The 72,089-nt window shown below is 40.4% G+C and overlaps 2 protein-coding genes and 1 non-coding gene across 3 annotated transcripts; all 3 read right to left on the reverse strand.

Annotated features, from left to right (window-relative positions):
- Positions 1-13,676: 13,676 nt before the first annotated feature.
- On the reverse strand, positions 13,677-13,783 carry LOC118484465. Its single transcript, XR_004873576.1, has one exon. It is a non-coding gene; the product is annotated as a small nucleolar RNA R71 (small nucleolar RNA).
- A 7,612-nt stretch (positions 13,784-21,395) lies between these two features.
- Positions 21,396-22,159, reverse strand: LOC110924554. The gene is made up of 2 exons (XM_022168550.1): positions 21,871-22,159; positions 21,396-21,733 (listed from the first exon to the last, which is right to left on the reverse strand). Exons 1-2 carry the CDS (start codon positions 22,157-22,159, stop codon positions 21,396-21,398), a joined length of 627 nt encoding a protein of 208 aa, XP_022024242.1.
- Positions 22,160-26,429: 4,270 nt separating this feature from the next.
- Positions 26,430-46,011, reverse strand: LOC110922229 (basic helix-loop-helix protein A). Its single transcript, XM_022166539.2, is given in 9 exon segments — positions 26,430-26,728; positions 27,151-27,725; positions 27,728-27,871; positions 28,877-29,441; positions 29,691-29,747; positions 29,828-29,842; positions 31,456-31,552; positions 44,919-45,191; positions 45,372-46,011. Coding segments are annotated over 9 exon segments (1,917 nt in total). The 5' UTR covers positions 45,476-46,011; the 3' UTR covers positions 26,430-26,641.
- Between the last annotated feature and the right edge of the window lie 26,078 nt (positions 46,012-72,089).

Here is a 72,089-nt window from a genome sequence, read left to right on the forward strand (position 1 = left end):
GAGTACTATGAACTCAAGATGGTTGGGTCGGAAATTGAGACCTACACCAAGCTGTCAAATGACTATGCTGCTCTCTGCCCGAACATGTCACGACCAATGTACCGAAGGATTGAACTGTACATCAAGGGTTTGGCTCCAGAAATTCGAAGCCATGTCACTACAGCCAACCACACTACCATTCAGCCGATTGTTCGACTTGCTCACAAACTCACTGATCAGGCCGTGGAAGAGGGCCGGTTGCCCAAAAGGATCAGTGCTACTGTCGGAACTTCTAGTGACAGCAAGCGTAAGTGGGAAGGAAGTCAAAGCAAGGATGCTAACCCCACTCAGGCCCCAGCTCAGCAAAGGAAAACCGAAAACAACAAGGGCACTCAGCAACAGGGTGGCTACCGGGGAAGCTACCCTAAGTGCAACAAGTGTAACAAGCACCACAATGGGGCATGTAACAAGGGCCAGTGTCAGCGATGCCACAAGATGGGGCACGACGCCAAGGATTGTCGAAGTCAGTTCCCAGCTAGACAGAATCAGCAACAACCCCAACAGCAACAGCAGCAGGGAAACAACCGGGCATGTTTTAAGTGTGGAGCTGAGGGGCACTTTAAGAAGGATTGTCCTGAACTGAATCAGAACCGCAACAATAATCAGGGAGCTGGGAACAACAATCAGAACAACAATGCTGGGAATGGTGCTAGAGGAAGAGCTTTTGTGATTGGAGCTGGAGAAGCAAGGAATGACCCCAATGTTGTGACGGGTAAGTTCCTACTCGATGATCGTTATGTTTCTGTGTTATTTGATTCCGGTGCCGATGCTAGTTATGTATCCCTACGTATTAGTAAGAAGCTTAAGCATCCGCTTTCGTTATTAAGTTCTCCTCATACCGTCGAGTTAGCTAATGGTAGAAACATCGAGGCCTCACACGTTGTCAAAGGCTGCAAACTAGAGTTGTCTGGTCAGACATTTAGTATCGATCTTTACCCTGTTACTCTTGGAAGCTTCGACGTCGTTATTGGTATGAATTGGTTATCCAAGCATCGCGCTGAGATCCTCTGTCAGAAGAAAGCAGTTCGTATTCCTCGCCGTTCTGGCAAACCCCTCATTGTACAAGGTGGCAAAGGTGGAGAAATCTCCGGCGTTGTCTCGTTCTTGAAGGCCCAGAAGTGTTTACGGAAAGGGCACACCGCTATCTTAGCACTTGTTACCAACACGCAGGAAAAGGAAAAGAGGATTGAAGATTTTCCAGTAGTGCGTGACTACCCCGAGGTATTTCCTGAGGAATTACCTGGACTCCCTCCCCATCGTCAGGTCGAATTCCAAATCGAGCTAGCTCCCGGAGCAGCGCCTATAGCTCGTGCACCTTATCGATTAGCCCCCGCAGAATTGAAGGAACTCTCGGCACAACTACAGGAACTATTGGATAAAGGGTTTATCCGTCCTAGTTCGTCACCCTGGGGAGCACCGGTACTCTTTGTTAAGAAGAAGGATGGCACGTTCCGAATGTGTATTGACTATCGTGAGCTGAACAAGGTTACCATCAAGAATCGTTACCCTCTCCCTCGAATCGACGACCTATTCGATCAGTTGCAAGGATCGAGCTACTATTCCAAGATTGACCTGCGATCAGGCTACCATCAGTTAAGGGTCCGTAGTGAAGATATTTCCAAGACTGCATTCAGAACTCGTTATGGTCATTATGAATTCCTCGTTATGCCCTTTGGAATGACCAACGCCCCTGCAGTATTCATGGATCTCATGAACCGGGTATGCAAACCCTACCTCGACAAATTTGTGATCGTGTTTATAGACGACATCTTGATCTACTCGAAAAGTCAGGAAGAGCATGAACAGCACCTACGCCTTATCCTCGAACTCCTTCGCAACGAGCAACTGTATGCCAAGTTCTCGAAATGCGACTTCTGGCTTCGAGAAGTCCATTTCCTTGGGCACGTGGTTAACAAGGATGGAATCCACGTCGACCCAGCTAAGATCGACTCTATAAAGAATTGGCCTACCCCTAAGACTCCGACTGAAGTTCGCCAATTCTTAGGATTGGCAGGTTACTACCGCAGATTCATTCAGGGATTCTCAAAGATTGCACAACCCCTCACTACACTCACTCAGAAAGGCGTCACCTACAAGTGGAATGAAGCACAGGAATCTGCTTTTCAGAGGCTTAAGGATAACCTCTGCAGTGCTCCTATCCTCTCGTTACCTGAAGGCACGGACGACTTTGTGGTTTACTGCGATGCGTCTATTCATGGGCTCGGTTGCGTGTTGATGCAACGCGAGAAAGTTATTGCTTACGCCTCTCGGCAACTTAAGACACATGAAAGGAATTACACAACACACGACTTGGAACTGGGAGCGGTGATATTCGCGCTTAAGATATGGAGACATTACCTGTACGGTACCAAGTGCACCATTTACACCGATCACAGGAGTCTCGAGCATATCTTTAAGCAGAAGGAGTTAAACATGCGACAACGTCGATGGGTTGAACTTCTGAATGATTACGAATGCGCCATCAAGTACCATCCGGGCAAGGCCAATGTTGTGGCAGACGCCCTCAGCCGGAAAGACACTGTACCAAAGCGCGTGCGAGCGTTACAACTTACCATCCAGTCTAGTCTCCCTACCCAGATCCGAAATGCTCAGATTGAAGCTCTGAAACCGGAAAACATCAGGGCCGAGTCCCTGCGAGGATCGAGACAGCAACTAGAACAGAAAGAAGACGGCGCCTACTATGTGGCAGGGCGCATTTGGGTCCCACTTTACGGAGATTTACGAGAGCTTGTGATGGACGAAGCCCATAAGTCCCGTTATTCAGTACATCCTGGTTCAGATAAGATGTACCACGACTTAAGGACCACTTACTGGTGGCCTGGCATGAAAGCCCACATAGCAGCCTATGTTGGCAAATGTTTGACCTGCGCAAGAGTCAAGATCGAGTATCAGAAACCAGCAGGCCTACTACAGCAACCCGAAATCCCGAAATGGAAATGGGAACAGATTTCCATGGATTTTGTTACAGGGCTACCCAGATCACAACGCGGGAATGATACTATTTGGGTGATAGTAGATCGATTGACTAAGTCTGCACACTTTTTGGCCATTAAGGAAACGGACAAGTTTTCTACCTTGGCAGAAATCTATTTAAAGGAAGTAGTCTCTAGGCACGGGGTGCCAACTTCTATTATTTCCGACCGAGACGCTCGTTTCACTTCCGAATTGTGGCAAGCTATGCACAAATCCTTTGGCTCACGTTTGGACATGAGCACCGCTTATCACCCGCAAACGGATGGGCAGTCTGAACGCACCATCCAAACCCTGGAAGACATGCTTAGAGCATGTGTGATCGATTTTGGCAAGAACTGGGAGAAGCATCTACCGTTGGTAGAATTCTCCTACAACAACAGCTATCACACTAGTATTCAGGCGGCACCTTTTGAGGCATTGTACGGTCGTAAATGCCGATCACCTCTCTGCTGGGCGGAAGTCGGTGATAGTCAACTCACAGGCCCAGAACTGGTAGGAGATACAACGGAAAAGATTTCCCAGATCAGGCAACGCATGGCGGCAGCTCGTGACCGTCAGAAAAGCTACGCTGATAAGCGTAGGAAACCACTAGAATTCCAGGTCGGGGACCGGGTTCTACTTAAAGTCTCACCCTGGAAGGGTGTGGTCCGTTTCGGTAAACGGGGCAAGCTGAATCCACGGTATGTTGGACCATTCGAAATTACCGAGAAAATCGGTAAGGTTGCTTATAGATTGAACCTGCCTGCAGAACTGAGTGCAGTGCACAACGTTTTTCATGTATCTAACCTGAAGAAGTGTTTGTCGGATGAAACACTTGTAATTCCTTTTAAGGAACTGACGATTGACGAACAGCTACACTTTACTGAGGAACCGATTGAGATCACGGATCGAGAAATCAAAACCCTCAAACGTAGCCAGATACCCCTTGTGCGAGTTCGTTGGAACTCACGGCGCGGCCCAGAGTTTACCTGGGAACGGGAGGACCAGATGAAGTCCAAGTATCCCCAGTTATTCCCAAACGAAAACCCCAGCACTGAAGCTACAACCGAATTTCGGGACGAAATTCCAAACTAACGGGGGGATGATGTGACACCCCGTTAAAACACGCTAGCTTGGCAGTGGCTGCTTCAACTTTCGGGACGAAAGTTCTTAAAACTTGGGGATAATGTGACACTCGAGGTTTTTCCGAACGATCACCTTGTAATATTTTGTGTGTATATAAATATTATTAAATGGAAACGTGATTTTGTGCATGATATGTGATGTATGTATGTAGTATAGATATATTTATGAGAGCCGAAACCACGACCCGAGACCATGACTCGCAACCGGGCGGTTGCGAGTGGGCCGCTTGGTCTCGAGTGGGCCTTGGGCCGTAACCGGTTTGGGCCGAAACCCTTGGCTTATGTTGGACCCCCTAGTATATATATCCCACCTTTCCCCCACTTCTTTCATTTTACACACCAACACTCCTTCTAATCTCTCTCACTAGAAAACCCTCTACAAACACCACTTTCCTTCTCCTTGGTCTCGGTTCAAGCTTGGAACAAATCGGACAAGACACTCGGTCAAGACCATCACTCGGACACTTCATCTTCTCTCATTTTCTTCTTTTCTTTCGGCTCATCCTCCTTCTTCACAACCGGTTAGTGTTGTTACTATGTGCATAAGATTTATGTATATTGTATGAACTAGAAGATGGTTAGTTAAAAATTGTTGCACATGATTTTTGGATAACTTGTGAAGTTGGATTATGTGTGTTAAACCTTGTGTATGAAAAATTGCTAAACATGTTTAAAATAACTAGAAATGCTAGTTTACTAGTGTTCATAGCCAAACATATGATGCTTTAAAGTTTCTTGCAAAAATGATGAGTGTTAAACATAAGTTTCGGATATATAACGTATGATTTCTTATTTTGCATCATGATCTTGTTGTAAATATGAGATTTTTGGTTCATAAATATATGACTTTGTTAAGGAGAAAACCCTAGAAATGTATGAAGATAGGATGAACTTGTTGAATGTGGGTTGAATATTTCAAAAATGGCAAAGTTTGATCTATCTTTACTAGCATTCAGATTAGGCAAAGTGTTAGTGAAATATTATTGGTTGTTTCCTATTATGGGCCTGAATTCTCGGTACAACTTGGACTGTCTTTTCTGCATCATCACGTGTACATGAAAATGACAGTTTCCGACTCGCAACAACGGCATTACGACTCGCAACCACGGTATTCCGACTCGAAACCACGCAGTTGCGACTCGCAACCAAAGCATGACAAGTCGAAACCACGTGATTACGACTCGAAACTACGACGGTTGCGACTCGCAACCAACACGTGACAACTCGAGACCACGGTTGCGACTCGCAACCATAACGTGACAAGCCGCAACCACCTGGTTGCGACTCGAGACCAGCTAGTTGCGAGTGGGCTGTCCATTTTGGTTATTGGGCCATTTTGTGTTAACTTGGGCTATCTGTTATATGGACTATGTGTTGCTGAGTTCTGCTTGACTGTGTTAATTGTTTAGGCCGGCCCAATAACCCCATGACTGTTTACCTGTATGAATGTTACGTGCCCGTATGTGTTTTTACGTGAATGCTTGTATACCGAACCTGATCTATACCGGTAACCATGTTAGGACGTGGTGACCAACGTGATTGACAAGTAACCTAAACCTACCGAGCAACCCAAGGTGAGTTCACAACTTAAAAGCATGCGTCCCGGTGGTTTGGGACACGAGACTGACAACCCTATCCCCTGGTAAAAGGGGATACCACTTACATACCTTCCCTAGTTTTTTGGGAACAAAACTTACTCTTCCTTCCCGGGTATTGGGAAACCTTTTGGTTAATTACTGTTTATACGGATTGCAACTAACGGCACTAAACGAAACTCTATCACTCAAGTCCCTACTACAAATACCGATTAGTCGCCGGGTTAGGCGAGCGGGTTATTAGTTGATAGCGCTATTTAGGTGTTTACCAACCTCACACCGTGCCCTGGTTTGGGACGGTCGTGAACTAATGTACTCAGAAATCCGTCAATGATGATAGAACATTGACATCGGGGCATCCTGCGGATACGCAACGGTTACCTAGTGTTCGGTATTGGAAAAACAGTTTAGTCGCTAACTTTTGGGGTAGCTCCCCAGGGCATGTATAAACGGATAAATTAACCGGTGAAACAAAGTTTTTGGTAATTAAAACTGGACAACTAGTGGACTCACTCAGCATTATTGTTGACCCCTTACTGCATGCTTTGCAGGTAACCAGTGACGAAGGAGCTTGCAGCTTGGGAACGTGTAGTGTCTGTTCACCCTTGTGTTGGGTGTTACCTCATTTTGAATCATGAACTTTGTTTTAAACTACCTTACTTATGCTTCCGCTACTTATTACTGCTTTGAACTTAAAACTTTAAACCCTGAACTTAATATTTGCTAAGCTTATGAATAGTAAGTATTACTTTTGTTATCAACTTAAGTATTCGGTATAATTGGTGGCTGGATCCTGGTCAGTCACGCCCTCGAAGCGGGTGTTATCCGCAGGTGGATTTTGGGGGTGTGACAATAGAGTTTTGAATATGTTGATGTAAATCTTGGTAAAGATAACTAGTTATGAACTATTTAGTAAATAAGTGATATTATGCACATTAGGTGTTTGTTAAAATGCCCGAATGAATGTTGACATAATGAAATTATGAAAGAAACGCGTAATTGGCTAACTCGACTAACTACGTGTAATACGGAATAATATGGGTTCTAAACGTGATGTTGATTGAACTTATTGTTCGTGTAATATGATTGAAGTTAGTTGATTGTCGAAAGTCAAATAAACCAACATTGAAGTCGGATAGTAGTTCCGACATAGAGTTTGTAAGATGGAATAGTCGTAAGTAATAATGACTAAACTAATCGTCTTACGAATTATGATGATAGTTTGACGCTTGACAAGCTAGGTGGAGGCTTGGAAAGGAAGCGGGTCAAACGAAGCAAATAAGAAGTAAAAGCATGTTTCGGATGCAAGGTAAGTAAAACTTACACCTACTTGTAGTATACGTGTTTATTTTATAGGCGATAAATACAACAAAGGATCTGGTTCGAATTATGGGTTCCAACACGAAACGAATTGGGTTGGAACGAATAGAAACATTTTAAACCATGATTAATGGTGAAAAAAAAGGGGCAAAATGGTAAACTAGTCATGAATTGGTTAATAGTTTAAGAGTTTTCTTAAAGTTACCTTATAGCATAACTAGTAATGGAAAATGGGTAAAAATGGAAATTTAGTCATGTATTGACTAAAGTAAAATAAGTTTCAAAGGACACCCATAGCATAAGCCGAATGGGTTAAAAATATAGGAAATTGACTTTAGAAAGAAAGGGACCTAGTGAGAAAATCCGAAATGGTTCGGATGTGTGATTTGTAATTAAAAACCATGTTTTTGTTACATATGAAAATGTTAGGTTATATAGATCGAACGGGTCAAATGGTGGGAATAACGTCATTTGACAAAATCAACTAATGTGGTGGTCAACTCATGTCTTACATGAGCGAATAGTAATTTGGATAATTGAGTCGCCATAGAATATCGGTAATAAATGCAAGGTGTTGAAACGGGTCACTAGGTTGACCCGAGCCAGGTACGTATAAATACGATTGTGGTTAAACATACATTTTTTTTGGGTCACATAAGTAGCAAATGCCCTTCGTCGTAAATGAGGGGCTAAAGTTGACTAAAATGCCCTTGTTGGGTAAACCGGGCAAACGACCTTTAAAGGTTGTTGGAAATAAGTGTTTTGGTAGATTAAATCCTTAAGATAAGTATAAAAGGGATGTTATGGGACCTTAGTGCATAAATACCCTTAACGGGTCAAAATAAGCATACAAACGAAAACGGGTTTAATTTGTGTAATAAACCGGGGACTATAATCTAGTTTGGTAGATAACATTAAGTTGAAGAAGTATATGAGATATAAAGGTCAAATACACAAGTGTGATGATGAAATCACGAACGGGTCAAAAGTTGGCAAAAAGGGTAATAAGCCAAATACTTAAAAGTCTGAAATTTTGTTAAACCGGATGTTAGATTTTAACTCCATATGATGGAGAATCAAATTACAAACACGTAGGAAGAAACGGTAGGTTAAACGGACGAGCGGATTGAAAGATACGAAAGTTTTCGTGTCAAAAACGACAAAAAGGAAAGGAATGATGCAGGGGTCACCGTAACTTACGGTTCCACCGTAAGTTACGGTGGACATGATTTGGTTACGGTAAATGCCTACTGTTGTACGGTTGAATAATTGAAACACAGAGGCCACCGTAACTTTCGGTGCCACCGTAAGTTACGGTGGAGGTCAGAAATGAGTTTTTGTTTTGGGTTTAAGTTATCCATGTTGGATTTTCCTAATTTCCCCGTTGTATTAGTTTAATTAATTATCAAAGCTGACCTTTAAGTTGGTTTTGATCACAGGTGAATGTCGAGAGTCCCGGATGAAGATCGAGCATCAAGCAAGAACCGAACACACATTAAACAAAGCTTCCGCAACATTGTTTTGTCGTTATTCTAAACGGCGAATTAAATCACATTATGTATATCACTTAAGTTGTAAAAGTTTTTTTACAAACCCGTATTTCCGATGTATATATAATCATTAATTACATGATTATTTTCGCAAAATATACGTTAAATCATTTATAAGAACGGGTGTTACACTTTTCCTTCGTATGGTGCCTGAGCAATAGTAGGATTTGCAACAGTTTTGTTTTGGATAGCAAAATGGCATGTGTTAACCAAATGTCCCCATCGTCCACAGTGGGTACATTTGAAACATGGTGTTTGATTCGGATGATGACGATTGCATTGATTGCACAAAGGAGCAGTTCCCTTGTATGGCTTCTTAGCTGGTGGTGTTGCCACCTGGCTAGGTCCCGCTTGATTTGGAGCAACTGCTGGAAGATTCTTTGAAGCTTTACGCTTTCTTGATCTTCATGAAAGCTTGACTTTTGTTTCCTTTGGTGTCTCTTGGGTGGCTTCATCCTTGAGACGAGACATGGCGACAGCTAATTCAGCAGTCTTTTGGATTACTACGCCTATTCGTTGGGCAATCGTAGCAGCCTGTTCGGACATTTGAGTGTTGCTGCAATGAAGAGACATCCTAAAGGTAATGGAAGACATGGGAGGAAACAAGTGAGATGTTATCGGATAATCAAAACAGAATGTTTAAATATATCGGCAACACATAAAGATTGTGATCATTTGCTTGTTACCTAAGGCAAACAGACGACATGGTGACAAATCAAAGTAAGCGGGTCATATTAATGTATCGCGAAGACATGCTTTAGCCTATAAGTGGACACTCATCCCAAGAGTTCCCAGGTAAGAGTGACTGGCCCAATTATGTGGATTTGTACGAACACTCAAGCCTTAGACAGAAAACTCGGAATACAGGCATCCACCCTTCCAGATTGCACGTGTTCACATTATAAGACCCAAACTTTGACGAAATTTTGAAAACTTTGAAGGTTCAAAACCTTATAATAAATCATCCTAGAATAGATGATTAGTTTTCAAAACGGATTTGTAATTTGTGTTCTTGTTATGGTTGTCACCTAAAGATAGGTGACGGTATTGTTTTAGAATCTAAACGCAAGTAAACTGCGTTAGGGTCCTAGGAAGGTTATAGACAAGGTCAAAGCATTACTAATAACCTAATTCCCTATAACCATGAGCTCTGATACCAACTCTTCTGTCACACCCCGACCGCGTAAAACAACAAATCGCGGCGGAAATGTCGGGGAGTGGAGTAACAGAATCATTGATTCATAACACATGGTAATTGAAGTTTTGTTTTATTAATTAATAATATGTTTACATTGTCTCGGAATTTACAGAAGCATAACAAGAATTAAACTGTCTTTCATAGTTTTAAGTCACTAAGGCCCTCGTCCAATCCTATGTTTGCATCATGATCATCTAACAACAGCACCTGAAACACATGTGAAAATAGGTACTTCAGCATAAAAATGCATGTGAGATACATAAGTTTTGTTAAAATAGGATTCATGACTTGTGAGTTTAAAGAAGTGTTTAACAAAAGTTCGTCATGAATCTTGTAGTGTGTTATCTTTTATAAATCATACGAAAATCGATAAGAAATCAGATGATATAAAAGAAACATGTATGGTTAAATGAATAACCAAGTAAAATGAGTTTGTATAAAATATGTTGTTTGTAAAACAATGTTTTGTGAAGATATGTTATTTGTGTAAAATGTAATATGTCTAACTTGAAATGGTTTAAATAACGCTACGATATGTAATATCATAAAAGCACTTATATATAGGAGGTACCAGTGGCGTATCCACCATGCTTTTGTCCTATTACACACGCCTCGTTATTTAAATCACTTACCCAAACAAACTTCCAAAATACCTTGTTTAAACCAATGTCAAAATGTTTATGTGTAAACAATGTCAAATGTTAAATGTAAATCATGTAATGTATAATCTATGGCAAGTGAAAAGTGTCAACTAAAACCACGGGTAAAAGGCACAAAACCATGTATTTGAATAAATCATAGTTTAAGTCAAAAGCTATGTTTTGTAAAATAAATGCTTTACTGATAAGAACATTTATGTGGTAATGTTTTATGTATACATCCAAGCTTGAGACTGAAGGACAAACCCATAACAAGTTAAAGTTTATCAAAATGTTTTCAGATTCTGACAATACTTACGTCCAAACAAACCTAGGATTTCAGGAATGGGAGTTGTCAAGTCTTATGGTACCACTACATACTACCGAGCGGCGTGATCAATTTTAATGAATGTATTTCAGTTTCGTTAAACAAACCAAATGTCATACCAAATGTAAGCATGTTATGTGAAAACAATGTACTAAGTATGCTAAAAGAATATACGAAGCAGGAATGTAATGTAAATCAATGTGTCCATATGCTGAGTGAACATATGCAACAAAAGTGTTTATGAAATCAATGTGTCCATATGCTGAGTGAACATATGCAACAAAAGGATTTATGAAAATCAATGTGCTAGCATGCTGATGTGTGTAAAATACAACATATAAATCACATCAATTAAGGCATAAAACTAACCCTTTTTAAGTACTAATGTTGGAAAAAGAGTGTTTTTGTCTTTCTTTTGTATTTTCAGGATGAAATGAGCTCAAATTCACAAAAGAAGCAAAAAGACAACTAATTCTAGCATAAATACAAGAAAAGGAATAAAAGTAGACTGCCCGGACCCTCAACGGCATCCTCCAAGGCAAAGAAGAGAAAGCAGAAGTCTGAACACGCCCCGTGCTCAGCCAGCACGGGGCCGTGCCCAAGAAGCAGCATAAAAGACAAACTTATAGAAGCTTCCATTGCCCACCACGGGGCCGTGTCCAGCGGGCACGGGGGCGTGGTGAAAGTACAGCAGGCGCATTAATTGTAATTGCGAATTACAATTAATGAGGAGAGAGAGTGTCAGACGGGCACGGGGGCGTGTCCAGCGGACACGGGGCCGTGCCCAGCCTTCTGTTCAGCCTATAAATAGGAGTGCTTGGTTTCATTCCATCTCATCCCTTGGCACACCACCTCTCTCACACTTCATCCACCACCCACCACCACCATAACACCATCATCCACCACCATCATCCATTGTCCATCGTAGAGTGTGTGAGTCATCTCAGGATCCAAGATTGATCGTAAGAGTTCTTGACAATCAAGGCCATGTTTGCCTAAGTCTCTTACATCACTTGGTGAAGACAAGTGTTTAGTATAATACTTTTTATTTTTAATCTTTTGCACTTTTTATTTGGTTTTGTATTAATGACTTTAATAACTAGTTGCTTATGTTGAAGGTGATCTTTCCTTATCGTTTGTCTGTGGTGTCTTGGCATTATTTTACTGTCTATATAAAATAAAAGATTTTCACCATTCATATCTCCACGGTCTATATGGAGGTATGTTGGCTACCTGGTCGGGGGTTAAGGGAACGGTTTGGTAAGGGTCTTGCCCTTGTTCAGCGTTTAGAGGTCCTGCTTGGGACCTGGGTCAAATTTAGTAGGATCTCCTTCAATGCCCATAGGTATTGGATGGCGGGGATCCAAACTCTTTGACCCCCTCATAAGTTAACTACTATTAATACTATAACCCGGCTATTTAGGACTGTATCCCTGCTGACTCAGACTACTTAGCCGAGGGTAACGTCACCGCCGAAAGCGGGGCCTACCACAATTTGCATTAATAACTTAATTCATTATCTTTCAATAATCCGACCCTTTAGGATTGTATCCTTGCTGACTCAAACCACTGGGTTGAGGGTAACGTCGTCTTCAAAAGAGGGGCCTACTACAATAACTAAGATAATCTCTTAAACAAGTGCAAAAGTGCGAAAATAATCAAAGGTTATACTAATACACGTGTCGGATCCAAGTGATTCATCTTGTCTATCTGTTTTTATTTTATTTTTATTTTTCAGCATTTAGTTAGTTTTTATTTTCTTAGCTTAAAAAACATTTTTCTCACTTTTTGATTTGATTAGACGTTGAGGATAAACCGGTATTAAAAGCTCTTGTGTCCTTGGACGACCTCGGTATCTTACCAACACTATACTACGTCAACGATGGGTGCACTTACCCATATGTGTGTTTAGTGTTAGTGAATATCGTGTTTTATAAATTTAAAACTTGGCTAAAAGTGTAAAAAGGGCTTAAATATACATCAAAAATATAACACACTTCACGCACATCAAGTTTTTGGCGCCGCTGCCGGGGACACAAGGATTTTAAGAAAGTTAGGAATCAACGGCCTAATCATATTTTTATTTTTCTTTTTAATTTTTAGGATTTTCAGCTTCTGCAGGGCTCAGCACGGGCCGTGCCTGGTCGGACACGGGCCGTGCCCAGCATCGTTACTGGCAGTTTTTGTTTTCCAAGTTACAGAAGGCTGATCACGGGGCCGTGCCGGTGCAACACGGGGCCGTGTCCAACTTCCAGTAACTGGGATCTGGAAAACAATCACTGAAACTCCGACCACGGGCCGTGTTCGCTAAACACGGGGCCGTGGTGAACCTTCTGACCAACATTCTTTTCTGTTTTTATTGCAGGACTTGGAACCCGACGCCAACCTCACGTAGTGTATGAGCTCCAGTTCCAATAAAGACATAAAAGAACCACTAGAAGAACCCGAACGCTTTCTCAGAAAAAGGTTAAAAGCCAAAAACCAAGAGAAGGTTTCGGGTGACCCACCTCCAATGGCGGACCAACGTACCCTTATGGATTACCTACGACCCACCGTAGGTAATCTAGGCGCCGCTATCAATGCTCCGAATGTCGAAGTTAATAACTTTGAACTTCGGCCGCATTTGATACAAATGCTCCAAAACTCCGCAACCTTCCACGGGCTTGCGGACGAGGATCCCCATCTACATATAACTAATTTCTTGGAAATATGTGATACCTTTCGGATCAATGGAGCATCAAACGACGCCATCCGCCTCCGTATGTTTCCCTTCTCACTAAAAGACCGAGCGAAAGCTTGGCTCAACGCCCTCCCAGCTGGATCGGTAAACACCTGGGATGAACTAGCCCAAAAATTTCTATATAAGTATTTCCCTCCCGCTAAAACTGCTAAGTTAATGACTGAAATTAATACATATTCACAAGAGGACGGGGAATCCTTATATGAAACTTGGGAAAGGTTCAAGGAGCTATTACGCAAGTGTCCCCATCACGGCCTCGCAATATGGCAACAAGTATCCACTTTCTATAATGGATTGTTGCCACACACTAGGTAGACACTTGATTCTAGCTCCGGGGGACTTTTAGGTAATCGACGCCCACACGAAATATATAATCAAATTGAGGAAATTGCTCAAACCAATTTTCAATGGCACACCCCCGGGGAAATAAGTCTATCGCCCCGGGCGCCCATAAGGTCGATGAAAGCACTTCTTTACAAGCCCAAATCGAGGCCCTTTCTTCAAAGATAAAAAAAATTGGAAATGACAAAAACAGTCTCGGTTATGGCTTGTGAAGGGTGTGGTGGGTCACATGAAAATTGGAGTTGCATGAAAGAAACAGACGATCAACAAGAAATGGTAAACTACATTGATAATAGACCTAGGCCGTCGGGTCCCCCAACGGGAACTTACAACCAAGGATGGCGAAACCACCCAAACCTTGGTTGGAGGGAACCCGGCAATAGTAGTAACCAACAAACCCAACGAACAAACTTTCAGCAACCAAGAAATGAGTCACAAAATTTCACTCAACAACAAAGTGGACGAGAAAGGCTCGAAGATACTGTATCTCGCCTCGTCTCCGACACTGATAAGAAAAACTCGGAAAGATTTCTACAATTAGAATCAAATTTTAGAAATCAACAAGCTAGTATTCAAAACATAGAAAAACAATTAAATCAAATAGCTCAAAATTTTGCCGAGAGACCGCAAGGCGCATTACCTAGCAATACCGAAACGAACCCAAAAGCGCAAGTTCACTTCATCACACTACGGAACCGCACCGTAGGGCCTGCAGAAGTGCCACCACCAACGGAAGAAACAGTACCCACACCTCTGCAGGAAAAGAACTCCCCTCCGTCACCAGAGCCTACCAAGGGTCCTCGAGTTCCATACCCCGGTAGGATAATTCGTCAAAAGACCAATGAGCAATTCGCAAAGTTCGAAAGTCTGTTAAAACAATTGCATGTCAATATTCCTTTTATCGAAGTCCTAACCCAAATGCCCAAGTACTCTAAATTCATGAGGGACTTCCTTACACATAAAAAGAAAATTGAAAGTTTGCAATTAGTCAATTTAGGCGAAGAATGCTCCGCCCTCGTACTCAATAAACTTCCCCAAAAGAAAATCGATCCCGGAAGCTTCACGATTCCCTGCTCAATAGGGGAATTACCCGTTCGTAATGCCTTAGCCGACCTTGGGGCTAGCATTAACCTCATGCCCTCATCAATGTTCAAAAGACTCGGCTTAGGAACCACGAGCCCTACAAAAATGAGCATACAACTCGCTGATCGATCCGTCAAATTCCCACAAGGTGTCATCGAGAATGTCTTGGTAAAGGTAAGCAGATTCGTTTATCCAGCTGACTTTGTCATACTCGATATGGAGGAAGACACCGAGGTCCCCCTCAAACTAGGGAGACCCTTCCTTGCCACCGCCCAAGCAGTGGTAGATATGAATGACGGGACACTCACCTTGAGGTATGGGGATGATGAAGTGAAGTTCGGAGTTGGGAAGAGAATAGAGGACGACGACCCGGTCAATTACATGAAGGTTATTGATTCGAGCTTGGATGCTGCTCTCCGACGGTGTAACATGGGATGCCAGGCATCCCACTTAGAAAACATATAACCTCCCATTGGGTCTAGCCAAGGACCCTTATAAACGTGGCGCACCACGGAGGCATTCCACGGAACTATCCTTAGTTTAGTTTAATCTTTTAGTTTTAATTTGCAGAATAAAACACACTCATGGTGGTAATGGATGAAAAAAGGAACGAGAAAAATGGCCCCATGCACAAAGAACAGAGCAACCCGACACAAATGTCCATCACAGAAGGCTCAACACGGGCCATGCCCAACCAACACGGCCCCGTGCTGAGCCACCTACAGAAAAACGCCCAGTTCAGGTAACTGGACACGGGCCGTGTTCAGTGGACACGCCCCCGTGTCCAGGCTTCTGTCTTAGTTCTTTAATTTCTGTTACTGGCACCTGACCACGGGGCCGTGCCCGGTCACCACGGGGCCGTGTCCAGGATGCCAGTAACATAAATCTTTGCTTTTTAACCCACTTTTACACATTCTAATCAACCGAAAACCTTATTTTTGGGACACATTGAGGACAATGTGTAATTTAAGTGTGGGGGGATGCTAAAACCTTGAATTTTGCAAATCCTAATTACAAGCCTTACACAAAACTCTATTGGAACCGCTAAACACCCCAAATTTTTTTCAAAAACTTTTCGTTTTTTTTTTTTTTTACTTGTCTTGGTTTAATTTGGGAATAACAAGTTCTAAAAAGGTTATATTTTTACAAATTTACAACCGATAGCGTCGTGATAACAAAGAACCAACATAAGAAAATTACGAAACGGCATAACAAGTCTAGTTAAAAATTCGATTATATATACTTGATCGCATTAAAAACCCATTCCCACAAAAGTGAGTTTTGAGCCTTTATTGAGCATACAAATATACATCTTTAGACTAAATGCTCATTTTTCGTTTCTTGTGTGAATAGCCGCTTGGTTCTTACAACTCTAGAACTTGCCACGACGATACATTCCCGGTCCTTACCAACTTAAACCCAAGTAAGTAAGTGATGGAGGCATTAGGACTAACCATATTTTTTTTTTCTACACCATTATTTTTCATTTTTTTACCACCTACCCAAAATCCCCCTAGTTTGCCCCTTTGAGCCTAAACCTTTCATTTCATTACCCTAAAACCCTTTTAACCCACCAAAAACCCTTTTTTTTATTTTTCACCCTTTATTTTAGTAACAAGCTCGGTTTTTCGTAAGCTCGCTATTTTATGTGACTTATCAAAAAAAAATGATGAAGTCAAAAACAAACAAAAGCTATATAAAAGCTTGTTTGGAGAAATACTTCAAAATAAAAAGTCACTAAAAACAAGGTGTGTCACGAAAACCGACGCTTTTTACGATTTTCGCCCTTTTACTAACCACTAACCCAACCACCCACCTTTAACCCAAGCCTAACCCTTCACCCAAAAAGTCCTCTTGATATTTACAAAGGTAAAAAGTTAAAAAGGAGGAGGATTGATTGCTTGGCAAGCCTATGGAAGGCGTAAGTTCCATGCCGCTCTCGAGTGATTCACTAAAAAAATTACACCTTCGGCCGAGTGTTGAGTGATCTCCCGTGAGGTATGTGAACTTGTATATAAATGGAATTTTAATAAGGCATGCTATGCCCGAATAAGTAATTTATCTTGTGAAACGTTCTAAATAAATCATAACGAATAGGATTGTAAATAAATAAAAATAAAACTTACAAAGATCTTGGATTCCCGACACTCTATGACAAGCCAAAAACTTTCTCTTCTACCTATTCCATTTGGGAGTGTAAGCCACATTTAAAGAGTTTTGCTTGAGGACAAGCAAAAGTTCAAGTGTGGGGGTATTTGATGTGTGTAAAATACAACATATAAATCACATCAATTAAGGCATAAAACTAACCCTTTTTAAGTACTAATGTTGGAAAAAGAGTGTTTTTGTCTTTCTTTTGTATTTTCAGGATGAAATGAGCTCAAATTCACAAAAGAAGCAAAAAGACAACTAATTCTAGCATAAATACAAGAAAAGGAATAAAAGTAGACTGCCCGGACCCTCAACGGCATCCTCCAAGGCAAAGAAGAGAAAGCAGAAGTCTGAACACGCCCCGTGCTCAGCCAGCACGGGGCCGTGCCCAAGAAGCAGCATAAAAGACAAACTTATAGAAGCTTCCATTGCCTACCACGGGGCCGTGTCCAGCGGGCATGGGGGCGTGGTGAAAGTACAGCAGGCGCATTAATTGTAATTGCGAATTACAATTAATGAGGAGAGAGAGTGTCAGACGGGCACGGGGGCGTGTCCAGCGGACACGGGGCCGTGCCCAGCCTTCTGTTCAGCCTATAAATAGGAGTGCTTGGTTTCATTCCATCTTATCCCTTGGCACACCACCTCTCTCACACTTCATCCACCACCCACCACCACCATAACACCATCATCCACCACCATCATCCATTGTCCATCGTAGAGTGTGTGAGTCGTCTCGGGATCCAAGATTGATCGTAAGAGTTCTTGACAATCAAGGCCATGTTTGCCTAAGTCTCTTACATCACTTGGTGAAGACAAGTGTTTAGTATAATACTTTTTATTTTTAATCTTTTGCACTTTTTATTTGGTTTTGTATTAATGACTTTAATAACTAGTTGCTTATGTTGAAAGTGATCTTTCCTTATCGTTTGTCCGTGGTGTCTTGGCATTATTTTACTGTCTATATAAAATAAAAGATTTTCACCATTCATATCTCCACGGTCTATATGGAGGTATGTTGGCTACCTGGTCGGGGGTTAAGGGAACGGTTTGGTAAGGGTCTTGCCCTTGTTCAGCGTTTAGAGGTCCTGCTTGGGACCTGGGTCAAATTTAGTAGGATCTCCTTCAATGCCCATAGGTATTGGATGGCGGGGATCCAAACTCTTTGACCCCCTCATAAGTTAACTACTATTAATACTATAACCCGGCTATTTAGGACTGTATCCCTGCTGACTCAGACTACTTAGCCGAGGGTAACGTCACCGCCGAAAGCGGGGCCTACCACAATTTGCATTAATAACTTAATTCATTATCTTTCAATAATCCGACCCTTTAGGATTGTATCCTTGCTGACTCAAACTACTGGGTTGAGGGTAACGTCGCCTTCAAAAGAGGGGCCTACTACAATAACTAAGATAATCTCTTAAACAAGTGCAAAAGTGCGAAAATAATCAAAGGTTATACTAATACACGTGTCGGATCCAAGTGATTCATCTTGTCTATCTGTTTTTATTTTATTTTTATTTTTCAGCATTTAGTTAGTTTTTATTTTCTTAGCTTAAAAAACATTTTTCTCACTTTTTGATTTGATTAGACGTTGAGGATAAACCGGTATTAAAAGCTCTTGTGTCCTAGGACGACCTCGGTATCTTACCAACACTATACTACGTCAACGATGGGTGCACTTGCCCATATGTGTGTTTAGTGTTAGTGAATATCGTGTTTTATAAATTTAAAACTTGGCTAAAAGTGTAAAAAGGGCTTAAATATACATCAAAAATATAACACACTTCACGCACATCACATGCCAAGTAAACATACATAGCAATTCATAAATGAAATCATGTACTATATGTGTACTAATGAACATAGCAAGTATATGTCATGAAAGCATGATAAACATGAAAGTACCAAGTAGGCACACATGTTTCATCCCAAATATTTGAAAACAGTAAAAGAGGGGAACTATGTACTCACTTGATAATGCTTAGAAGTCTTGAGATTACAACCAAACAAAGCTAGAAGGATCACGGAATCAATCGGCACATAATATAGGTAACTACGTTAATAATCCGGGCTTAAATCGGAAGATCGGATAAAATGAGGTATCGTAAACTAAATGAGTATAGGAACTCATGTAATATGGTTTAACAAAGCCTACATTCTAAATCAGAACCTATCCTAAGTGCTTATGACCCGTTATGACCCGTTTAGGTAGCTTATGCTACTTTGATGCGTCATTTACGAAAAAAGCGCAAACGAGTAGCCTAACTAGTCCTATGACAAGTATTATATGCCCTAACATGTTTAATAATCAGTTTATGTGGCAAAAGTTAAGTTACATATGCTTAAAATGAAGTTATGCGCAAAAAGGGCATTTTGGTCATTTTCCTAAGGCATATAAACTACCTATCATACAACTAAGTTAACTAGGTGACCATAAGGTATAACCTCGGAAGGTTATTCCCTATACAACTATGGTCACAAAATGTGTTTGGTCGGATCTTAATGATCGACCAAACGGGTTGGGTTCGAAAGTCTAAGCGGTTGTTTAGACCACTTATCTTACGACCCTATATAAGCACTAAACTAAAAGTGACGAGTTAAACATGTTAACATGCTTAACTAAGTTAGAAAACAGGTTTGATATCAAAACAAAGTGTTTTGATACCCAAAGATAGCTTCGTTGCAAAATACGCATAAACACGTATTTTGACAGAAACTATGACTCGTCACTACGCCTAATCAACGTGGTAATCAGTAGGTATAGTCACAAGGGACTATAACCATCTTGATTACACCCACATTGCAAAGTTCAAACGAACTTTGTGTTGACCAAAGACTGGTCAAATCAGAAAGTCAAACACTGTTTTACTTTCATGCTTGAAATGCATAAAAGGCAAGAAAGTAACTTACAAGAGGTCCAAGCTAAGAAGATTTGATTCAAATTGCTCAGGTATGAAGTGTAGAACTCCAACTTAGAGCAGGTTTGAATCAAATGTGTGAGGAAAATGGTGAAAGGGCCTTGCTACTTATAGAAATCTTGAAGTTCTAAGATCATTCCACTTGTTTCTAAGCTTGATCATGGCCATACATTTGTTGGAGCCTGATTTGGAGCTTGATAAACCATCAAACATGCCCACAAGATTGAAAACAAGCAAAGGAAACAAGGTACAAGCAGCGGGGTTTAAGAAAAATGGTTTCTACTAATCTGGGGAGGGCTTACGGACCGTAAGCAGACCTATACGGTCCGTATGGCACCTGGTTGCTGGCAGTAAGTTTCACAAATTGGCAGAACAGGCCCCTGTGACTCCAAACTTGATTTTTGATGCGTTTTGGCACTTCTAACACCCGTCAAACCAATTTTCAAGCTCCATAAGGATGTTAAAGCATAGGGAACTTGAAATATGCTTCGAAATGTCAAGGATGTCGGCTCGTTTGGCTGTACGGTTACGTTGTTCGGTTAATTACGACGGAAATCGTAACGAACGTGAAAACGACCCAAATTGCGAAACGAATGAAGTTTCAGCATTCCAATCACTAAAATAAAATATTTTAATGATTACAAAAATTTTTGGATGTCCGGAGATGTCCCGAACGTAAGATATGCGCTTAAATGCAAACTTATGCACTTTTTGACGCTTTTAGTCCCTGATTGACCAAAAAGTTTATTTTTGCACACCGAACCCCTCAACGCCTATTTCTAAGCTATGTAAAGGATATTTAGGGTATGTTTAACTTATGATCATATTCCAGAAGGTTCGTTACTATATGAATCGGTAGACTTTTGCAGTTTGACACAAATAGTCCCTGCGATCGAATAAACTTGATTTCGGCACACCAAAGCCTTCAAAACTTATTTCTAAGTTATGTAAAGGTTATTTAAGGTATGTTAAACCTATGTTGTTATTCCGGAGTGTTTTTTGCCTTAAACTGATTACGTTTACGTATCAGTTCTAGTATAACTTTCAAGAAAGCGATTTAGAGCTCGAAATCGACAAGAATTGAAATGAGAAATTGTTAAACACAAATAACCAAAAATAGGGTTCAAAATACATCGTTTCATTGATAATTGAACTGTTTAGAGTTCAAATAATGATTATGTAAGCACAGGTGTCACAGATCTCATTAGCGCGATCCTCAGAATAAGACTTGTAGTAAATATCGCTTCCGCCACCCGCGCCCGCAGCACCCGCGCCTATGACGAATTAGTGAAGGTTCCCTATGACGTACCTTGAAAGGGCTAACCCTTCTGCCACCCGCACCCGCAACACCCGCGCCTTCAGCACCATTTTACTACACTTTAGTCTCCACATCTTGAGTGGCCACATTACCCTCCTCATGAACTTCCTGAGCAGGCTCCTCAACTATTTGTCTAGATTTTTCAGGTTCGATTGGGACAGCCTGCTCCACTACAGGTTCTTCAACCTGCACGACCTTCTCCACACGCTCGAAGAGAGGTTTCTCAACCTCCTCAGTTTTCTTAACATGTTTCTCAACCTCTATAGCTTTATCACCAACAACCTTCGGCACGCTCCCTTTCCCCTTTGCAGCATCAATAGGGGCAGATGACGGGGCCTTGTGCACGGGATTTGGATGAATGATCTTTATCCTCGGCTGCGCGGTTTCCTTCTCTGCAACATGTATATTATGTTAACATATAATTAAGAATGTGGAAATGTCTAAGGATACTAAGTTATGAAGCACGTACCCGGTGAAATGTGAGTCTACAGTGACCTGACACTCCCCTTCTTCCCAATTGTAGGTTTGCCAGTTGCAACCTTCTTAGTTCCAGGGGCAGGGTCAGGTATTGCCTCCTCACGCTGCCTTTTCAAGGCATTCTTCCTGATCAGCTCAGGGATGGGATCAGTCTCTATCTCCTCAATAGGGATTGATGTGGGGGTCGCGCCTGAAGGTTGATCTTTGGAGCCCACGCTCCCAGAACTCTGCACGTCGGCTGCCACATTAGCCTTAACCTTTGCACCTATAGAATACAATTCTTCTAAAGAATCAGCAGCGTACACGAAGTCATCTAGGCTACGTTGTTGAGAACGAGCCATACCTTTGCGTGATGCAGTATTAGAAGCTGCACCGATCGCCTCTGGTATCTTGGGGCGCGCACCCCCTCAGCAACGATTATCACTTTCTGCATACACACCCTCTTCGGTTTCTTCTCCTCATGATCATCCCTGAGATCGTGCAGGACACCTTCAAAGACATCGGGGGGAGATTTTAACTCCTCGTTAGAAAGCAATACAACTTCTTTTCCAAAAGGAGTTATAGCTCTACATGGCCTAGTGTTCGATATGTGCGCAGCTTTGGTCGCAGTAGGAGGCGCATCAATAATTCCTTCGCTGCATACATAAAATTGAGTCAGATTTGCTCGTACCAAAACTCCTCGCCCTCGCGCAAAGGCCTCACGCCCATAACACCAGCGTGAGCCAGGAATGCACGATGGTAGAGCTCCACCTCTGCATTAACACAACAAGCTAGCATCAGAAGACGTCATTATCACAAACTTCTTAAAAGGGGAAAAGTAATAAAGCGAAAGAGTTTACTCTCGTCGTCCAAAAGGAGAAAAGGCACATTCGTGCTGTCGTGCGGCCACCGTTCACTCATTCCCGCCACAACCAGAACTTGCTCCCCAAATGCCTGGTTCGGCAGTGCCAACAACTTCTCGTACCAACTTGCGTCGCGCGGTATCTTCATATCTTCTTTGGGAATCGGCTCAGGGTCACGAAACTCCATGACTATAGGAATTACCTCCTCACGTATGAAGAAGAACTTGACTTTCCAGTCATGGTAGCTCCTGGGAGGGTTGATCAATATCTTCTTACTTGAGCGAATGGCAAAGGAGAAAAAACCCAGATTGCTTTGCAACTGGTATAAGGCCCTAAACTTTTCAACTGTAGGTTCTTCTCCCTGGGATTGACAAACGAACTCGAAGTGCCGTATCTGAACCATGCCCATGGGGCTCAATTGGGAAACATGGAAACCATAGAACGTTAAGATGGAACTGAAGAAATGTGTGGTTGGGAAATGGAAGTTACCTTCCCCAAAGAAATCAGCAAAAAGGGAGATGTACCCCGGAAGCGCATCGGCGGCGGTCTGTCCCTGAGCAGGGTTTCCGGCGTCCCATTCGACGGCGAACTGGTGGCCCCGAACCACCTGTTCAAACAACCCTTCCTCCCACTTTGATGGCGGCATTCCACCACCAGTGTTTTCCACTACCACAATGTCATCGACTTTTGACATATCGGAAATAAGAGAACGGATGAAGAACTGGAAGATAATCTGCAGAAACTTGAAGAAAAACTTAAAGATCTTCAAAGAACTCTAAGAGATTTGAAGATTTGAAGAGGAAACGAGAGGAAATTCGAAGCAAAAGTATCTCCTGTCGTTACCTCTTCGCCTATTTATACCCATCGCATTTAAGGCGATGGGTAACCATGCCGAACCAATCGCAGCGCGTGTCCAACCAGAGGTTGACACATCAGGCAGGAAACCCGGAGTGACGGTTACCATGCGCGCGTGGGCCTCACTTTCCTGAAACCAGACGAAACGGCGTGCCTGACACAGTGACAACATGATCGTCACTATGTTAACGGTCACCTCAGTTGTCGCTTTTGCCACCAACTTGCACCAACCTGTCAGAATTTGCTTTTTCAAATTTCAAGATTTTTCCCGCGTAAATAAACGAGATAACTTCAAAAGCAAGAAAAATAATTGCGTGCGTAAGTTGTGACACAAACACGCGCGCCAGCTTTTTTAGCACACAACATACCTTCCTAAACACCATACGCAGACACTTACTTTTTTATTTTTCTAGCTCAGAGCTCCAACCACTTGCCTCGCGCATGGAAGCAACACTAGACTAGGGGGACTTGAAGGGGTATGGTCCTAAATCTTGCGCCGAGTATACAAGTCAAACTCAGGTCGCGCGCGTGACCATACCCATATTAAACCAATTTGGTAACTTTCCCGACCTTGCGCCGACTAATCAGGTGCAATCCAAGTCACGCGCGAGGTCAGGACCAACACAAGATCAGATTTGACATTTAACTCCTTGGATAAGAGCCCTGACTTCCTTGACCTTGTGGCGATTGTACGGCACATTCACGGGGTCGCGCAGAGGTAAGAAGCGCAGGTAAACTTCGGACAAATACGAAAGGTACAAGTGGCAGAGCAGTGGGCCAATGAGCGTTCAACAGGTTGTATCCGATCATGTTGCACGATGGACAATCGTACAGGAGACAAAGAGGTACATAAGGACGTATACGCGACACCAATCAGTGTGCACCGACCACTGCTCCATGATCTCCATTTAGCAGCTAATGACAGACTAGACAACAAGGACACTCGCCAGGACACGTGGATCCATTCAGCGTGCGCCAGCTTCCCTTCGCTTGGAATCACTAACGGTCGTGGCAGAGGGGACAAAATGGATATTCCTTGTTGTCGACTTCGGGCCCAAGGCCCATCAGCCCATCTCCTTCACAAATCACACAATAAATAGGAAAGTTCACCCCCAGGTTTAATGATTGCTCTCTTGCTCTCTCACTTTATACACACACTATTATCCTCTAAACCGATACTTATTCTCAGTCCGGAGGGTGGTTACAAGGAGAACCCCCTTATTCTTCTCCTTGTAACGAGCTTACGGGGTGTTGATTGTTTTTGCAGGATCTTCACAGCAGCTTAGACAAGACGAAAGAAGATTAACCTTTATTTGTTGAGGCACATACCACAAACTAATCACCAGATTAGTTTGGTGTTTCTTCAGGCATCAATGGCTTGAGTAACCCGGACCAATTAATCTGAAAGCCGACTACCAAACCTGATAAACACCCCTAGCTAGAAAATTATCACTTATGCATGATTACCGACGACAACAATTCGTTAGTAAAAGAACCTTAGTTTTAATGTAGTCATCATTGTATAATATGCCGTTGATACTCACATCGATGGTTTCTCGTTAAACTTCGTTGGTAGATACATTACATAACCAGGTTTTCCGAGAAAGTATCACCGGTGGGACCTACCTTCACCAAGTGATTTCAGACAAATAAGTTTGTTGCCAAAAACCCTCGGTTTCGTAGTGCAACCTCCTATCCAGATAATCTCCACATCTTCCACACTAAACTACAATTATACACATGAGACTGAATTGACCATCTGATGATTAGTCTCGGGTCCCTTTTAACATTCTTTCTTTGGTTTGGTGTTTCTAGCGTGATGTTATGATCTAGATGGCAAAGACTGACCCAACCCTACAACTAGGATCGACCTGATGAATATTTTTGCGAAAGGGCCCAAACTAGTTTTTGTTCTATATATAACACAATATAGTTAATCATGAGGTGTAGACCCAAGGCATAGCACCAGGGGCAGATGTAATGTATTAAGAGGGATAGTACGGGCTACGGCTTAACCCCGTATTCGTAGTGTATTTTTTGGGGGTTTTTTTCAGTTTTGATACAAAGGATACCTCTAAACAAATACGAGGATACCCCTAAATTAATGGGTTAGCTTCGTCACTGCATAGCACACGAGGCCAAGTGACCGTGCATAACTTTTTTCCTACATAGCATCTATCTAATCGAAACCCAAGTGAGTGTAGTGACCCGTACGTTGTTTGGAAACGACCCCATAAAAATTATTTGTATGATATAAAACCAAAACTGGGATGTATTTTAGTTGGCAATCCCTCTTTCCCTTCTTTTGGTTTTGGACATTTCAATGAGAATGGGACCAAGACCACACATATCCTTACTTGATTTGATTTCTGAATTTAACCTCTTTAATATTCATTTAGTTAAACCAACCCCAATTAAAATTATAATTATATTATGCATCTATTTAAAGGAATAGTGCCACGCAACTATTTGACACCTGTTCGTTGGGCCACGGATGAACTGGTCGACATTGATGGCCATGTATTTTTAATCTTGCCACGCGTCTTTGCATAAAGCCATGCGTGAGAGAGGCAGAGAAAAGAGATGGTCGGCTGAGGCTTTCCCTTTGTGTTCGTCCGACCTTGGTGGCGCAACCATTAGAGGAACTTTGCGGCGTTTCCGTACTCACAGCCACCGGACCGCAACTGCTCTGCCTCCGTACTTCATCACTAATTGGTCGCTAATCTTCTCTTCATTAATGTGGTATATGGAATATGTTATTTATTATTTTATAGTTCTCAAATTACCTGAGCTACAACACCACCCATCTTAATAAAGATAGTCCTGAATCCGCCACTACTAACAAAACACTAATATTCATAAAAAAGATAGTGGAAATCGACCAGACCAGAAAATGTGTCGATCAACACAATGCGACTAGGAAGATTCTTTAAATCAAGTCGATAAATATTCTTCGAACAACAAACTCAATAAACCCTAAAAAAATTCTTGGTGAACAAGTTATCTATAATATTCACTTCAAATTATTTGTGGTTAAAAATCCCACCATAAAAAAAATGTAATTGCTACAAAATACCTGTGTTACAGACTTGTAGTTATTACCTATATTTCTGTTCTTAAACCGATCTACAACGGATATATTATTTGATCAATTGCTTTCTTTACTTGGGTTATGCTAATTTTCCTTCCATTAATACCCTTCTTCACCTTCACCTGAAAACAAATCCAAATTAAAAAAAAATACTTTCATTTGTCAAAGTAAATCAGTATAAACCAACAGGGTGGTGGTCAATTTGCAATGACAAAACTTTTAAACACCTGAGTTTGGAACGAGGAGGTCTTAGGTTCAAGTCCCAATGACGACACGGATTAAAAAAAATTGCCGTAAAAAGAAAGGTAAATCAGTATAAATCAAATATCGTACTGATTATTCTGTTCAGTACCTGCCGGTATCAGTATCATCAAAAATACTGTAAAGTACCAAAACCGAAATCATAAAAAACAAATACCGGTATCGATACTGAAGCTACCGATAACATTCAGGTACTCAGCAAGAAATAAGCTACCAACGAATACCAGTATTGATACTGAAGTTAGTATCGGTACCAATACTGAACAAGAAAATAGGTGATTACCTTAGCTCTCATCTCAGCGGTAAACACCCCAGCATCCACACAAGATTGTACAGTCATGATCTCCACTCCAAGCTCCCTCAACTTGTTCATAACATCCAGCAACAACCCATCTCTATGCCTACACTGTATCTCCACCAATGCATCATTCTCAATTATCGACACTTCCACCTGGACCGCCACCGCAGACCGCCTTCCACCCTCCACCACTCGAACTTTTCTTTTTTCCGCCACCTTTGTATTCTCCAGACAAAGACAATGTGCCTCAAGATCCTGTATCCTCTTCCTCAGCTGCTTCACGTACTCGATCGTGTCACCGAGGATCGACGCCTTGTCCATTTTTGTCACTAATGGGACTAGTGTCCGGAGTGTGACGAAGCGGTCATTCAGTTTTTCTCTACGGCGTCGTTCTGCGAGGACGTGGTTCGCGCTGAGGTCCTCGTGCGACGTCGTTTTGGGTAGAGGTGTGGCGGATTCGGAGGCGGTGATGGTGGTGGTGGTGGTAGAGTGGAGGTAAGGGACGGTAAAGAGGACGTATTTGAGGATATTTTGTGAGTTGTGGGAAGGTGGTGGTGTTTAGGGTTTGGTGTCCACGTGGCGAAGGATGATTGGGTGGAGTAGGATGAGTTGGGGTGTGGTGGTGAGTCGGACCATCGAGTTAACTGGTTGTTGAGGATGGTTGAGACTGTGTGAGAGTAGCGAGTGTCTTCTGGTGCTAAATGATCTGTTGAAATGGTGTGTTAGTTTGGAGAATAAGCTTAATGCATCAAAGTATTCAACAAATGAGACTGATAAGATCATAATATTTTATCATTTTGGATTGATTTGTTAAACTAATAATAATTTGTTAACATTTACATTGTTATGTTTTCTTTCCTTGTATTTTTGATGATTTACATTTAATATTGTTATGTGAGTTCTAGAAAAAAAATCAAGTATAAACTAAGCAGGGCCAGCTCAACCATTTTGGTGGCCTAAAGCGAAGTAAAAACTAGAGGCCTTTTTCCCTAAAAAAAAATTTGAGTAAATCGCAATTGCCGTCCAAATACAATACTCCATATGCAGCGCCCTTACAAATCTGCCATACATCAATAATATCCATCGCAACCCAGCCCGAATATCATATATAGTTATTACTAATTTTTTTAAAGCTGGAGGCCTTCTTTATTTGGAGGCCCAAAGCCCAAGCCTCAAATACTTAGGCTTGGGCCGGCCTTGAAACTAAGGTAAGATACATACATGATAAAAGTGACACAATAAAAAAAGCATGATAAAGATGTCCCTTATGTTATGTTATGATATAATATGATATGTTACATGATTTTTATTGAAAAATCATTCAAATATAAAAATCATGTATGTTTAAAGTATACATGTTTTAAAGTATATTTATGATAAACTGATTATGTTCACCAAACTAGTTAAAATAAATACTCGTTCACTTAAAATAAAATTCACCTATTTTAGAAATGAGTGCTACGACGTTCTTTAAAACAATAAATAAATGTAAGATACTTCCTATGGTAGTATGAACTTATATGTGGTATCTAGTTTATGAATATGTATTACTTCCTTTGCTCAGTCTAAATATTGGCAAATTATTGGTGGAGGTAGGTATGGTAAACGAAACTGGATCCTATATTATTATTAAGTATAATAGTATATTGAGGAACAAGAGAGTAGTTAGCTATTCTATATAATGAGATCAAAATTAAATAGCATTGTGTACCTGATGACGTGTTTAATTGAATATGTGATGGGTTGTGCAACTCAAAATTATCTGACCATCCGGGGGTTGACTCGGCTCTATATGAATCGTCTAGACTCGTTGCCGACAAGTTAAAATGAGAATCTAAGTTGTTCGAACCATCATTGGGTGACGCGAACTTGATGTCTGGAGACACAACAAGTTGCGATAGCTCATCGGTCTCTATGAGTGAACCCATCGATGCTATATTCTTATTAAACTCTTGAAAGCTAGAAACATTACATGTTTCTTTCACAAAGTCGCGTCCATTTTCATCTTCATACTCATCGCAGCGTACATCTTCCACGTCAATATCATATTGCGTGTCTTCACCCTCATCATCATCATCTTCGTCGGCATCAACATCTTCGTCCATTGAATATGTGGTGTTTGGAAGTTTGAGTGTATCGGGTGTTTGATAAGGGGAAAAGGTGGTATTGGAAGAATGAGACGAAAGGGTTGGTTTCGGGGGTGGGACAGTCATGTAGCCATTTCCGCTCATGAAGAAAAGTTTCACATGTTGAATGAATTCATTAGTCTCTTCGACCTACATATGCATAAATGAGTTCGATTCAAAAGAAATCATCAAACAATTAGAAATAAACAAACTATTTCTATTATTTTTTTTTATCTTTGATCATGGCATCGGGGAAGAAAGATGGAACTATCGTGATTCATAGAGTTAAAAAGACATAAATCTTTTTCAATGAAATATAATCTAGTTGACCAAAAAATAGTTCATTTGGAGTGTCACCAGATTAATCTACCATATCAATAAAAGTTACACTCATCTAACCTTTTCGGTTGTTCCAAGCTCGACGATTCCATTTAGTAGAGGTATGCATATCACCGTCTGCAAAATTGGTTTTCGACGTTAAACAACGAATGCATAAAATGAGGAGTGTAGATATAGCGCGAACAAAATTGACTTGCCTGTATATAAGCACTCTAGTGCAAGGTCCAGGAAAGCAACATGACATGATCAAAATGTTAGGCCGTAAAATTGTAATGAAGAGAAAACTTGTAAAAAAAAAAAAGAAATTGTACAAAACATCAATGAATCTATTTGATGTCATTATTCCAATTCAAGGTCAACAGGATAAAAAATGTATAACTTTTATAATAACATACACAATTTCAGGAATTGAAATTTAAATACTTAACTAAATTTAAATTGAAATTTCAATTTGATGTATTAAAAAGATGGGCCAATTTTATATGTATTTTAAGAAACTTATGTAATAACTCAATAAAGAATCATAATGTCAAATACATGTGTCTTTGAGCAGTTAATTTTCCATATTTATTCTCTTTCTCCATGAATAACTTCTGTATAATAAATAACACTTCATATTTTGAGTTAGTTACATAGTTAGTCCCTGTGGTTTGCACAAAGTTACATACTTAGTTACTAATAGTTTAAAATCACATTCTAGGGTATTAATTTTTCATTTTGTAACGTTTGAAGGTATTAACGTTATTTGTAGGTTTAAAATCACAATTTATTAGTACCTAAGTATGTTATTTTGTGCAAACCATAGAGACTAACTATGTAATTAACTCTATATTTATAACATAAACTACATATTTTAAAAGCAAACACTTGCAACAAAGACTTAATCTGTAAAAAATATAAATTAGAAATTAATTCTGTAATCTATGTAAAACCATACGAACCAAAAATGTAATTTTTTTCACGAAACTATTCTTGGACCATCTATTTCTATCAATTTTTATTTTATGTACTTTCTAACCTAAAAATATTTATTGAACCACCCCACCACCCTCGCTACCACCGACAACCCCAACCCCACAGCAAAAGAGGCCATTGGTCCCATTCATGACAGATATATTATATATCTTATTTGTCTTTCCTGTTCACCTTTTCAATTAGATAATATAATATAATAATACTACACGAGTTCACGTATTTAAACACCAATTCTTTATTATAACTAGTGGGATTCCTCGTTTTTGTGGCTCAGTATTGCTTTGCTTTATTAAAGTATCAGCATAATATCGACACTCAATATAGCAAACGATACGTGTTTTAAATTGATTGAAAATCATAAAACCAGATATCTATACTGGTACCATTGTTGTTCGTTTGGTATTGGTTCGGTTAATTACGGTACTTATATGGAATTTTCACTCAAAATAACTTAAGATACCAGAAAAATGTTTTATTACGAATACAACTCTGAGTTAACAAAATATATACCGGGTACCGGTACCCATGTTGACTCCCCCGTTGTGGACGCGGGGTTCATAAAACGATGACAAAAACCAAGAATAACCATAATACAAAAACGTTAATTTATACTGCCACGCGATGTAAAACGTAGGCAAAAACAAACACAAACTTATGCTGCACAGTGACATAAAACGCAAACAAATTCATTACAAAACAAAAAGAATGAAAGACAAAAAAAAAAAAAAAAAAAAAAAAACTATAAATAAAAAGAAAACATTATTCATAAAATCATTGAAGATTGGTTATGTATAAATATAGATATAGATTTCAATTGTAATTTAATCCAATTTATTATGAGATGACGTACCTTGGCAAGGATGGCTCTCGTAAAAACTTTACTATCTACTTCGTGTGCAGCAGTGAGCCACAGATGTTGCTGCTTTGCATACGCCTCTCCCACTAATCTGCATGATCAAATCACTTTAAATAGTTATAAAAACATATAAATAATTAATTAAAAGTTTAATAAATAAAAACGACCCAAATTTCTATATAACTTAAAGTATAAAGTTGGTGATTTTATCACAACCACCCTCTAACTTTGAATATTTTTACTTTTAGCTTGTAAATTAAATTTTTGGCACATAAAATTTTCCTTTTCTCACCCCCTACTTTTGTAACTTACATTTTTACCTATACTTTGGTAATTTATGTTTTTGGCACATATGCTTTATACCGACCCCTCAACTTTTTAAACTTTGCATTTTCACGTTTCGACGCAAATTTGGTCTACCCTTTTGTGCTTTATTTTGTATGTTTCCTACATACGATTCAGGTCGCATATAATACGTTTTGACTTGACGGTATATGTGACAACTCGAACTTTAGGCTTGCTTGATGTAACGTTTGTGCACGATATGTGATTTTATAAACCCGAATGATTAATTGATTTCATGATATATGTTATGTTATATGCATTATGTGTGTATGTATGTCGTATGTATGTGAACCGGCCACACAAAGCCCTTGGGGCCACTCCTTGTTCTCGGGTCCATTAGACAACCGAGTGGGCTCGGCCCACTCCCCATTCGCAACACAAAACCGGAACAAGGGGCTTGTTTCACCATTTTTGCAAATCACAAACACACACACACAAACCCTAGAAGCTTTGCTCTCTCTCGGCTTGCTTGGAACCCGACGACACGCGCACACACTTTGAAACTTGTGAAGTGAATCGATCCTCTACCTTCAATCCAACCGGTTAGTGCTTGATAATTAGATTGCTTGTTAAATGGTTATCGTATGGTTTTGTATGTTGGTGTTGCTTAACCGAGAATTCTTGTTAATGTATTGATTGGGATGATAATTGATTTAGTTTTGTTAATCGACTCATGTATGCTAAACATGATCACAATAATTGACGTTTTGGATATAAGCACCGAGTAGTTAGTAATCGGCTGTTAGACATTGTTTGATCGGGTAGAGTTGGTAATCGGGATCCATGTTAGAATGTATGTATTGTTATGAATGTTACTATTGTTCATATGCATGATTACTAGTTAAATTGCCGGTTTGATGTTCTTGAATTGTTATGGATATGCATGAAATCTGAATTAACTGTTGATGAATTTCTGTGATTGATCTGATTTCGAAACTGCCTTAGATGTTTGCTAGAATCACGGATAAGTCAATGCAGGAATTATGGAAATCAGTTACATACGCGGTTTCGACACCTGGTTGCGAGTCGGGACCATAGTTGCGAGTCAGAATCCCACTCGTAACCAAGCCAGCACAAGTCGAGACTACGGTTGCGAGTCCCGTTGCGACTCGTAACCAGCACATGATCAGTCGTAACCAGGCCATGATGAACCGAGATCACCGTTGCGACTCGCAACCAGCTGTTGCGACTCGTAATCTCCGGTTGCGACTCGAGATCTCCGTTGCGACTCGAGACCATCGTTTACACGCACACTGTTGGGCCTTCACTGTCACGGGCCCAATCTATTGAGCCCAACGATTTGAACTGTGGACTGTTTATTATTGGACTTGTTTGTGCTTGCTATTTGGGCCGATTGAGAATCTGAACTGTTTTGTTATTGGGCTGCTTATGTCATTGGGCCGGGTATTGTTGAACTTAGACAATTGGATCACGCATGCTATGTCTTATCTTCTTACGTGCGTACATGTTTGCCATGACTATACGTGATTACTATATACGTGCTATATACGAACCTGACTCGTATAATAACCATGATAGGACGTGAGTGACCATTTACTTGCTACTTATATTCCTTGTGTATCTGCCGAGCAAACCAAGGTGAGTTCACACAGCCAAGGCATGGGATTCCCGGGTTGGGAATTGGGTTGGATATGATGGATATGGAATGATTACTCGTACTTACACATATACCAGACTATAGACCATCGTCCTCAAGTTAGTCAGGACACGTTACGTAAAGCCTACGTAACCCAGTATATTTTCCATATGTCTCCCGGGTCGGGAAGGACACGTTACGTAAAGCCTACGTAACCCAATACCATCCACTGGCTTCCAGGTCGGAAGGCCACGCTGCGTAAAGCCTACGTAGCCCCCACGCGTACCACTGTCCTCGGGGAAGGGCACGTCACGTAAAGCCTACGTGACCCTGTACGTTTTCCTGTTCTCGGTAAAGAAGAACACATGGTCGGAGGTTAGTCTAGTAAGTACCGTTAATGAGAAGCCCTCATTGACCAGGATGAACATGGGAAGCCCCCACCTTTAGTACACACTAGTATGGGAAGCCCCCACTAGCTATACTTATGCATGTTATGAACTTACTTTCTGTGAACTCGCTCAACTAGTTTGTTGATTATTTGCTGCATGCCTTGCAGGACCTTAGGTATACTTGAAGCTTGCACAGGGAAGAGCAGGTCGTTGTGGGCAGATGGATCGTAATGATGTTGAACGCATAACTTGTAAAACTATTTGGATTTACTTTACTATGCTTCCGCTACTTAAAACAGTGTTTGGTTTTTGAAACATCAATCATGTCATGGTGACTTATATTAACTACTTCTATTATTAATTGCTATGGTTTGATATGATTGATGGCTTGATCCTGGTCAGTCACGCTCCCGAGCGGTGGTATTCCGCGGGTGGATTTTGGGGGTGTGACAGATTGGTATCAGAGCCATTGGTTATAGAGAACTTGGTTTTAATATGGGTAAACGTTTTTATTAAAACCGGACTATAACCAGAACAGTGCTCTCAACGATCCACAACGACGCTTCGCTCCACGTGCAAGACTCGACATCTTAGGTAATAAGGTTATGTTTATTGCCTGTTTGCTAGAATTGTATAGAACTTTGCTCGCATTACGCTTAGATACACATGCTTTGCTTACATGAGAACACCTATATGCCTACGCTTTTCTGTCATCGCCCTACTCGCGAACCATTCTTATGTATGCTACTTGTTACTATGAAGATCAATGGCCGCACGAATTAACATGACTCAAGCCCAGCTAGAGGCTCTCATTGCTGCGGCAGTTGCAGCCGCCCAAGCAGGTCAACCCGCTCAGCAGCAGCCTGGGTGCACCTTCAAGAACTTCATGGAATGTCGTCCTAGCTCGTTTAGTGGCACAGAGGGAGCAGTTGGACTCCTCCACTGGTTTGAAAAGCTCGAGTCGGTTTTCGAAATGTGCGAATGCCCTGAGGCTCGCAGGGTGAAGTTCGCCACTGGCACACTTGAAGGGATTGCGCTCACTTGGTGGAACGCACAAGTGCAGATCTTAGGGTTGGCAGCTGCTAACGCCACCCCATGGAACGACTTTAAGGAACTCATCAAGCGTGAGTATTGCACGCGGGAAGACATACACAAGCTGGAAGATGAGCTTTATAACTTGAAAATGGTTGGATCGGAAATCGAAGCGTATACCAAACGGTCCAATGAGCTGGCCGTTCTGTGTCCTACTATGGTGGACCCTCCATACAAGCGCATTGAGTTGTATCTCAAGGGATTGGCGCCAGAAATTCAGAGCCACGTGACGTCGGCTAATCTCGAAAACATTCAGGAAATACAGCGTCTCGCTCACCGTATCACTGATCAGGCAGTGGAACAGAATAGATTGCCCAAGCGTGTTAATGCTACTGCTAATGTCACCACCTCAGTTACTCCTGCTACATCTGGTGACAGTAAAAGAAAATGGGATGGGGATTCCAGCAAAGGTTCAGCATCTGTTCAGCCACAAGCTCAGCAGCAGAAGATCGATCACTATCAGAGTCCCAGTCAGCAATCCTCTAGTGGTCACAGACAGAGAAGATATCAGGGTAGTCAACCTAGGTGCCACAACTGCAACAGGCATCACCACGGCCCATGTAACAAGGGTCGCTGTCAAAGGTGTCTCAAGATGGGACACGAGGCCAAAGATTGTAGGAGCCCTCGTCCTGCGAATCAGAATCAGCAGCCTCAGCAACCAGCTCCACAGAACCAGCAGCAGCAGCAGCAGCCACAGCGTGGAAACCGGGGATGTTTCCAGTGTGGGGCTGAAGGTCACTTCAAACGCGATTGCCCTCAGTTGAACCAGAACCGCAACAACAATAACAACCAGGGCAACGGGAACAACAACGGTGGAAACAACAACAACAACGGCAATGAAGCTCGTGGTCGTGCTTTTGTGCTAGGTCGAGGCGACGCAGTGAACGATCCCAACGTTGTCATGGGTAAGTTTCTCCTCGACAATATTTACGTTACTGTTTTATTTGATTCGGGTGCGGATACAAGCTATATGTCTGTGAAAATGTGTCAACTGCTAAAACGTGCACCAACACTTTTACCCACCAAACATGTAGTAGAGTTAGCTAACGGTAAAAGTCTAGAAGCCACGCACGTAGTTCAGGGTTGTAATCTTATCCTAGCTGGTCAAGCCTTCTCCATTGATCTCATTCCCATAGTTTTGGGTAGCTTCGACGTCGTAATTGGGATGGATTGGCTTTCCCAACACCAGGCAGAAATCTTATGCAGCGAAAAGGTTATTCGCATTCCTCGTTCTGGTCAGGAACCTCTAGAAGTTCAAGGCGACAAGAGTGGTGCAGTGGTGGGCATCATCTCTTTCTTGAAGGCTCAGAAATGCTTACGTAAGGGTCACACAGCCATTTTGGCTCTTGTTACAGACGCCTCAGCAAAGGAAAAGAAATTGGAAGACATTCCAGTTGTACGTGATTACCCTCAGGTGTTTCCTGAAGACTTACCAGGCTTACCGCCTCATCGTCAGGTTGAATTTCAGATCGAGCTCGCTCCAGGAGCAGCACCCATAGCTCGCGCACCATATCGTCTAGCTCCATCGGAACTGGAGGAATTGTCAAAGCAACTGCAGGAACTCTTGGAAAAGGGTTTCATTCGTCCAAGCTCTTCGCCTTGGGGAGCTCCAGTACTTTTCGTGAAGAAGAAAGACGGTACGTTCAGGATGTGCATCGACTACCGTGAACTCAACAAGGTGACGGTGAAGAACCGTTATCCTCTTCCACGCATAGACGACTTATTCGACCAATTGCAAGGGTCGTGTTACTACTCGAAGATAGACTTGAGGTCTGGGTACCATCAGTTGAGAGTCCGGGATGAGGACGTCTCCAAGACAGCCTTCAGAACTCGTTACGGTCACTACGAGTTTCTCGTCATGCCATTCGGGTTAACGAACGCGCCTGCGGTATTTATGGATCTTATGAACAGGGTGTGCAAACCCTATCTCGACAAGTTCGTCATTGTGTTCATCGACGACATCCTGATTTACTCCAAGAGTCAGGAGGAGCACGAGCAGCATCTTCGCCTTATTTTGGAACTCCTTCGGAAGGAACAGTTGTACGCCAAGCTTTCTAAATGCGACTTCTGGCTTCGTGAAGTCCACTTCTTAGGCCACGTGGTAAACAAGGATGGGATCCATGTCGATCCATCCAAGGTAGATTCGATCAGGAACTGGCCTGCACCGCGTACACCGACAGAAATACGCCAATTCTTGGGTCTGGCAGGTTACTACAGACGGTTTATCAGGGATTTCTCGAAGATTGCTCAGCCGCTTACGTTACTGACACAGAAGGGTGTTACCTATCGCTGGGGAGAGCCCCAGGAGACTGCTTTTCAGCACCTAAAGGATAGACTTTGCAGTGCACCTATCCTCTCATTGCCAGAGGGCACGGATGACTTTGTGGTTTATTGTGATGCATCCATTCGGGGATTGGGATGTGTGTTAATGCAGCGCGACAAGGTTATCGCTTACGCCTCTCGTCAACTCAAGATTCATGAACGCAACTACACGACGCACGATTTAGAGCTGGGAGCTGTTGTTTTCGCGCTTAAGATATGGCGACACTACCTGTACGGTACCAGGTGCACGATTTACACCGATCACAGGAGTCTCGAGCATATTCTTAAGCAGAAGGATTTGAACATGCGTCAACGACGATGGGTCGAGTTACTTAACGATTACGAATGCGCCATCAAGTATCATCCAGGCAAAGCCAATGTTGTGGCTGATGCCCTCAGTCGAAAGGACACTTTACCGAAGCGCGTGCGAGCGCTACAGCTTACGATTCAGTCTAGCCTTCCAGCACAGATACGAAATGCTCAGGTAGAAGCATTAAAGCTCGAAAACGTCCAGGCTGAAGCCTTACGCGGCTCACGACAACAGATGGAACGGAAGGCAGACGGCGCCTATTATGTAACGGGCCGGATTTGGGTCCCTCTCTATGGCGGTTTACGAGAACTTGTAATGGATGAAGCACACAAGTCTCGCTATTCGGTACATCCAGGGTCGGATAAAATGTACCACGATATCAGCACTACTTATTGGTGGCCTAGTATGAAGGCCCACATTGCTACGTACGTTGGAAAATGCTTGACCTGTGCAAGAGTCAAGGTCGAATATCAGAAACCAGCTGGCCTACTTCAGCAGCCTAAGATACCTCAGTGGAAATGGGAAGAAATTTCCATGGATTTCGTTACAGGCCTACCTAGATCCCAGCGTGGGAACGATACGATATGGGTCATAGTTGATCGACTCACCAAGTCTGCACACTTCCTGCCGATTAAGGAAACGGATAAGTTCTCCACTCTCGCAGACGTATATCTTAAAGAAGTTGTCTCGAGGCACGGGGTGCCCACATCTATCATTTCGGATCGCGATGCACGATTCACGTCAGAACTTTGGCAAGCAATGCATAAATCTTTCGGCTCACGATTAGACATGAGCACAGCATACCACCCTCAGACGGATGGGCAGTCTGAGCGTACGATCCAAACTCTCGAAGACATGCTTCGGGCATGCGTTATCGATTTCGGCAACGGCTGGGAAAAGCACCTCCCTTTGGTGGAGTTTTCTTACAATAACAGTTACCATACCAGCATTCAAGCCGCTCCATTCGAGGCATTGTACGGGCGTAAATGCCGGTCACCTCTCTGTTGGGCAGAGGTGGGAGATAGTCAGATCACGGGTCCAGAGATTGTTGTGGACGCCACAGAAAAGATTGCACAAATACGACAATGCATGGCGGCAGCACGCGACCGTCAGAAAGCCTACGCGGATAAGCGTAGAAAGCCATTGGAATTTGAGGTCGGGGACCGGGTTTTATTGAAAGTCTCACCCTGGAAGGGTGTGGTTCGTTTTGGCAAACGGGGTAAACTGAATCCGCGGTACGTCGGACCATTCGAAATTATAGAAAAGATTGGCAAGGTAGCCTACAAGTTGAACCTACCAGCTGAACTCGGGGCAGTTCACAATGTCTTTCATGTATCGAACTTAAAGAAGTGCCTATCAGATGAAAATCTTATCATTCCTTTTAAAGAACTCACTATCGACGAGCGGTTACAGTTCGTCGAGGAACCAGTTGAAATCACGGACCGGGATGTGAAGGTCCTCAAACACAAGAGAATCCCTCTTGTCCGAGTTCGTTGGAACTCCACACGTGGCCCAGAGTACACCTGGGAACGCGAAGACAGGATGACAGAAAAGTACCCCCAGTTATTCGGGAACAAGGCAACCACTACTGAGGCTGAAGCTACTACTTCGGAATTTCGGGACGAAATTCCAGATCAACGGGGGGAGGATGTGACACCCCAGGAAAACCAGTGAACAGTACAGTTTACCTAGCTTCCTCAGTGAGTGCATACCAAATTTCGGGACGAAATTTCCAATTAGTTGGGGATAATGTGACAACTCGAACTTTAGGCTTGCTTGATGTAACGTTTGTGCACGATATGTGATTTTATAAACCCGAATGATTAATTGATTTCATGATATATGTTATGTTATATGCATTATGTGTGTATGTATGTCGTATGTATGTGAACCGGCCACACAAAGCCCTTGGGGCCACTCCTTGTTCTCGGGTCCATTAGACAACCGAGTGGGCTCGGCCCACTCCCCATTCGCAACACAAAACCGGAACAAGGGGCTTGTTTCACCATTTTTGCAAATCACAAACACACACACACAAACCCTAGAAGCTTTGCTCTCTCTCGGCTTGCTTGGAACCCGACGACACGCGCACACACTTTGAAACTTGTGAAGTGAATCGATCCTCTACCTTCAATCCAACCGGTTAGTGCTTGATAATTAGATTGCTTGTTAAATGGTTATCGTATGGTTTTGTATGTTGGTGTTGCTTAACCGAGAATTCTTGTTAATGTATTGATTGGGATGATAATTGATTTAGTTTTGTTAATCGACTCATGTATGCTAAACATGATCACAATAATTGACGTTTTGGATATAAGCACCGAGTAGTTAGTAATCGGCTGTTAGACATTGTTTGATCGGGTAGAGTTGGTAATCGGGATCCATGTTAGAATGTATGTATTGTTATGAATGTTACTATTGTTCATATGCATGATTACTAGTTAAATTGCCGGTTTGATGTTCTTGAATTGTTATGGATATGCATGAAATCTGAATTAACTGTTGATGAATTTCTGTGATTGATCTGATTTCGAAACTGCCTTAGATGTTTGCTAGAATCACGGATAAGTCAATGCAGGAATTATGGAAATCAGTTACATACGCGGTTTCGACACCTGGTTGCGAGTCGGGACCATAGTTGCGAGTCAGAATCCCACTCGTAACCAAGCCAGCACAAGTCGAGACTACGGTTGCGAGTCCCGTTGCGACTCGTAACCAGCACATGATCAGTCGTAACCAGGCCATGATGAACCGAGATCACCGTTGCGACTCGCAACCAGCTGTTGCGACTCGTAATCTCCGGTTGCGACTCGAGATCTCCGTTGCGACTCGAGACCATCGTTTACACGCACACTGTTGGGCCTTCACTGTCACGGGCCCAATCTATTGAGCCCAACGATTTGAACTGTGGACTGTTTATTATTGGACTTGTTTGTGCTTGCTATTTGGGCCGATTGAGAATCTGAACTGTTTTGTTATTGGGCTGCTTATGTCATTGGGCCGGGTATTGTTGAACTTAGACAATTGGATCACGCATGCTATGTCTTATCTTCTTACGTGCGTACATGTTTGCCATGACTATACGTGATTACTATATACGTGCTATATACGAACCTGACTCGTATAATAACCATGATAGGACGTGAGTGACCATTTACTTGCTACTTATATTCCTTGTGTATCTGCCGAGCAAACCAAGGTGAGTTCACACAGCCAAGGCATGGGATTCCCGGGTTGGGAATTGGGTTGGATATGATGGATATGGAATGATTACTCGTACTTACACATATACCAGACTATAGACCATCGTCCTCAAGTTAGTCAGGACACGTTACGTAAAGCCTACGTAACCCAGTATATTTTCCATATGTCTCCCGGGTCGGGAAGGACACGTTACGTAAAGCCTACGTAACCCAATACCATCCACTGGCTTCCAGGTCGGAAGGCCACGCTGCGTAAAGCCTACGTAGCCCCCACGCGTACCACTGTCCTCGGGGAAGGGCACGTCACGTAAAGCCTACGTGACCCTGTACGTTTTCCTGTTCTCGGTAAAGAAGAACACATGGTCGGAGGTTAGTCTAGTAAGTACCGTTAATGAGAAGCCCTCATTGACCAGGATGAACATGGGAAGCCCCCACCTTTAGTACACACTAGTATGGGAAGCCCCCACTAGCTATACTTATGCATGTTATGAACTTACTTTCTGTGAACTCGCTCAACTAGTTTGTTGATTATTTGCTGCATGCCTTGCAGGACCTTAGGTATACTTGAAGCTTGCACAGGGAAGAGCAGGTCGTTGTGGGCAGATGGATCGTAATGATGTTGAACGCATAACTTGTAAAACTATTTGGATTTACTTTACTATGCTTCCGCTACTTAAAACAGTGTTTGGTTTTTGAAACATCAATCATGTCATGGTGACTTATATTAACTACTTCTATTATTAATTGCTATGGTTTGATATGATTGATGGCTTGATCCTGGTCAGTCACGCTCCCGAGCGGTGGTATTCCGCGGGTGGATTTTGGGGGTGTGACAGTATATAAATTCGAGTTAATCTGGTCGCATATCATACGTTATGATTGTACGGTATAAACTCTATTTACTTTACGTATTGATCCAATCGCAATGCAGCTATATGTTACATTGAGTTCAATCGGATACGTCAAAACGTGCGTTTTCATATGATTAACGCATCATAAAACGTACGTTTGGACTAATCCGTTCGACGTTTGCGATGTACCATCACCGCAATGCGCGCGGGTCTTATTACTAGTTTTTTTTTTTTTTTTGAATGGCTAATGTTAATCCCCCAAACTTATATATTTACAAATAAATCACCCTTACTTGGGATTGAACCCAATACCTCCCACTAAAGAGGCAATAGCCTCTACCAAGTGAGCTAGCCTCACTTGGCTCTTATTTTTTTTTTTTTTTTTTTTTTGAACAGCAAATTTGGATCACTGACGGACCACTGGAGTATCATCGTGCCACCAGCAGACCCACCCGATCATATCCATCTCCACTAGGCAATATAATGCCTATACACCAATTCAGGAGGAAACTCAATAAATCTGGGAAAAACCCCCTTTGTGGGAATCGAACCCATGACCTAATGGTCATAAGCCTTATCCCACCACCAAGATACTAATACGCTATAATACCATGGGTCTCACTTGGTTCTTATTACTTGGCTCTTATTACTAGTTAAGCTTAAAAACTACTCATTTACACCCACCCTACCATTCTGCTAATTATTGTGCTATGCTATGTTATGCTATGCTATAGGATAATCTAGAGACTAGACTTACAATCATTGTTGTGCGATACAACAATCTAGACGTTGTCATTGGATCGTCAGGATCGATAACCTATCTTGTGGTATTAATGTGGGTTGTGTTAAATTGAACCAAAAGTCAACTTTTAGAGGGAAGAAAATGTATGGAGAGAAGAGAGAAAGAGGGATACAATCACGAGATAGGGCGGTGAGCAAGAGAGAGAAAATGACAACAGACATTAATTACCCAAAGTATGCATTAATTACCTAATATTTATATTTAATTTTTAATTATTAATTACAATCATTAGATTTTATATTATTTTTTAAGTGAACGTTAAGTATTTTTTACACAATCCAACTTTTATGTAATAAGTTTTCTTAATCTTTGTTATAACACACAGACTTGACAAATGCTTTTGAATAAATTATTCAACTTTTAAACCAATCAAGTTGAATAAAAAGTGGTCTGAAATGTGTAGAAATGTTAAAAGAGAACATTTTATCATATAAATGTTTTAGTTTTTTAATTTAAAATGGTTAATATATAAAGGTATGGTTCTTTGTATCAGCAAAAACAATTCTAAATGACATTTACAAAGCTATGATGCTTTGTATTGCGATTAGAAGGGTTGCTTATTTTATATAGATAATTAGATCCAACTAAAAAAACTGATTTATGAAAACTGTATCAATATCGTATCCCAAACGGGAACATCCACCAAGTTTTTTTTTAAATGGGTCAACGTTCATGTAGAATCATAAAAATTCCTTTAAAATGAATTATCGAGATATGAAGCAAGTTAATTAGTTCCCTCTAATGAAAATATAAGATAAATGTCTTTATTAATTATAAAACATATATGAAGCAACATTAGCTTGTCTGCGCCTGGATGGGAGACAATGTATGAGTGACATCTAGAATTATATACCCACCTTTATCGTCGTGAAAGTGGTTTTGTCGATCTAGGCGATTAATTGTTTTAATGTTTGCACGTTTAATTTTTTATTAGATTTATCGTCGGGAAAGTGGTTTTGTCGATCTAGGTGATTAATTGTTTTAATGTTTATACGTTTAAATTTTTATTAGAGACTCGTTATTTTTTTATTTATAACGAACTTTTTCACTTTCGTGTTTATAATAAAGTGTCTTGATTATTTATTTATTAATATTGCATATACCTCTCCCACTAATCTGCATAATCAAATCACTTTAAATTACCATACGTTCAACGTCAAATTGGCTCACCGTCACAAACATTCAATGAGTTTGGGACTATGGAGAGGAAACCCGAACTGTCAACCCGGCACCCTATTTTTCCGCTATACACCCTTATAGCAACTAGGGGCGTAAACAACTCGAGTTGCTCGCAAGATACTCAAGATTGCCTCTCTAAGAATTTGAATCTAGCTGAGCTTAAACGAGCTCGAGCTCTTATTTAGATTTAGTAAACAAGCCCGAGCTTCATGTATCGAGCTGGAGCCAACTCACGAACAAGCTTTGTGCTTAACTTTTTTACTATATTAAATATATATTTAAATTAATAACTATTATTATATAAAAATTATAATTATAAACTGTATGTAAATGGTTATAGAAACATATAAATAATAAATATATATTAATATTTAATAACTATTATTATATAAAAATTATAATTTACAAAACTGTATGTAAATACTTATAAAAACATATAAATAATTAATTAAAATTTTAATAAATAAAAAACGACTCAAATTGTATACAATCTTAAAAGATAAAGTCGGTGGGTTTCTCACCGGCTTTGCCTCCCTGCCCCCGTACTTTCATGATGTTGCAATTTTAACCCCTTTATTTTCATACCTTCAAAGTTTTATAAAATGACAAATTTAGTCCCTAAGCCTTCTACTTTGAATTTCCAAAACCACTACCTTATCTTCCAAACTTTGCTAGCACCAACCCTCACCATCACCCCCTTAGCTCTTACACAGTGATGCCACCAACCCTCTTCTTTTACATTTCCACCAACACCCCCTCATCTTTTACAAATTTCCACCACCACCCCTATACTTTTACATTTGTCTTTTTTAGACTTTGCTCTTTTACCCCTTGCACTATTACTCCATTTTAAACCCGCCTAACTTTAAAAAAAATTGCAATTGTAAACTCTAGACTACAACTCATACTTTTGCAAATGCCAATGCATTGTGTTTTACGAAATGCATTAGGCATTGTGTTTAACACTTTGTGTCTACCTTTGTGTTTTACACTTTTTTTTGTAATTATCATTTACGCAGTGCGTTTTGCAAATCTTGTTTTATCTTGTTATATGTTTCCGCCCGTTGCGCGTCGCCGCAATGCACGGCGGGCAAAATACGAGTTAAGCTTAAAACCTACTCATTTACACCCACCCTACCCTTCACACCCACCCTACCCTTCTTTTAATTGTTGTGCTATGCTATGCGATAGGATAACCTAGAGACTAGACTTACCTTAATTGTTGTGCAATACAACAATCTAGACGCTGTCATTGATCGATAACCTATCTTGTGGTGTTAATGTTTCAACGTAAATTTAATACTTAAAATTAGACACAGAACTGCTAACTAATCACCATTTTTTTGTATGAAAATTACACGACGTACCCGACACCTGGAGGAAAAGAGAAAGAGATACACATGAGGTAGAACCATTCCGACTCCGTTAGATCCTCGGGCGACAATGCCACCGATGGTCGCCTTATCACCGCCTGCTGGCTCTCCGTCACCTGCTGCTCACCAGTCGCCAATGAATCGTAGAGCTCTCTTAGCTGCTCGCTTCTGCTTAACGCGGCCTCCTCCGCGCTAACCTCCACCGGCTGCACCGTTTTTCGGGTTTTTATGGCTCCATTGTAGTATCCTTCTCCCCATACTAAAACCCTAACCATTCAACAAATAAAAAACCAATCAACTTAATCCAAACGGCCGTTTAAAGGGGTGGGCTATGACATACGCCCAGACCCGACATTTGAAAATGGTATGGGATTAGATTGTCAGTGAAGTTGCAAAAATCAGAAAACAAAAGAGAAAAATGTAAAGGAGAAATGATTGTGGGGGTACCGTTTTTCAGGACAAAATTGCCAGAAAATAATGTACGTCCATTGAACAGATTGTACAGCAGACTGCAACATCTCTTTTAATCGATCACTCGAGGGACCAGCCATCCTTCAACCTTGAAACTTTTATATCTTCGATTGAGATAACTTTTCGATCAAATGCTCGTACTAAAGCACATGGCGTGACGGTAAGAGTCTCCCTATATCCATGAGGTTAGGTTAATTTGCCGTTAAAAAAAATCTTGCAACCGCTCCGAGTGAGAAATATAAAAATTTCTAGCAACCACTTCTGGTGAGAAATCAGAGGTTGATTGATTAGCCGTCAGATCTACAAGTATCACGTCAGAGTTGCAACTGAAAACGATGTAAAATACGTGTCAAAAAAATATATATCGTTGATCAACTAATTTCCTCGAGAAACAACCACACACACTTGCAACAGCTTCGGGTGCAAAATAGTTACAACTAAAAGGTTGCAACATACGTATAAAAAAAGAAAAGGATCCTCACATCCTTGAGTTTCGCATCAGAAAATGCGTGTAAAATTAGTAAAATGATTGTCTGAAAACGGATCCTTTTGTTTGTTTGAGAAAATAAATGGAGTGGGACTGGTGATGATGGGGAAGAAAGGGGGTTGTAGTTGACTGGTTGGTCGAACAATCAATTTACTGTTGCATATGATTGAGACGTGTGAAGTTTTGTTTGTCTTTTATTTAATTGGATCCATGCGTATCAGCATCTTAATGTCATTTTTGTGAAACTTTATTTGCACTCATTTATGTTCAAAACTTGTACTTTTTCTTTATTTTGTCATTATTTTAATAGATGGATATTATAAAAATTATGAAAATCCCAAGTCTAATAGCCCTGTAGGATGTAATAACCCAACTAATTCTTTAAAAGGCTGATTCTATACATTTTTTTTTGAATGGCTTAACTTGCACACTATGGGGATTGAACCCATGACCTCCTACTATTCTACACCTTATCTAACTCACCAACACCAATGGGCTATTCCCAATGGATGGCTGATTCTATACATACTCCAATTCCTATTCCCAAGTCTAATAGCCCTGTAGGATGTAATAACCCAACTAATTCTTTAAAAGGCTGATTCTATACATACTCCAATAATTTTATTTTCACATAATCTAACTACTAGCTGATTCTATACACATATCCCTATAATTTTAGGGTCGTAATATTAATACATGGCAAAAACTTATTTGCACATGGTGTATACAGTTATACGGCCCGTATATAATAAAATAAAACTAACAAAGTCTGTGCCTTCAGAATTTGTCAGTTTTTTTCATTTCATACGGGCCGTATAACTGTATACGGCCCGTATACACCATGTGTAAAGAATTTGCCTGGTCGTATACAATGGATACGAATAATGTATTCGGGCCGTATAACTGTATACGGCCCGTATGAAAAGAAAATTAGATTTTACCCAAAGTATTTAATGGATTTAAGGTGTCAATCACACGAGACATTTTACAGTCGTTAGGTGGTCAAATCTTTCTAAAAGTAGAAAAAAAAAAATAAAACTTTAACAAGTAACAAAGATTGAAAAACAAAAAAACGTGTCGTATGACTGTATTAAAAAGGAAGGGTGAGGCATTTGATGAGAGTTGTAAGGAGAAGCGTTTTAATCACTTGTTTTCAACAGGGATGTAATGTAATGATTCTGCTAGTGGTCGGGCTTCCAATGCTTACACAGGGTGATAAACAACGCTGATATGAACCCAAACCAACTGCTTTGTCTTGAGTCGTCGGGAAAACTTTTCCTCAGGGGAGGGTGAGTAGTATGAGTCTGAGTCCATTGTGGTTCGTGAATGTTTCGAATCATCATAGAAGACGTGTCGGGTTCTGCTAGAAGAGTATAAGGATTTTGTTGGTTTGTTTCCAAGTAGGGTTTAGAATGTTTGAAGTATTCCTGGTTCAATACCAACTCTTCTGAAAGACAAGAATACAACGTTCATGTATCACAAGGAATGACCGATCTAAGGCAGAGAACCTGATTTAGATACACAGATTCATCACCGGTTTCTACAGCACAAGCACATACACTGTTTGTTGGAAGAACCCTACACGTCTTCTGCTAGTTACTCTTTTCTTCGATTTCAACAAATCTTTCAAGGTCTTAAGTGATGGACAATTGGTTAAAAGATGTAGAAGAGTTTGTGTAGAGATCTTTACATACAAATTTGCATCATCCTTACGGTTACAAATGAAGTATTAAAAGATGTTAGTTTCTTGACAATATGGTTTCTCGACAAATGAAGTATTATCTGTCATTGCTGCCTCTTCGGTTGGTAAAAGACATAGGATGGTTTCTAATACAGGCTCTTTTAGAGAAGCGTTGGGATTCAAGGGTTTATGAGTAAAAGATGTTAGTTTCTTGACAATATGGTTTCTCGACAAATGAAGTATTATCTGTCCTTGCTGTCTCTTCGGTTGGTAAAAGACATTCGAATAACTAGCAGAACCCGATCCACTTACATTCGAATAACGCTGAGAATCCACAATGCTTATGGCCAGATTCTTTCCTTCAATCTTGGCAAAATCAATGTCTGCTTGTTTTATTATCACGAAAGTACTGAACAACCGAGATAGGCACAATAACAACAGCTTTCCATGATTTGGAGACTGATCGGTGATTTTATTGGAAGCCGTTTGATTATTTCCTCTTGGATCTCAAAAGGCACGTTGTCTGACATCTTGATTTGATTACCAACTCACCATATCAATTTCTAGGTAGTTAACAACGCTAATTAGAAAAAACGTGATTCATATACACAACGGTCTATTTGCTTCGTCCACTAGAACTATTTGTGTATGCATTCTTTTGGTAGTTAACAACGCTAATTAGAAAAAAATCTGTAAAATTAATCATATCGATTGCTATAACAGGATGGATGTGACACACACAGATAGATAAGTTGTCACAGTTGTCAAGACTGTTTGTCGGGTTTCCAATGCTCACACAGGGTGATAAACAACGCTGATACGAACACATGTGTTTCGAAATAGGCTTTGTCCTTGGTTTAATGAAGTTACACGTAACATCTACTTATATTCAGATTTAAACAATGCCCGCCTCAACTGAGATAACGGACATCCATCAAGCTCAAAAAGAAAACTTGTGTTTCCCATAGTCACAAAAGATTGCGGTTTGTATTTCGCATAGCCACCGTTTCCGTAGTAAAAATGGTTGCGGTTTGTATTTCGCATAGCCACCGTTTCCGTAGTAAAAAACGGTTGGGTTTGCACATTCAATCTTCAATACTTCATTAAAATACCACTAGTAGAAGAACCCGACACATCTTCATGTTACGGAGAATGTTCTAGAAATTGAAGGAAAAGGAAAAGATTTGTTGAAATCGAATTTGACAACTATGACAACTTATTAAAAGTAGCAATCACCTCCAATCATTTCCTGGTCAAATCACACACTATAAAGTTTAAAGTTATCGTGTGTTGTAGTTTGGAAAGATGACCGAATAGAGATCTGAATAACAAACAGTGGAGAGACTTGTTTGTGTCGGGTTCTTCTGCTAGTTACTTGATCAACGGACTGATCGGTAACGTTACTCTACTTGTGCTCCGATTTAAGCGGCGTGTTCCGATCAACGTTGTTTAAAGGTGATGAAGAGTTTAGAAATCCTAGAATGATGGTGTTTTTACGGGAAAAAACGTGATAATTGAAAAACATCAATCTATACGGCCCGTATACAGTTATACGGCCCGTATACATTTGGTAAACATCAAAAACCTCATAAATAAATCCTTTGAGCCGTATACTTTTTTTAAATCGTATACACTTGTATACGGCTCGTATAACTATATACGGGCCGTATATAATAAAATAAAAAAAACATTCTCTGCGCATTTTCCTATTCAAAAACATTCTATACGGGCCGTATATTTTGTATACGGCCCGTATACACTAGGGATGTGAAAATAAGATCTAGGGGGTGTGGGAATAAGGGGGGCCTAATTTTATTTTCACATCCCTAGTGTATATAGGTCGTATAAGGTTATACGGTCCGTATAGAATGATTTTGCACATAAATACCTGTAGTGGAATCTTTTTTTTGTTTTACATGTATACGGGCCGTATAATATTATACGAGTCGTATACAATTGTATACAAGCAATATAATGTTATACGGCCAAATGTGTTTATTTTTGTAAGGTTTGATCAGTTTTTTTGTGTTTTTAAGGTCTGTATATGAGCCGTATAATGCTATACGACCCGTATATAAGTTTTTTTTTTGTGTAAAACCAAACAACTGTTTAACAAATTCTAGTAATTCTTTAGATAGCGTTTTCAGTATCTGGAGTTTGTTGGGTGGCGACGACGGTGGGTGTGTGAGAGTACTGAGGGTACGGATGCTGAAGGTTTTCAGTATCCGGAGTTTGTTGAGTTGTTTGTAGCTAGGGTTCAGAATGCTTGAATATGGTGATATTAGAACACTGTACACTGCATGTAAACACAATGGCTTTGTGATGATATCTAACAAAATGGGAACCACATATTCGTATGTTGCAGTTTAGAAAGATGACCGAATAGAGATCATAGCCAACCTAAATCCACGAATTCCAGCGTCTTGTATTAATCAAGGATGTTCTGATATCGAGTTATACGTTCCTTGTAAAAGTTTTCCCAGCTCGCTACCAATGTATGCTGTGTGGGTTGTGGCCAGAACCCTGCTGATATTTGTCTGTTAACTACCGGATGGAGTATTTTCGTGGTCTAATCATACCAACTATTCACTAGATGGAGCAAATAACGATGAACTTTACGTCAGAATTAGATGTGCTAAAAGAGCGAAAATTAGTGGGAATAAGTTGATTAACAGAGGATTCATCGCGTATAAGTTGGTTTATGGGAACCGTTTCTAGCTAGGGTTTGTTGGGTTGTGTCACACCCCAACCGATGGCGGAAACATCGGGATGAGACGAAAACTAGATTGCAAGAGACATCATAACACTATGTGATAATATAATTTAAATCCAATTTCGTTATTGACTAAAATTTGAATACATTGTTTCAAATAAAGACAAATTGCAACAACATTGTTTATCATTGAATGAGTATCTAAGTCCATCCTCACTTGATTTCTTCATCGTCTTGTCTAACAACCTGCAACATGTATTAAAATAAAATCAACAAAAGTTGGCGAGTATACAAGTTTGAATACATAGCATAATAGTTTAAGCGTTTAAAAACTCATATCCAACATGAACATTACAAAAATAGATTCAGCCATGCTAGTTCACGCAGTCCAAGTGATAGCCCAAGTTTCTAATGCGTTAAAGTGCCTGTCCCAAAGTTTCACGGGAGGTTAACATGTCTCCTCCTAACAATACCCCTCGACTACAAATGGGGGAGGTGCATTACCCCTATAGCGCTACTATTGTTAAGGCGGAACTACACACAGGGATTAGACGTTCACATAGCACAAAATAGTCTCAAGTATCACAAGTTTCATGTTTCATGTTTAGATGGATAGAGTATGTTTCAAATAAGTTTCAAGTGTCACGTGTTTGAATATAGAATACATGTTGCGTCCCAAAAGTGTTTAAAGCAAAAAGGGATCGAGTATACTCACGTTGGTTGCGTATAAGAATTCCTTGAATTATCGCACGAGTAAAGATTGAGAGGATCCAAAAGAACGAATGTAAGCGATTATCCTAAATATTTAGAATAACACATAATGAACTCGTTATTATTTATGGATTAAATAAGGAAAATTAAAAAGGTTAAATTGTTAGTTATTTGAGTTCTAAATAAATTGAGGGATTTTATTATAAAAATGAATTAAAATGGTTAATTATTTTTAGAGTTTACTATAAAAGAGAAAGATATATATATATATATATATATATATATATATATATATATATATATATATAAAGATTATTAAATTTATACAGAACACGTCATGATTAATTTACTCATTGATTACAAGAGGTTAAGTTTTGTTAGATAAAATACTAGAACTTGGCTAACTGATTACAACAATGTTGAAGTATAATTAGTTAAGATACAAAAACAATTATTCGCTTAGATATTTAACTAGCTAAAGCATTGAATAAAGTGTATGAGAAAATGTTGCTTTTAAGATAATTCGACAAGGGAAATAAATTTAACAACTAATGTTTACAACCTTCATAAAATTTAACTAATTAGTTCTGTCGGTCAGAGTTCTATAAAGTTTGGTTAGATAAAATAAGTGTCATGTAAGATTACCTAACCTTACAAAAATTGATTTGGTAAAAACACTTCTTTTATAGTTATATATATATCATAAATCTGATTGCATAATTTTAAAAGATAATTAAAACTAATACATATATACATATGTCTCAAAAGAGGAAAGAAATAATACAAAAGAAATGGTGATGGCTGGGTTCCAATATTATTATTTTTAAATTTTAAATCTTGCAATGAATGTCATCGTCTTTAATAACAAAACTCACTGTCGACATATTTCAACCACAACACCATTGTTACTGAGTTATGAGTTTTTGGTTTAATCAACCCAACAGTTCATTATATGTAATTAAATAAGAAAGGAATTGAATAAAAAGGGAATAAGTATACCGAACACAAGGAATCGAGTTCCGTCGTAAGCTCCGACGTCTGCTCCGATTGTTTTCTGGCGGCGGCTTCATGAAACACAACCCAAAAAGAGACCCGAACTGGAATCGGGTTAAATCGAGTAGACTGCTGTCGACCCGAGTTGAACGAAACTTAACCAAAACAAAACCCAAACCCGACAACAAAATGACAACCACCACTGCCGCCCGTTACCGTCGTCGGATCCAAACCCTAACTGTGTGAACCGAAACTGAGCAGACCCGGACCGAACCGAACCAGACCGTTCGTGAAACCCGACTCGTTGAACCACCGCCACTGCTGTGACCGGGACTGTCGCTGTTATGCCGCCGCCACCACGGGAAGGTGGCCGGTCGATCTGTCTCTACACCGCTCTCTCCCTCTCGTCGCACTCTCTCTCCTTCTCTGCGTCGATCTCCGGCATCTGCCGCCGTGTGCCGCCGCCATAGAGGCGTCTTTCGTCCATTTGGAGAGGGGGAAAGCAGGTGATAGGTGTTGAGAGTGATATCGTGGTTGTGTCGAGCTCCGTGTAGGTGTCTGAAGAGTATTGCAATGGGTTCAAAGGGAATTCCAAAAGTCAAGCTTTCATGGTAAAAAGGAACTCTACTGTCTTCTTTCCTTGTGAGGTTTGAGTGGTAAACATAAATTTGGAATTTGCACATATGAGTTTAATTTGTATACATGGGGAATGTATCACTAGTTAAAGCATGCTGCGACTGATGGATTGCTTCTTTTCAAAAGTTTGGCCAAAATCCAAGTTTAGTCCTTGAGTTTATGTGTGGGTTTTAAAACGAATTTCATAGTTTCACACTCACTTCACAAATCATTCATTTTTTTTCGAAAATGGCCAACATGGCCCCTGCACTTTATGGGACTAGTTAAGTCAAACTTAAAACTTATTTATTTTGATTTATTTAAATAACTTATAAATCTTAAATCTTATTAAACATTAATATATATGTTAAATTGTATAATGTTCAAAATATAACTACTGGGTATCGCCTGAAGTCGAGGCTGTTGTTTATTTCGCGAAATTTTTTTTTTGGTTTCAAAGGTTAGGATTCGGATTCGGATTTTAAAGCGAGTCGGATTTTGGGAACCCATTTTAACGGATGTTATAGTCTCCCCTACTTTAGGAGATTTCGTCCTCGAAATCTAAGAGGGAAACTTTTGTAAAGATGACATCTAAAGTTTCAAAAGAGAGAATAGATGAGACTTGATCATAATGTTTGTTTAAGGAAATTGTTTTCATGAATGCGTCACATAGCATATAGTTTCACATAGCATAATCATGAATTTCACATAGTATAACGTAGATAATGGAAGTATCGTAAATTTAGTGTGTTCACGAGAGATTAATATTATTTGTTTTTGATTGCGAAGATAGTGTGTATCGTGTCTTCAAGCTTGAAATGAAAGTAACGTTCAAATATAAAAAAACACATTAGAATTTAGATAGCATAAAAGAGATTTATCGTGAAACGTGGATTGTCATGTTTTACGAAAGTTTGGTAATATGGTGAAAACACTTATATATAGGATGTACCAGCGGCGTATCCACCATGTTTCGACAATGTTACGTCCGTTTTGTTATTCAGTGCAATGTTACGTTCCGTGTCTTACCATACACAGTAGTACACTCTATGGTTCTCATGTGCTGATCACTATAATCCCGTGTGCACCCGCGATTATACTGATCGTCGCATGATCCGCACAACTTGTACTAGTTGCGTATGAATTACGGTATACACAAATTCTGAAAATAAGATTGTGTGTGTATGGAAATGTAGCATATAAGCATGTTTGCGTTCCAAAGAGTATAAGACCAACGTAAGGGAATCCCTCGGGTTTCGCTTGCGTACAGGTGCGAAAGTATAAATTTTGAGTATGAATAGAAGCATGAGCATAGTATAAGTCTAAATATAAATGCGCATGTGAGCATAAACACAAAACACATGTCAAGAGTATGAGTACAAGTTTGTCATAAATCGTATACGTGTGAGCATAAATATGAGTATAGATATGAGTATAAGTATAAACATAGGATGTATGAGCATAGATATAAATGTGAATATAAAACATGAAGGTTTAAGTATGAATAAAATATATGTGTATGAATATAAGTGTAGACAAATTTGTATATGTGTAAAATAGAAACATAAAATGTCTGAACATGAATATGAATACGGATGTAAGTAATAACATGAATGTAAGTATGACATAGATGTATAATTGTGAGTATATGTATGAACGTAAAATGTATGAATTTGAATCAGGAGCATAACGTAAATGTGTAAGTGTGGATGTAAGTGAAAGCATAAGATGTAAAAGTATGGATGTAAGAAATAATGATCTTGTTAATGGTATAAATCGAAATACACGAGTTTATGCACATAAAAGATTAAGAAGTTTTGAGTATGAAAGAAAAAAAAGACGAGTAACACGCGTGAGATTTTTGTGAGATACTGACTAAAACACATAAGATGGTATGCACATCTAGTCGTTTGAGCAAAACGTGAGGTTTAATTAAATCAAAATATATTGAGTTGGCATGAAATATGGAATCTAGTTTATGAATGAAAAGAGAGTATAAATATTTACTGGTTAAGTATGTTGTGCTTTGTAAAAGAAAGGAAAGCTACTATGGTTTTAAAAGAATTGATATTGTTGAAAATTTGTCAGTTCATATGAAGTTTCCTTGCCCACGTGTTTTAAATTCAATTGACGTATTGAGTAATGGTTGGAAAGGTTCTAGATGTAAATAAGATTGCATCGTTTTAATTAACTTTTCATTAACGAAGAAATTTAAAGTTTAGAGATTCTTGTGAAAACGTTTATTCTTAAGAAAAGTCGTGGTATATAAACTTAGTGATTGTTGAAAAGCGTCTTTAGTAAAATGTTTAATTGATTTTGAAAGGAATTTTAGTAAACGATTTTATATTATTTGTTGTATCTTATAGGTGCGTTAATAATTGTGTTGAATACGAAATTTTTGCGGGCAATGGATTCATTAGACCGATTAAGTTGGTGCGTAGCATTTCATAAAATTTTGAAAATCGAGCAACAAGTGTTTATAGTATGATTAAAAATCTTGAGCAAGTGAGTGAAAATAAATTGTAGGATAAGATGTACGTTTGAATAAACAAGGTATTTTGAAATAAATACAGATTTGGCGAATGATAAACGATTTAGGTGAGAACATGATCGTGTTTACATAATATAGTCTATTAGAAGAAGTATTGGTAACGATCACCTAGGTAAGGGAATCACCCCTAATCCGTCGGTGAGGTCGTTGTAAGATGAGAAAGGAAGCGGAGTTAATCGGTAAGTTAAGGAAATCACTCCTATCTCGATGATATGTCTCTGCTCGTTGTTATAAAAGTGTAAATAAAAGTACGTGAAATCATGCATGCTAATAATGTATAATCGTATGAAAAGTAAGAGTATGATGTTGCGCAAAAATGAAATCTCGAAAAATTGTTCAAAAGTGACAAAAGATCGAAAATAATAAAGCGTAAGCTCGAATAAAACTTGGATGGTTCCAAACGGAACATTGACTAACCAAAGTGGTCGGAAGATCTTTTGAAATTGAGAAACATGCTTTGGCCTAATAGGTGGAATACTCTCGCCGATATCTCGGTTAACGGTATTCACCCTTCCAGTTACTACATGTTCCCAATCCATCGAAAATTCGAGACTTGGTGGGATTTTTTGAAAATCAAGGAGTGGGACTAGTCGACGAGGTGCGGGTTTCACCCCTAGCTTGACGACTTCGTACCCTAACTTGACGAATTTGAATTTGAAATTTCCATTAAGATGTGGATTTCACTCCTAACTTAATGATGAATTTCGTGTAAAAATAGAATCAAACGGAATGAAAGTCGTTTACCAAATTGTGGATTTCACGCCTATTTTGGTAAACTTGTCTCGTTTGTACAATACGAGTGTTTTCGAGTTTAAGAAAAATCGAGTAAAATGCTTCAGAAAAGGGGAGTATGTTGAAGGAATAGGCAAAGAAGTATAAACACATAAGAATGCACATCAACGACGGTACATAAGGAATAGGACAATAAAACAAGTACCAACACATAGAGATATATGCCAAGAATACACATAAGGAATCGAACAATGGAACAAGTATTAACACATAATAAAACAAGTATAGCATGTCAAGTGTTAACACATGAGTGACATATATGTTTGAAAGATGAAAAGAGAACAAATAAAGGCAAATAAGATAGCATGCAAGTAGTTTCAAGCAAAACATGAGAATAAAGCTCTAAAACTATAGACTAGGTTAAAGCATTCCTACTTTTCCTAATTCCCTATAGTTATGGCTCTGATACCAATCTGTCACACCCCAACCGATGGCGGAAACATCGGGATGAGACGAAAACTAGATTGCAAGAGACATCATAACACTATGTGATAATATAATTTAAATCCAATTTCGTTATTGACTAAAATTTGAATACATTGTTTCAAATAAAGACAAATTGCAACAACATTGTTTATTATTGAATGAGTATCTAAGTCCATCCTAACTTGATTTCTTCATCGTCTTGTCTAACAACCTGCAACATGTATTAAAATAAAATCAACAAAAGTTGGCGAGTATACAAGTTTGAATACATAGCATAATAGTTTAAGCGTTTAAAAACTCATATCCAACATGAACATTACAAAAATAGATTCAGCCATGCTAGTTCACGCAGTCCAAGTGATAGCCCAAGTTTCCAATGCGTTAAAGTGCCTGTCCCAAAGTTTCACGGGAGGTTAACATGTCTCCTCCTAACAATACCCCTCGACTACAAATGGGGGAGGTGCATCACCCCTATAGCGCTACTATTGTTAAGGCGGAACTACACACAGGGATTAAACGTTCACATAGCACAAAATAGTCTCAAGTATCACAAGTTTCATGTTTCATGTTTAGATGGATAGAGTATGTTTCAAATAAGTTTCAAGTGTCACGTGTTTGAATATAGAATACATGTTGCATCCCAAAAGTGTTTAAAGCAAAAAGGGATCGAGTATACTCACGTTGGTTGCGTATAAGAATTCCTTGAATTATCGCACGAGTAAAGATTGAGAGGATCCAAAAGAACGAATGTAAGCGATTATCCTAAATATTTAGAATAACACATAATGAACTCGTTATTATTTATGGATTAAATAAGGAAAATTAAAAAGGTTAAATTGTTAGTTATTTGAGTTCTAAATAAATTGAGGGATTTTATTATAAAAATGAATTAAAATGGTTAATTATTTTTAGAGTTTACTATAAAAGAGAAAGATATATATATATATATATATATATATATATATATATATATATATATATATATATATATATATATATAAAGATTATTAAATTTATACAGAACACGTCATGATTAATTTACTCATTGATTACAAGAGGTTAAGTTTTGTTGGATAAAATACTAGAACTTGGCTAACTGATTACAACAATGTTGAAGTATAATTAGTTAAGATACAAAAACAATTATTCGCTTAGATATTTAACTAGCTAAAGCATTGAATAAAGTGTATGAGAAAATGTTGCTTTTAAGATAATTCGATAAGGGAAATAAATTTAACAACTAATGTTTACAACCTTCATAAAATTTAACTAATTAGTTCTGTCGGTCAGAGTTCTATAAAGTTTGGTTAGATAAAATAAGTGTCATGTAAGATTACCAAACCTTACAAAATTTGATTTGGTAAAAACACTTCTTTTATAGTTATATATATATATCATAAATCTGATTGCATAATTTTAAAAGATAATTAAAACTAATACATATATACATATGTCTCAAAAGAGGAAAGAAATAATACAAAAGAAATGGTGATGGCTGGGTTCCAATATTATTATTTTTAAATTTTAAATCTTGCAATGAATGTCATCGTCTTTAATAACAAAACTCACTGTCGACATATTTCAACCACAACACCATTGTTACTAAGTTATGAGTTTTTGGTTTAATCAACCCAACAGTTCATTATATGTAATTAAATAAGAAAGGAATTGAATAAAAAGGGAATAAGTATACCGAACACAAGGAATCGAGTTCCGTCGTAAGCTCCGACGTCTGCTCCGATTGTTTTCTGGCGGCGGCTTCATGAAACACAACCCAAAAAGAGACCCGAACTGGAATCGGGTTAAACCGAGTAGACTGCTGTCGACCCGAGTTGAACCGAAACTTAACCAAAACAAAACCCAAACCCGACAACAAAATGACAACCACCACTGCCGCCCGTTACCGTCGTCGGATCCAGACCCTAACTGTGTGAACCGAAACTGAGCAGACCCGGACCGAACCGAACCAGACCGTTCGTGAAACCCGACTCGTTGAACCACCGCCACTGCTGTGACCAGGACTGTCGCTGTTATGCCGCCGCCACCACGGGAAGGTGGCCGGTCGATCTGTCTCTACACCGCTCTCTCCCTTTCGTCGCACTATCTCTCCTTCTCTGCGTCGATCTCCGGCATCTGCCGCCGTGTGCCGCCGCCATAGAGGCGTCTTTCGTCCATTTGGAGAGGGGGAAAGCAGGTGAGAGGTGTTGAGAGTGATATCGTGGTTGTGTCGAGCTCCGTGTAGGTGTCTGAAGAGTATTGCAATGGGTTCAAAGGGAATTCCAAAAGTCAAGCTTTCATGGTAAAAAGGAACTCTACTGTCTTCTTTCCTTGTGAGGTTTGAGTGGTAAACATAAATTTGGAATTTGCACATATGAGTTTAATTTGTATACATGGGGAATGTATCACTAGTTAAAGCATGCTGCGACTGATGGATTGCTTCTTTTCAAAAGTTTGGCCAAAATCCAAGTTTAGTCCTTGAGTTTATGTGTGGGTTTTAAAACGAATTTCATAGTTTCACACTCACTTCACAAATCATTCATTTTTTTTCGAAAATGGCCAACATGGCCCCTGCACTTTATGGGACTAGTTAAGTCAAACTTAAAACTTATTTATTTTGATTTATTTAAATAACTTATAAATCTTAAATCTTATTAAACATTAATATATATGTTAAATTGTATAATGTTCAAAATATAACTACTGGGTATCGTCTGAAGTCGAGGCTGTTGTTTATTTCGCGAAATTTTTTTTTTTTGGTTTCAAAGGTTAGGATTCGGATTTTAAAGCTAGTCGGATTTTGGGAACCCATTTTAACGGATGTTATAGGTTGTTTATAGCTAGGGTTCAGAATGCTTGAAGTTTTATTATAAACACCTTGGTGAAATTTATCATCTATTGGGTCAAGTGAAGCAATGAATGGAGTAATATATTTTACTTATTTTATGTTTAATATATGAAGCATATTATATAAGTTTTAGATGATATTTGTAAGGTTTAATTTCCTTGTGTAACTTTGATTAACATCTATATACGGAACTAGATTCTTCGAGAACTAGAAAAGGAGAGAATACGGAACGAGATTCTTCGAGAACTAGAAAAAGCATAAAATACGGAACGAGATTCTTCCAATCCATCCACACACACCATTTCACCCACACTCTTCACATTCTTCCACTGAAAAATCAACAATTTTCTGGCGGAAAACAAACCATCATTGTCACACCCCAACCGATGGCGGAATCATCGGGGCGCGGCACTAGGCGAATCAGATTGCTCAAGAGAATCTATAACAACTATTCATTACCAATATTTTTAAAGGTTCATCATCCCATACTACGAATAAATATTCAGCAAACAGTTATTACAGATAACGAGTTCTCATAAACAAAACATGATCTGACAATCTAGATTTTTATTAGATGAGTTTCTAGACTTCCAATGTTGTTTGCAGCATAACAATCCATCAACCTATCACAAACGTTAAAACAAAAGTCAATACATAAAGTAAAGGTGAGTACACAATTTTGCATAGATATAGTATGAACAGTGTTTACGCATAACCAGCATATAACATGTAACGGGTGAAGCAAGCAACTATCAACAATGATACATCCTAACCATGTGACTGCGAGTAGAGTATGCGCGACACATGTTCATCGAAGCGAACATGTGAAGTAAAGTATGTGATTCTTAGCAACCCCTGAACAAACAGGTGTTGAGTCCAAACTATAGTACTATCGTTGCTAAAGGCGGTCAGGGTAATCACTGTATAAGCGTAGCAACAAGCATTCAACTAATCACATATAGCATGCGGGCGTGGTTAGCGTTTATAAAGTGTTTGCGTTGTGTGTTGTGTTTTTGATATAGAGAACTTATGTAACACCCAAAAGTGCGTTAAATGAAAACGGGTTCGAGTATACTCACAGTGTGTGTTTTATAGATAAACACAGTCTGGTTGGATTGAAGGGAGCGCTGGGTCAACCTACATACGGGAACAGAAGCATAAGTCTTCCTAGGGGCTGAAACGGTCGAAATCGGAGTGTCGAGTGGAGTAAAAGCAAGTTAAGGGTTCAACAGTCTATCCAGACGGATGGGCTTTGTCTATCCGGACGGATGGGCTTTGTCCATTCGGACGGATGGGCTTTGTCCATTCGGACGGATGGGCTTTGTCCATTCGGACAGATGGGATATTTCTATTTGAAACGAAACGATATGATGTATAACCGATGTTTAAAAGTAGAAAGAAAATATTTAGTGTGGCAACAGAGTCTATCCGGACGGATGGAGTGTGATTGTTTGTGAACCGACAAAGTTTGTTAAAATGTTTTAATTAATGGAGACGGGTACGACAACGAAAACAAAACAACAGTGAAGATCGGGTCAAGTCCATTCGGGCGGATGGGCATAGCCCATTCGGCCGGATGTGTTGTTCTTGATGGAAATCCATGTCAGACCCGTGAATCGGACCATCTCCTTGGTGGAAATCAGTTTTCAAGCCGGCTCTCGACTATGGAACGAGTCGAGAGTCTGACGGGTTCATGATTCCACCAATATTGCATAAAAATCAAAAGAGAGTTCATAGACAAGTTGTAAAGTGTGATTTTCTTTGAAAACTTGATTCAATCTCGACTGAGTGATGCTCCACAGCAGTTTGCCTGAGCAAAACGAGTGGAAACCATCTTCGAGATGTCTAAAATCAATGATTTTATGTAAAGTTGAAGGATATGTGCGTGTGTTTATGATTATGATGAAAGATTTCGCAACCCTCGTCCCCTAACTACCCGGGAATGGGCTGCCGCGGCCAATTTCAGTGGTATCGGTGTTTATCAGTTTGGCAGCGGAAATTACATCAGGATCGTAGTTAGGAAACATTTTATCAGAGTAAAACACCACACTATTATAATATTAAACACATGGGAAAATTCCCAAGTTTCCAGTACACACATTTTCATCGGGATAAACCCTATTTTATTTAAATAAAACATCTCTTTATTTAGGTAACTTTTATAGCCGCTTTTCTAAGCCTTCAGTGCTGTCCAGCTGCCTTCTATTTGGCTTTCACATTTTGTTATCTGAAATGCGTTTAAAAACATTTTGTCAGTGGGAAATACTGGTGAGTGAATCCTAGTTTAATCAAGATAAGTAAAACCATTTACAGCATTGAGGGCGGTCCCGCAATTACATTTGTTTATTTTCTACCTTAATTACCACCCACGGTACTGTCAATCCAAGATAAGTATCACATGTTTTCATATTTAAATGTGGATAGAGTGTGATTTTGAATAAACAAGTCTCAAGTCTTGCGTGTTTTTGTATAATGTACATGTTGCACCCAAAGTGACTAAAAGGAAAATGGGATCGAGTATACTCACAGTTTTGCGTAGGATTCCACGAAAACCAAGTGTGGAGTGATGAAGTCTCGAGATCACACTTTAATGGTTTAACGAGAATAATAGGTTACTGATGTGAAAGAGTGTCGGATCAGATTGTTGAAATACGTGAAACAAAACATGTTGAAACACATAACTGTCCATTCGTACGGATGGACATAGTCCATTCATACGAATGGAGTCTCCTACTAAAAATGAACCGACTGTTTAACGTGTGATACGAACTGATTTGATTGTTAAAACAGTGAGGTAAATGATGTAAATAGTAAATAAAATGATCGGGTGTAAAAGCTGAGGTTAAAACCGGAAATAAAGCAGTTCAGTGTGGGTAACAAAGTCCGTTCGTACGGATGGACGGAATCCATTCGTACAGATGGACTATTATCGTTGTGAATCGTTCTTGTTTTAAGCTGATTTGATTGAAGTGGTGAAATAGTTGTTTAGTTTATTTAATTCAGTTTATAACACGTTTAAACAGTGACAATTAAGTGCGGAAACAGACTGAAAAATCAAAACAGAATATGCAACAAGGAGTCCATTCGTACGGATGGACTTAGTCCATTCGTACGAATCAGTTGTTCTTGATGAATCCTTCATTTGATCCGTTTAATCAGATCATCTCTTGATGAAATTAACCCTAAAGTAGGCCCTTAACTATGAAATGAGTTGAGGGTCTAACGGGTTCCAGATTCTATCAAGATCGTGTAATAATCGAAAAGAAAATTATCATTAAGTTGTAAAGTGTTATAAATTCTTATGAACTTTGATCCAATCTCGTATAAGTGATGCTCCACAACAGTTTGCTCAAGCAAAACGAGTGGAAACCATCTTCGAGATAGTTTGAATCATAAGGTTTTGCAAAAGTATTTAGGGTTGTGATTAAAACTCAAGAAATGAAATGAATTATAATTGAAAGAGATGAAGGAGAGTTCTTACAAAGCTTCCTGATCGCACAGGAGAGTGTTTGCAAGAGAAATGGCGAGTTTAGAAGTGAGGTAGTGTGCCTTTATATAGATTTCGAAAGAAATTAGGGTTTCCTTGGTTTTCGAGCGGGTTCGTACGAATGGACTTGTTTTCCATATTTTATTTTCCAACTTTGATTATTTTACGAGTTTTAATCGGTATTTCGAGTATCGAGCATCAATGTATAATAAAGAATCAAGAATCATGAGTGTTATAGCGTTCAAAACGTAAATTATGAATACAAATTTACACATAAGTTTAATATGAATACCAAGAATATGGTAAAAATAATTGCGTTTTCATTATGATCAATAGTCTTGGATTACAAATTGAAATGAAATAGAATACAACAAGAGTACAACTGTCTAAAAAATAGAAAGTACAACAAGGCTTGCTATAAGAGGAAAGTACAAATATGCGAAGCGTTACATTAAGTTACCTTAATTACTAAGTTTACTTAACGGTTTAGCTGATTAGCTTACTTAGTTGTTTAGCTGATTAACTTACTTAGTTATTTAATTGATTAACTTACTTAGTTGTTTAACTAATTAACTTACTTAGTTGTTTAACTAATTAACTTACTTAGGTGCTTAACTAATTAACTTATTTAGCAGTTAAGTTTCCTTAACCACTAAATTTTCTTAAAGCCTCCGGTTAAAGTATCACCTTATTCGGGCGGAACTTCAGCTTTTCGTTGCTAGGGTTTCAGATTAATCGGACAGGGTATCGTTTAAGCGATTAATGTTTCATAACGGGAATCGAGACAGAGATTCAAAATAGAGAAACGAGAGTACGAAATCGAGATCAAGAAGTAGAAATAAACAATTGAAACTGCCCTTGAACCTCCCCTTTATAGCTAGAAACCGACACCGCCGCGCCATGCAACGACCCAAGGCTTCCATGTCACGCCACCCGATAGTCTCCCCTACTTTAGGAGATTTCGTCCTCGAAATCTAAGAGGAAGACTTAACAAAGAGTTGTGGATGCTTGGTCTTCGTCTCGCTCTCGAGTTCCCAAGTGAATTTGCCACCACACTTTCCTTCCCAACGAACATTGACTATGGGAATTTTGCTACGCCTAAGTTGTTTGATTCCTCGATCCATGATTTCGACCGGTTTTTCCACAAAGTGAAGAGTCTCCTTGATTTGCAAGTCGTCGATAGGAACTTGAAGTCCTTCATCAGCTAAGCACTTCTTAAGGTTCGGGACGTGAAACGTTGGATGAACGTTGCTGAGTTCTTGCGGTAAATCGAGTCGATATGCCACTTTACCAATCCTCTCGAGTATCTTAAAAGGACCGACAAATCGTGGAGCAAGTTTTCCCTTTTTACCAAAGCGAATTACTCCTTTCCAAGGAGATACTATGAGTAACACGTGATCACCAACATTAAACTCCAAAGGTTTGCGTCTCTTATCAACATAGCTCTTTTGTCTGCTTCTAGCCTTGAGGAGATTGTCACGGATTTGAAGGATCTTATCCGTCGTTTCTTGAATAAGATCAGGTCCAGTAAGTTGCGCATCACCAATGTCATGCCAACAAATAGGAGATCGGCATTTGCGACCATATAATGCCTCAAAAGGAGCCATTTGAATACTAGAGTGGTAGCGGTTGTTGTACGAGAACTCAATCAAAGGTAGATGTACATCCCAATTACCACCAAAGTCGATGAAACAGGAGCGAAGCATGTCCTCTAGGGTTTGGATATGTGACAACTCGAACTTTAGACTCGCTTTGTGTAACGCTACGTGCATTATGTGAACTGGATTATATGTTTGGATTTAATAAACGTTTTGTTATTGTGTGCTTTGTATATATATAAATGTTAATAACCCGAACCGCACGAGAAACGCACAACACACGCATACCTATTCTGGATCGCACAAAGCCGTTGGGCTTTACACCTTGTACACGGACCAACATGGCAGCCCATGTAAGGGCCGGCCCATCCCCTCTAACCGTGTAAACAATTAGGGACTTGATCCTTGTTCTCATTTGTTACAAACTACTTCACACACACAAAACCCTAGTTATTATTTCTCTCTTTTCTTGCTTGGAAACGGACGGCAGCACAAGATCCCCATTCGGATCATCCTTGTCCTTTCACTAATCTGGTTAGTATGATTACATGTTTGTTGTTGCTCTTTGATGTTAAGTGATTATATGGCTATTGTGATTGATTATGCTAGTAGGGTTGTATGTATATAAATCGGCTCATGTGTATGGTTAAAGCTCACAAGAAATCGGATTATAGTGTTATAGATATGTTGTTGTTAATCGTATGATAAGTGATCGGATCGGCTGTTATGTTTCTGTTATTTGAAACGGATGTGATGTTGGTTTTATTGATGTTCATTCAAGGTTTTGTTATATTGTTCATGAGTATTAGATTAGGGTTCATGAGAATTAGAATGTTAAAACCCCCCATTTGATCTAGTTTGAACATGATTTGAAATAGAATAATTGTTAATTGTTTGGGGTTATGTTTGGAAACAATTGATTGTTGTAACTGCTAGCATAAATCATGGGAAAGTTGTTAATTGATCACACAATCGGACCAAACGCACAAGCAGGCCCAAACGCACAAGGGTCACTGCTCGCACAAGACCTGACCCGGTCATACAAGGGCCAGTCGTACAACAGGTTCCGATCACACAAGGTGATCCACTCGCACAATGCTGCCAGTCGCACAAGGTCCCTCGGATCACACAATGGTAGCTGGATCGTACAAGTCTTCATTGGATCGCACATGCTCTTTTGGGCCACACATACTCACACGATTTGTTAAGATACTTAACTGTTGGGCCGGACAGCCCAAATACCCACTCGCACAAGCACACACTGATCGCACAATCATGTGGGCCGTACATGTATTACTTGATTAGTTGGGCCGGATGAACTGTTGGGCTGGATGGGTCGCACAACCCCAATCGGATCGCACAAAACTGCCATACGTTTAATAGGTTGGGCCGAGACCACTATGTTTGATTTGTTTGGACCGATTTATATTGGATCTCTTATGCATGTCATTGGGCTTGTTCTACTTCACACATGTTAACCATATTGTTTGACTGATTTCGGGTTGCTATGATATACATACATAGTTGCCATGATATTTACGTGCTAACAACGTGTTCACCTGTATGATACATACGTGCAATATTTGAACCGAACCTGACATGTGTGGTAATCTGTTAGGACGTGGTTAACCTGTTAGTCAAGAGTCTTTTATTTGTGTATCTGCCGAGCAAACCAAGGTGAGTTCACACAGCCAAGGCATGGGATTCCCGGGTTGGGAATTGGGTTGGATATGATGAAATGGAATGAATACTCGTACTTACGCATATACCAGACTATAGACCATCGTCCTCAGGTTAGTCAGGACACGTTACGTAAAGCCTACGTAACCCAGTATGTTTGCCATTTGTCTCCCGGGTCGGGAGGACACGTTACGTAAAGCCTACGTAACCCAATACCTTCTACTGGCTTCCGGGTCGGAAGGCCACGCTACGTAAAGCCTGCGTAGCCCCCACGCGTACCATGTCCTCGGGGAAGGGCACGTCACGTAAAGCCTACGCGACCCTGTACGTTTTCCTGTTCTCGGTAAAGAAGAACACATGGTCGGAAGTTAGTCTAGTAAGTACCATAATGAGAAGCCCGTTATAAAGGATAAACGTGAGAATTCCTCACCAATAGAATACACTTGCTTGGGAAGCCTTATTAGATGAACTTACGCATGATTATTACAAACTTATTTCCTGTGAACTCGCTCAACTAGTTTGTTGATTATTTGCTGCATGCCTTGCAGGGCCTTAGGTATACTTGGAGCTTGCACCAGAGGAGAGGCGGGTCGTTGTGGACAAGAACTCGTGAATGTTTATTAAACACTTTTACATTCACACATTGATACTTATGTTTTTGGGGTTTTACATTTAATGCTTCCGCTACATATACAACGTTTGGTTTTGGAACATCAATCGTATCTTTGATTATTATTAAATACTATGTTTGATATGATTGGTGGCTTGATCCTGGTCAGTCACGCTCCCAAGCGGTGGTACTCCGCGGGTGGATTTTGGGGGTGTGACAGATTGGTATCAGAGCCATTGGTTATAGAGAACTTGGTTTTAATATGGGAAAACGTTTTTATTAAAACCGGACTATAACCAGAACAGTGCTCTCAACGATCCACAACGACGCTTCGCTCCACGTGCAAGACTCGACATCCTAGGTAATAAGGTTTATATTTATTGCCTGTTTGCTAGAACTGCTTAGAACTTTGGTCGCATTACGCTTAGATACACATGATACTATAGCATGAGAAACCCTATGTGCTTACACTTTTCTGTCATCGCCCTACTCGCGAACCATTCTTACCTATGCTACTTGTTACTATGAAGATCATGTCTGGACGAATCAACATGACACAAGCCCAGCTAGAGGCTCTCGTTCAAGCCCAAGTCACAGCGGCACTTGCGGCTGCTCAAGCAGGTAGGATAACCTGTAGTCATAACTTACGCTAGGATCTTTAGATCCTACACTCTTAAACTAGCTCTTGTATTTAAACTTTGCCCTACTCGTACACAATAGGTCAACACGCGCAGCAGCCTGTCTGCACATTTAAGAACTTCATGGACTGTCGTCCAAACACCTTCAGCGGCACGGAAGGAGCAGTGGGACTCCTCCACTGGTTTGAAAAGTTAGAATCGGTATTCGAAATGTGCGAGTGCCCTGAGGCTCGCAAGGTCAAGTTTGCCACCGGTACATTGGAAGGAATAGCACTGACTTGGTGGAACGCCCAAGTCCAGATCTTAGGGTTGGCAGCTGCTAACGCCACCCCATGGAACGATTTTAAGGAACTCATCAAGCGTGAGTATTGCACGCGGGAAGATATTCACAAGCTGGAAGACGAGCTGTATAATCTGAAAATGGTTGGATCGGAAATCGAAGCGTATACCAAACGGTCGAATGAGCTGGCCGTTCTGTGTCCAACTATGGTGGACCCTCCATACAAGCGCATTGAGTTGTATCTCAAAGGTTTGGCGCCAGAAATTCAGAGCCACGTGACGTCGGCTAATCTCGAAAACATACAGGAAATTCAGCGCCTAGCTCACCGTATCACCGATCAGGCAGTGGATCAGAATAAACTGCCCAAGCGTGTTAATGCTACTGCTAACGTCACCACCTCAGTTACTCCTGCTACATCTGGTGACAGTAAAAGAAAATGGGATGGAGATTCTAGCAAAAGTTCAGCATCCGTTCAGCCACAAGCTCAGCAACAGAAGATTGACCACTATCAGAGTCCCAGTCAGCAATCCTCTGGTGGTCACAGACAGAAGAGATATCAGGGAAGTCAACCTAGGTGCCACAACTGCAACAGGCATCACCACGGCCCGTGTAACAAGGGTCGCTGTCAAAGGTGTCTTAAGATGGGGCACGAGGCTAAAGACTGTAGGAGCCCTCGTCCTGCAAATCAGGACCAGCAACCGCAACAACCAGCTCCACAGAACCCACAGCAGCAGCAGCCACAGCGTGGAAACCGGGGATGTTTCCAGTGTGGAGCTGAAGGTCACTTCAAACGCGATTGCCCTCAGTTGAACCAGAACCGCAACAACAATAATAACCAGGGCAACGGCAACAACAACGGCGGAAACAACAACAATAATGGCAACGAGGCAAGAGGTCGAGCTTTCGTGTTAGGACGAGGAGACGCAATGAACGATATTTGAACTTATAACTAGTTTTGGGTTTTCATTATTATGTATCTGTTACTCAAACAAAGTTTGACTTGAACATCCATCGTTTTGGGTTTTATGAATTATTTTAACTATTACACTTTATGTTTGACATGATGGGTGGTTTGGTGTTATTGAACGCACCTGCAGTATTTAAGGACCTTATGAACAGGGTGTACAAACCCTACCTAGACAAGTTCGTCATAGTATTCATCGACGACATCCTGATTTATTCCAAGAGTTGGGAGGAACACGAGCAGCATCTTCGCCTGATATTGGAACTCCTTCGGAAGGAACAGCTGTACGCTAAGCTTTCTAAATGCGACTTCTGGCTTCGTGAAGTCCACTTCTTAGGTCACGTAGTGAACAAGTATGGGATTCATGTCGATCCATCCAAGGTAGATTCGATCAGGAACTGGCCTGCACCGCGTACGCTGACAGAAATACGCCAATTCTTGGGTCTGGCAGGTTACTACAGACGGTTTATCAAGGATTTCTCGAAGATTGCTCAGCCGCTTACGCTACTGACACAGAAGGGTGTTACCTATCGCTGGGGAGAGCCCCAGGAGACTGCTTTTCAGCACCTAAAGGATAGACTTTGCAGTGCACCTATCCTCTCATTGCCAGAGGGCACAGACGACTTCGTGGTTTATTGTGATGCATCCATTCGGGGACTTGGATGTGTGTTAATGCAGCGTGACAAGGTTATCGCCTATGCCTCTCGTCAACTCAAGATTCATGAACGGAACTATACGACGCACGATTTAGAGCTGGGAGCTGTTGTTTTCGCGCTTAAGATATGGCGACACTACCTGTACGGTACCAGGTGCACGATTTACACCGATCACAGGAGTCTCGAGCATATCCTTAAGCAGAAGGATTTGAACATGCGTCAACGACGATGGGTCGAGTTACTTAACGACTATGAATGCGCTATCAAGTATCATCCAGGCAAAGCCAATGTTGTGGCTGACGCCCTCAGTCGGAAAGACACTTTACCACGGCGCGTGCGAGCGCTACAGCTTACAATTCAGTCTAGCCTTCCCGCACAGATACGAGCTGCTCAGACAGAAGCACTGAAGCCCGAAAACGTCAAGGCTGAAGCCTTACGCGGCTCACGACGGCAAATGGAACAGAAGGCAGACGGCGCCTACTATGTAACGGGGCGTATTTGGGTCCCACTCTATAGCGGTTTACGTGAACTTGTAATGGATGAAGCTCACAAGTCTCGCTACTCGGTACATCCAGGGTCGGATAAAATGTACCACGACATCAGCACTACTTATTGGTGGCCTAGTATGAAGGCCCACATCGCTACGTACGTTGGAAAATGCTTGACCTGTGCGAGAGTCAAGGTCGAATATCAGAAACCAGCTGGCCTACTTCAGCAGCCTAAGATACCGCAATGGAAATGGGAGGAAATTTCCATGGATTTCGTTACAGGCCTACCTAGATCCCAGCGTGGAAACGATACGATATGGGTCATAGTTGATCGACTCACCAAGTCTGCACACTTCCTGCCAATAAAGGAAACGGATAAGTTCTCCACTCTCGCAGACGTCTATCTTAAAGTAGTGGTTTCGAGGCACGGGGTGCCCACGTCTATTATTTCGGATCGCGATGCACGATTCACGTCAGAACTTTGGCAAGCGATGCATAAATCTTTCGGCTCAAGGTTAGACATGAGCACAACATATCATCCTCAGACGGATGGGCAGTCTGAGCGTACGATTCAAACACTCGAAGACATGCTTCGGGCATGCGTTATTGATTTCGGCAACGGCTGGGAAAAGCACCTCCCTTTGGTGGAGTTCTCGTGTAATAATAGTTATCACACCAGCATTCAAGCCGCTCCATTCGAGGCATTGTACGGGCGTAAATGCCGGTCACCTCTCTGTTGAGCAGAGGTGGGAAATAGTCAAATCACGGGTCCAGAGATAGTAGTGGACGCCACAGAAAAGATCGCACAGATACGACAACGCATGGCGGCAGCACGCGACCGTCAGAAAGCCTACGCGGACAAGCGTAGAAAGCCATTGGAATTTGAGGTCGGGGACCGGGTTTTATTGAAAGTCTCACCCTGGAAGGGTGTGGTACGTTTTGGCAAACGGGGCAAACTGAATCCGCGATACGTCGGACCATTCAAAATCATAGAAAAGATTGGCAAGGTAGCCTACAAGTTGAACCTACCAGCTGAACTCGGGGCAGTTCACAATGTTTTTCACGTATCGAACCTAAAGAAGTGCCTATCAGATGAAAATCTCATCATTCCTTTTAAGGAACTCACTATCGACGAGCGGTTGCAGTTCGTCGAGGAACCAGTTGAAATCACGGACCGGGATGTGAAGGTCCTCAAACACAAGAGAATCCCTCTTGTCCGAGTTCGTTGGAACTCCAAACGTGGCCCAGAGTACACCTGGGAACGCGAAGACAGGATGACAGAAAAGTACCCCCATTTATTCGGGAACCAGGCAACCACTACTGAGGCTGAAGCTACTACTTCGGAATTTCGGGACGAAATTCCAGATCAACGGGGGGAGGATGTGACACCCCAGGAAAACCAGTGAACAGTACAGTTTACCTAGCTTCCTCAGTGAGTGCATACCAAATTTCGGGACGAAATTTCCAATTAGTTGGGGATAATGTGACAACTCGAACTTTAGACTCGCTTTGTGTAACGCTACGTGCATTATGTGAACTGGATTATATGTTTGGATTTAATAAACGTTTTGTTATTGTGTGCTTTGTATATATATAAATGTTAATAACCCGAACCGCACGAGAAACGCACAACACACGCATACCTATTCTGGATCGCACAAAGCCGTTGGGCTTTACACCTTGTACACGGACCAACATGGCAGCCCATGTAAGGGCCGGCCCATCCCCTCTAACCGTGTAAACAATTAGGGACTTGATCCTTGTTCTCATTTGTTACAAACTACTTCACACACACAAAACCCTAGTTATTATTTCTCTCTTTTCTTGCTTGGAAACGGACGGCAGCACAAGATCCCCATTCGGATCATCCTTGTCCTTTCACTAATCTGGTTAGTATGATTACATGTTTGTTGTTGCTCTTTGATGTTAAGTGATTATATGGCTATTGTGATTGATTATGCTAGTAGGGTTGTATGTATATAAATCGGCTCATGTGTATGGTTAAAGCTCACAAGAAATCGGATTATAGTGTTATAGATATGTTGTTGTTAATCGTATGATAAGTGATCGGATCGGCTGTTATGTTTCTGTTATTTGAAACGGATGTGATGTTGGTTTTATTGATGTTCATTCAAGGTTTTGTTATATTGTTCATGAGTATTAGATTAGGGTTCATGAGAATTAGAATGTTAAAACCCCCCATTTGATCTAGTTTGAACATGATTTGAAATAGAATAATTGTTAATTGTTTGGGGTTATGTTTGGAAACAATTGATTGTTGTAACTGCTAGCATAAATCATGGGAAAGTTGTTAATTGATCACACAATCGGACCAAACGCACAAGCAGGCCCAAACGCACAAGGGTCACTGCTCGCACAAGACCTGACCCGGTCATACAAGGGCCAGTCGTACAACAGGTTCCGATCACACAAGGTGATCCACTCGCACAATGCTGCCAGTCGCACAAGGTCCCTCGGA

The sequence above is a fragment of the Helianthus annuus genome, chromosome 11, assembly GCF_002127325.2.
Source record: "Helianthus annuus cultivar XRQ/B chromosome 11, HanXRQr2.0-SUNRISE, whole genome shotgun sequence".
NCBI classification, from domain to species: domain Eukaryota; kingdom Viridiplantae; phylum Streptophyta; class Magnoliopsida; order Asterales; family Asteraceae; genus Helianthus; species Helianthus annuus.

Excerpts from the sequence above, each read along its gene's own strand:
- LOC110924554 (XM_022168550.1), bottom strand. The coding sequence starts at position 22,159 with ATGGCTCGTTCTCAACAACGTAGCCTAGATGACTTCGTGTACGCTGCT. Across the intron at positions 21,734-21,870 it reads AACTAAGAAGGTTGCAACTG|AGAAGGAAACCGCGCAGCCG; the intron begins GCAAACCTACAA and ends TACATGTTGCAG.